The 72,089-nt window shown below is 41.3% G+C and overlaps 1 long non-coding RNA gene across 1 annotated transcript; it reads left to right on the forward strand.

The window, feature by feature from the left end:
* Positions 1-11,468: 11,468 nt before the first annotated feature.
* Positions 11,469-54,418, forward strand: LOC148108609 (uncharacterized). The gene is made up of 3 exons (XR_015727552.1): positions 11,469-11,552; positions 50,478-50,728; positions 51,677-54,418. It is a non-coding gene; the product is annotated as an uncharacterized LOC148108609 (long non-coding RNA).
* The last annotated feature ends 17,671 nt before the right edge of the window (positions 54,419-72,089 follow it).

A 72,089-nucleotide genomic window follows, 5' to 3' on the forward strand; every position in this document is an offset into this window, starting at 1 on the left:
CGCGTGGTGGAAGGATCTGGATGGGGCTCAGGAGAGCTGGGGTCTAGACCTGAATCTGCTATTAATTAGCCACGTGGTACTGAGCAAGTCACTTAAATTCTCAGGCTCTTCGGTAAACAACTATTGCTATCTTCATAATTTGGGGCTGTGCTATACGTAGAAATGCCCAGTGGGAACTTTGTGTTCCTCAATAACTGCCTTCCTTCAGTCGGGTCTAAGACAGACTCATAATATATAAAGTCTATTAACCACAGCAGTTCCATTCAGTGAGCTTCACTTGGGTGCATGCTAGGTAACAGAGATGCGGCCAGTGCTCTTCCAATTGTGGGACTTTAGACCATCATTTAATCCTGCCTCACCTGGAAAATGAAGGTAAGAGCATTGGCTCAGTTTTCCTGACCAAAGGCAATCATGAGGAAGAAAGTAGGTTGTAAACTGTACAGTATTTGACAGTCATGAAGTGTTATTGTTGAAGTCTTTTGTAAGTAAACTCAAAAGAAATCTACCAGTGTGATCTGGGCCAGTAACAGGGATCTCGAGGCAAGAATGAAATGATTTCCGTTAATCAATCACTGTCTCAACATCTTTTTTTTTCTTTTTTTAAGATTTTATTTATTTATTTGATAGAGATAGAGACAGCCAGCGAGAGAGGGAACACAAGCAGGAGGAGTGGGAGAGGAAGAAGCAGGCTCATAGTGGAGGAGCCTGATGTGGGGCTCGATCCCATAACACCGGGATCACGTCCTGAGCTGAAGGCAGACGCTTAACCGCTGTGCCACCCAGGCGCCCCTCTTTCTCAACATCTTGACTCTGCTGATGAGATACGTACAAGGTCAAGTCGGCTGGCTGGTGACTTTCACCCTTCCGCCCCCAACACACCCCTCGCTGGATTAGAGTTTATTTTTCAGTTTTCTCCATATGTTTACACAAATATTTGGGGATTGAAAACCAAATAATTATACTCTACTTTGTGCTCTGAAATTTGTTTTTTTTTTAAACATAACAACATGCCTTGCAGATTATTAAAGAGCAGTAAATAAAAACCTATTTAATTCTTCTGAATTGTTGCATATTATTCCATAGAATAGAAATGCCATTAATGTTATTACAGATATTTAAACTTATTGACAGTTAAGTTGTTTTAGATTCTGTGTAATTATGTGGGAGTATTTTTATAAAAGAGATTTCTAAGAATGTAACTGATCAAGCAAATAGTTATTACATGTAATTAGGTACATATTGCCAAGTTATCTTCCAAAGGCAGAGAGTTCAGGTTTTCCAAAATGCACTCCCATCAACGAATCATGAAATGACCTTCCCCTACACCCTCATCAACACTGCACATTATCAATATGTACATTTTGGCTAATGTATTGGGTGAGAAAATAATTCATTGGTTAACAGGGATGTGGAACATATTTTTATATATGCTTTATATATGTGCTTTCATTTCTTTTTCTGTGAATTGACTCTTTATATACTTCATCCATTTTTTGGTTAATTTGTTTCTTACTGATTTGTAACATCCCTATATTTTATAGATCTCTATACCTTGTCCTTTGCATATGTTATAAATATTTTTCCAGTCTATAACACACATTTTAAATTATTAATATCATTTCAAGTTTTAAGTTTTCATTATTTTTTCTTTATGATGTCTATAAAATGTTTTCCCATGTGCTTTTCTAATTTTCTAATACTTTTATTGTTTTGTTAAGAGTTTTGTTTTTTAGTTTTTGTGTGTGCTTTTTTTTTTTAAGTCATCTGGAATTTATTTTTGAGTATAATAGGAATTAAGAGTATAACTCAATTTTTTTTCCCTAAATAGGTGGCCAGTAAATAGCAAATTATTTCAACATGATTTTATTTAATAATTTAGTTCTTTCCATTGTTGTGGAATATAGCATTTTGTATATTAAATTTCCATTGACATGAGTCTAGAACTCTCTATTCTATTTCATTAATCTGATTGCGCAATCTTGCATTACAATGCATTTTTCCAGTTTTATTGAGAAATAATTGACATACATCACTGCCTAACTTTAAGGCGTACAGCGTGATGGTTTGATTCACATATGTTGTGAAATGATTACCACGGTAGGTTCAGTTAATACCTATCTTCTCACACAGATACAATTAAAAGAAAAGAGAGAAGCATAGAATAAAGGAAGACATTTTTTCTCCTTGTGATGTGAACTCTCAGGATTTACTCTCTTTACAACTTTCCTAGTTGCTAGTGCTAGTATAGTCATCCTGTTGTACGTTCTATGCCTAGTACGTCGTTCTCTTATAACTGAAAGTTTGTAACTTTCGATCACTTTCCTCCAATTACCCCACTCCCTACACACCGCAACCCCTCCCTGGCCTCTGGTAACTACAAGCCTTTTATCTTTTTCTATGAGTTTGTGTTTTTTGTTCTGTTTTTTTTTTTATTATTATTTTATTTTTTAGATTCCACACATAAATGAGATCATACAATATGCCTTTGTCTCTCTTATTTCACTTAACATATGCCTTTAAGGTCCATCCGTGTTATTGCAAATGATAGGATGTCCTTGTTTTTCTTATGGCTGAATAATATACATATATATATATATATATATATATATATATATATATATATATATCATATATGTGTATGTATATATAACACAACTTTTTTTTAATCCATTCATCGGTCTATGGACAACTGGGTTGTTTCCATGTCTTGGTAATTGTAAATAATGCTGATACGAACATGGGGGTGCAAATATCTTTTCAAATTAGTGTTTTTGTTACTTTTGGCTATTTCCCAGAAGTAGATTTGCTGGATCATGTAGTAGACCTGTATTTAGTTTTTTGAGGAACCTCCATACCGCTTTCCATAGCAGCTACACCAATTTACAACCCCACCAATAGTGCACAAGGGTTCCCTTTTCTCCACATCCACGCTGGGTTTTGTTATCTCTTGCCTTTTTGAAGATGGCAATTCTAACAGGTGTGAGATGATATCTTATTGTGAATATAATGTGCCTTTCCCTAATGACTAGTTATGTTGAACATCTTTTCATGTAGCTGCTGCCCTTTTATATATCTTTTTTGGAGAAATGTCTATTCAGATTCTTTACTCATTTTTTAATTGGGTTATTATTATTAATATTTTTGCTAATGAGTTGTATAATTCTTTATATGTTTGGATATTAACCCCTTATCAGGCATATGGTTTGCAAATATTTTTTCCCATTCCATATGTCTTTTCACTTTGTTGGTGGTTTCTTTTGCTGTGTCAAAGCATTTTAGCTTGATGTAGTCCCACTTGTTTATTTTTTATTTTGTTGCTTGTGTTTTAGGTGTCATATTCAAAATTCATTACCAAGACCCCATTCAAGGAGCTTGCTCCCATGTTTTCTTCTAGGACTCATGGTTTCAGGTCAGGTTTCAGCTCTTACATTTGTCTTAAATCCATTTTGGGTTCATTTTTATGAGTGGTATAAGAGATGGGTCCAATTTCATTCTCTTACCTGTGAATATTCAATTATTACAGCACCCTTTATTGACGAGACTGTCTTTTCTCCATTGAGTATTCTTGGCTCCCTCATCAAAGATGAGTTGACTATGCTTGGGTTTATTTCTGAGCTTTCGATTCTGTTCCATTTGTCTATTTGTCTGTTTTTATGCCGTACCATATTGTTTTGATGACAGAACTTCATAGTATAGCTTGAAATCAGGAAGTGTGATATATCCTGCTTTATTTTTCTTTCTCAGGATTTCTTCAGCTATTCCATATAAATTATAGAAGTCTTTTTCCTACTTCTGTAAAAAAGTCATTGGAATCTTGATAGGAAATGCGTTGAATCTACAGATGGCTTTTGGTAGAATTGACATTTGAACAATATTAATTCTTCCAATCCATGAATATGAGATACCTTTCCATTTCTTTCTGTCTTCTTTGATTTCTTTCTTCAGTGCCTCTAGTTTTCAGTGTGGAAATCTTTCACCTTTTTAGTTAAATTTATTCCTTAGTGTTTTATTGTTTTTAATGCTATTATAAATGAGATAGATTTCTTTTTTTCTTTTTCAGAAATTTTATTGTTAGTGTATAGAAATGCTACTGATTTTTGTATGTTAATTTTGTACCCTGCAATTTTACTGAATTCTTCCGTAGATATAACAGTTCTTGCTTGAGTCTAGGATTTTCAGTGTATAAAATCATGCTGTCTGCAAATAGAAACAATTTTACTTCTTCCTTTCCAATTCTGATATCTTTTTTTTCTTGCCTGATTGCTCTAGCTAAGACTTCCAGTGGTATGTTGCACAGGAGTGGTGAGAATGGGCACCCTTGTCTTTTTCCTGATCTTAGAAGAAAAGCTTTCAGCTTTTCATCATTTGTTATGATGTCAGATGTGTGCTTGTCATATATGGCTTTTGTTATGTTGAGGTATGTTCCCCCTATACCTACTTTGTTGAGAGATTTTACCACGAATGAATGTTGAATTTTGTCAAATGCTTTTTCTGCATCTATTGAGACAATTGTTTCTTTTCTTTCATTCTATTAATGTCATGTTTCACATTAATTAATTTGTGTATGTTGAAACATCATTGTAACCCAGGGATAAATCCCACTGGATTATGGTGAATGATGCTTTTAATATGCTGCTGATTCAGTCTGCTAGTGTTTTGTTGAGAATTGTCATATCATATTTATCAGGGATATTGGCCTGCAGTTTTCTTTTCTAGTATCCTTTTCTGGTTTTGATATCTGGATAATGCTGGCCTTGTAAAATGAGTTTGGAGTGGTCCCTCCTCTTCAATTTTTTGGAAGAATTTGAGAAGGATTGGTGTTAATTCTTTAAACATTTAGTAAAATTCACCAGTGAAGCCATCTGGTCCTGGGCTTTTCTTCATTGGGAGATATTTCATTACTGTTGCAATTTCATTACTGGTAATTGGTTTATTCAGATTTTCCATTTCTTCTTGATTCAGTTTTAGTATGTTGTATGTTTCTAGAATTTTTCCATTTCTCCTAGATAATCCAGTTTGCTAATGTATACTTTCTTATAGTAGCCTCTTAGGATCCTTTGAATTTCTGTAGTATTAGTTGTAATATCTCATTTTTCATTTATGATTTTGTTGATTTGGGTCCTTTCTCTGTTTTTCTTGATTAGTCTAACAAAGGGTTTGTCAATTTTATCTTATCTTTTCAAAGAACCAGCTCAGCTTTGTTATTCTTTTCTATTTTTCTGTTCTCTATTTCATTTATTTTTGCTCTAATCTATTATTTCCTTCCTTCTGCTAACTTTGGGTTCAGTTTGTTCTTTTTCTAGTGCCTCAAAATGTCAAGTTAGGTTGTTTATTTGGGATCTTTCTCACTTCTTAAAGTGGGTGTTTCTTTTTATAACCTTCCCTTTTAGTGCTGCCTTTGTTGCATTTCATTAAGTTCTAGTATGTCGTGTTTTCATCTTCATTTGTCTTAAGAAATTTTTATTTTCCCTTCAATTTCTTCTTTGATCCATTGGTAGTTCAGAGCAGTGTTTTTTAATTTCCACGTGTTTGTGAATTTTTGTTTTCCTCTTGTTTTTGTTTTCTAGTTTCATGTCATTGTGGTCAGAGAAGTTACTTGGTTTGATTTCAGTCTTTTTGAATTTGCTAAGATTTGTTTTGTGACCCAACATATGATCTATCCTAGGAGATGTTCCATATGTGCTTGAGGAGTATGTCTTTTCAGTTGTTATTGGACAGAATGTTCTGTACACGTTTGTTAGTTTCATTTGTTCTATACTGTTGCTCAAATTGACGTTTCCATATTGATTCTCTGTCTGAATGATCTATCCATTGTTGAGAGTGGGGTATTAAAGTCCCCATCTATTATTGTATAAGTGTTTATTCCTCTTTTAGCTCTGTTAGTTTTTGCTTTATATAATTAGATACTCTGATTTTGGGCACATAGATACTTATATCCTTTTGAAATATTGACCTCTTCGTCATCATATAAAGACCTTCTTTGTCTCTTTTTCCTGCTTTAATTATTTTTAAGATTTATATATTTATTTTAGAGGGGGAAAGGGGCAAAGGGAGAGGAAGAGAATCTCAGCAGACTCCCTGATGAGTGTGGGGTCCAATGTAGGGCTTGATCTTACCACCCTGAAGTCATGACCTGAACCAAAACCAAGAGATGGACACTCAACCAACTGAGCCACCCAGGCGCTCCTCTTTTTGCCACTTTTAACTTAAAGTCTATTTTGTCTGATATAATTATAGCTACCCTGAATTTTTTTTCTTATTACCATTTGTTTGAAATGTCTTTTCCCTTGGGACGCCTGGGTGGCTCAGTTGGTTGAGCGATTGTCTTTGGCTCAGGTCATGATCTCGGGGTCCTGGGATCGAGTCCTGCATTAGGCTCCCTGCTCGGTGGGGAGTCTGTTTCTCCCTCTCCCTCTGCTTCTCCTCCAGCTTGTGCTCTCACTCTTTCTCTTTCTCTCTATCTCTCTCAAATAAATAAATAAATAAATAAATAAATAAATAAATAAATAAAATATTTGAAATGTCTTTTCCCACACTCTCAGTCTATGTATATTTCAGGCTAAAGACTCTTACAGGCAGCATATTGTTGGATCTTATATTTTATCCATTCAGCCAATCTATATTTCTTGCTTGGACTATATGATCCATTTATGTTTAAAGTAATTATTGATGGATATGTGCTTATTGCCATTATTTGCTTTCTGGTGGTTTTGTAGATCCACTGTTCCTTGTTTCTTATCCTGTGATCTTTTTTGTTTGTTTTTGATGTCTCTTGGTACTCGTATTCTTTGATATTTTTATTGTGTTCTGTAGTGTAATTGCTATAAGATTTTCCTTTGTGGTTACCATGATGCTTATATAAGAAATCTGAAACTTATAACTCTCTGTTTTAATCTGATAACAGGTTAACTTGAATAGAATTTGTTTTCTTTACGGTTTTACTTCTTCTCCCGCTCACATTTTAGATTATTGCTGTTGTAATTTACATGTTTTTTTAAATATTGTGTAACTAATAACAGACTACTGCATTTATAGTTATTTTTGCTGTGTAGGGGTTTTTTTGTTTTTTGTTTTTTGTTTTTTTTTTTACTTTTAAGCTTGAGTTGTGAGTTGCACCATTATCACCATATTGGAGATCTATGAATATATATTTACCTTATCTGTAATATTTATATTTCTTCTGTGTGCTTTTGTGATGTTAATTGGTGTTCTTTTTACTTCTATTCATTTCTTGTGAGGCAGGTCTGATGGTAGTGAACTCCTTCAGCTTTTGTTTATTTGGGAAAGTTTTTGTCCCTTCTTTGTTTCTGAAGGAGAGGTTTGTCAGGTATAGAATTCTTGGTTGAGAGTTATTTTCTTTCAGTATTTTGAGTGTTCATCCCATTCTCTCCTGGCCTGAAAATTTCTGTTGAGAAATCCTCTTGGTTTTATGAGGCTTTCCTGGTATGTAACTTCTCTCTTTTCTCTTATTGCTCTTAAGCTTCTTTGTCTTTGACTTTTGACAATTTAATTATAATGTGTCTTGATGTAGCCTTATTCAGGTTCAACTTCTTTGCAATCCTGTGGGTCTCGGGATCGGAATGTCCATTTCTATTTCCAGGTGTGGAAGTTTTCAGCCATTATTGCTTCAAAAATACTTTCTGTCCCTTTCTAGTTCTCTTCTTCCTTTGGAATTCTTACAATGCAAATATTCTTTCTTTTCATTGTGTTTTACAATTCCCTTAAGCTTTCTTCACTCTTTTTCCTTCTTTTTTTTCCCCCTTTCTTGTTCCTCTGTGTAATTTCCAATGCCTCATTCTCCAAGCATGGTTGAGTCTACTTTTGAAACTCTCTGTTGGATTTTTAGTTCCGTAATTGTAGTTTTCACCCCTATGATTGATTGATTTACTTATTTTTTGATGATTGCTAGTTCCTTGTCAAACTTGTCTGTCTTTGTTTTCCTCTAATTCCCTAGATTTCTTTAGGAGGATTATTCTGAATTCTTTATCTGACAGTTTATATACTCATTTTCTTTAGGATTAGTTGTTTTATTAGTTTTCTTTGGTGGGGTCATACTTACCTGATTTTTTTTTTTATGATCCTTGATTCCTTATGTTGGTATCTGCGTATTTGAGTAATGGGGCTCTTCTTCCAGACATTACAGTTTTACTCTGGCAGAGACAGTTCTTCACCAGTCTGCTTAGTTTGGGTTTCTTGGTGCATGTGCTGATAATGTCTTTGGGCAGATGGGGTCTGCTATTCTGGTCTTTTTTTGGGTGGGGCACCTGTTTGATCTCTGAGGGTGGGGATGGGGGAGTGTACTGCTGGCTGAGAAGGGTTGAATAGGACTACTGGCTTTGTCCCTTACCCAAGTGATGTTGTAGGAAAGGCCTACAGTTGTCTGAATTCTCCAATTAGTCTTACTGGATGCTCAGGATGGGATAGTGTTTTAGTAGTAGATGGGGCTAATAATTATCTTCTCTGACGTTGCAGGGCATCAAGTCAGGGCCCAGAGCCTATACAGTTTGTTGTTTGAGAGTCTGAATTAGGCTTGAGTGTGTTCTGAGTTCCCAGGTCAGGTGAAGCCTCTGGTTTTGCTCTGCACATGGGAGAAGCCATGACTGTGTTCTCTATTCCAGTACCACTGTACTTAGGGCTGTTGGGTGGGCTATTCAGCTTCCCACATGCTCTGGTTAGGTTCCCTGGATTTGATTCTGCAGATGAATAAAGAAAGCCACACGTTGATATTACTACTTGGGCACTGCAAGTATGAACTCGGTTTGCCAAAATCCACATGGTGATTGTTGCAAACTCCTCCTCCCTTCTCTGTCACAGTCAATTCCCAGTGGTTCTGCTTTACAGATTCCCCTATAATCCTTTTATTGTGAGATCAGAGTAGGGGCTCCCACAAAGCAACCCACAATGCTGGGAGAGGCTGATTGTCCTCTTGGATCTTTTTTCCCCTCCTGGAAGAATTAGCAGCTTGGGAGACACCTCTCTGTGTGGTGTTGTGTTGTTCTAAGGGAGGGGCAATGGGTCGGTGTGTAGTCACTCCTCTTACCCTTCTAATGCAGTCTGTCTTGGTCTCTGGGGTGCAAAGGGGGTGCCTCAGCCTCACCCCAGGTGCTAGGATTCTTTCAATGGTGTCTTGTTCTTGAGTAGTTGTTAGTTGTTTTTCTTGTGAGGGGGAGCAAAGTCAGGAATGACCTCTGTAGTCATCTGGGTGATGTCACTTTACTGCTGTTTTAATTATATATCTTTTCTTCTTCAGATTAAAAAAAAACCCTTTTTCCTAAATTAAATACTTTTTGTCTATTTCTTCAAGTAATTTAAAAATTTCTCCTTCAATCTCTCCATTTCATGGAATTACAGTAATAGATTTCCTGATGTTGAACTATCCCTATATTTCGGAGAAGATCTTATTTCATTGCAATTGCTATAGTACAAAGCTGGATTGGATTTTCTTATACTTTAAGATTTATTCCTCTATGCACGTAAATGAGATTGACCTAGTTGAAGTATATCCCTCCAAGTCTTCCTCTATACATTTCCATAAATGTCCTTACATATTTTTATATAAGGATTATCTAGATTTTTGTATTGGGCTGGGAAGCTTTCCATCTTTTTATATGCTCTGGAAGCATTTAGGCAATACAGGAATTATCTGTCCTTTGAAAGTTAGGTAGACCTTACCGATTAGTTTGCCTGGGCAAACTCGAATTTTAGAGATAGATTTTATTTCTATTGTGACTATGATTACATTTTTAGCCGCTATATTTAAAAGTATCTGCTTGGTTTTGATTTTTTTATGTTTTATATGTAAATACTGTTAAGTCTTGCTGATTCACTAGCTACTGTATCTCTGTGAATGGTACACTATGCTTTAGCATTTCTGTATCAATTACATCACAAAAAGCAGATTCACTGCAAATAACTGCAACTAAAATCTTAAAATCTTGATCATATTTCATGTTTGGCAGGAATCATTTACTCTTTTCTCCTACAAATCTAATATAAAATTTCAAATGTATATTTAGAAGAAGAATGAAATGCCGGTGACGAAAATAGAGCCCTTCAGATGATTCAGGCTGGCTTATCTCAAAGCATGACCATCAGGAATGAGAAGCTGTAGACAAATAATTACTTAAAAAGAATTGTGTGCCTCATCCCTCTTTTTTAAATCACAGAAGCAATGAATAATATTGTAAAGTAGACCAAAGTAAGAAATAACAAAGAAAAAAATGAGTTAATTCACTCTAAATCCATCAGCCAGAGGAAAATCACTTATTGTACAATCTGCCAGATCTTTTGTGCAAGTTAACCAATAAATACATTTAAAAATGTTCATTTTATGTGTATGGGTGCATTCGTAACCTGCATTTTTCATTTACCATTATGAACATTTTTCTAGGTCAGTAAATACAGACCTGCCTCTTTTTTTTTTTTTTAAGATTTTATTTATTCATTTGACAGAGATAGAGACAGCCAACGAGAGATGGAACACAAGCAGGGGGAGTGGGAGAGGAAGAAGCAGGCTTCCAGTGGAGCAGGGAGCCTGATGCGGGGCTCGATCCCATAACGCCAGGATCACGCCCTGAGCCGAAGGCAGACGCTTAACGACTGAGCCACCCAGGCGCCCCCAATACAGACCTGCCTCTTAACGGCCACACAGTATTCCATTGTATGAGTCATTACAATTTATATAGTCATCCTTCTATGTTTGGACATTTACATTGTTTCTAATTTTTCAGTACTTTAAACATTCTGTGACAAAAATAATTTGAAACCTTTTGCCTTAAATATTTGGTGCTAATTATATAATGGGTCTGTGTGAAAGGAGATACTCAGGGTATGAAGAGTTCTGATTCTTGAGGTCAGCTGATATCATTCATTTTACCTTACGCTTTATAACTGCTATTTTATAAGACCAAAAAAAAAAAAAAAAAGCACCCAAGATGATAACAATCTACTGCCTGTATCTAGAACCTTAAGATGAGCTCAAATTTGGGCAAACATCTGCCCAGAGCTGCTCTCTACCCCCAATTCCACATCCGGCATTCTCTTATTGTATTTAATACCATCTGGCCTTATTTTTAGATCATTTTTTTCTTTTTTAAAAATTTGTGATTTTTTATTTATTTTTATTATTTATTTATTTGAGAGAGAGAGCGAGCATGAGAGCGCAGGGTGAGGGGCAGAGGGAGCAGCGCTTCCCACTGAGCAGGGAGCCCCATACAGGGCTTGAACCCAGGACTCCTGGATCATGACATAGCCAAAGGCAGACGCTGAACTGACTGAGCCACCCAGGCACCTCTCATTTTTTTTTTTTAAATATAAATCAAGAGATAAACAAAATCCAAAGCAGGGGTTTGACATACTCAGAGCATTAGCAAACAAGTAATTGAGTGTTTGCCTGGTGGGGTTGCTAAGATGAATAATGGGGCAGGGAGCGAATATTTATTTTGTATATTCATTATTTTTCACAGTCTTCACAATACCTCTGCAAACCTGATGCTCCAGATGAGGAAACTGAGTTCCAGAGAAGCTCCATGACTTACACAAGATCAAACCTCGTAAGTGAGGAGAGTTGGGCTGGAACCCAGGACTGCTGGGCTTCATCACACAGCCTTGATGTGGATAAACACCGTCTCTGCCCCCAGGGTATTCACTCAGCGGTGAGTTACTGAAGAAGCTGTGTGCTCGCAGTAACTCACTGGCATGCACCCTTCTGTGCCTTGTCCCTTTACTCTTTTTTAGTTTTGTGGAGGAAACCCAGGTAGTTCTTTACAACAAAGAAATGCTACTTTAAGCAGAACTCACACTGACATGATTACAACGAAAATACGTTATACACCAACAAAATGCGTGCCGACAAAACCCACCTGCTGTAGCAGATGACGCATTCCTGGGGGATAGGCTTTTTCAAGAATTATAAACACAATTTTAAAAATCAGCCAAGCACATGCGGTCACCAAATACTCAAGGATGAGAATAAAAACAGCAAAAAATAAACACTAAAAAAAGAAAAAGAACAATTTACTCCCTCCAAGGTTGGAAAGGAACAGAGCTGATCAGTAGCCTTTGGATTGTTTAAAAGGATCAGGTCATTTTTTTAAAAAGTTTTTTAAATTTAATTAATTAATTAATTAATTAATTTTTTGATGTAAAGTTCCAGGATTCATTACTTGGGTATAACACCCAGTGCACTATGCAATACGTGCCCTCCTTAATACCCATCACCAGCCCATTCCTCCACTCCCCCCTGAAGCCCTCAGTTTGTTTCCCAGATCTGGGAAGGATCAGTTCATTTTAGGAAGGTAGGAAGTTAGGGCTCCAGGGATGGGGATGTCTTAGGGCTTTTCCTCCATATCTGTTTATTCACCTCATCAGATCTTTCCGCTTGAAGGAAATGGTGATATTTAGCTTGAAGAAGAGATGCCTTGTCAGCAAGACAATAGGCTCTTCAAGTTCTATTCGAGAAGCAAAACAAAAACAAACATGAAACTGTTTCTTTTTTTTCCCATTAAACTCTAGGAATCAGAAATAATACCACCCAGTGGGAATTACAGTGGGGATTTTTTTCTCAACCTAGAGATAAATGTATCAAAATCCGTAATATGGTGGAAAGAGCAGGCAACTGAAGGCTAGATGTTTCAATTTCATGCCCTCCCCTGAGTAACCATGTGAACTTGGGCAAATGCCTTAACCTGTCTGGACCTCAGGTTGTTTATCTAGGCAAGGGGAAAAATATTTGCCCCACCTACCACTTAAGATTGCTAATGACAACGGAATTAAATAACACTTGTGAAAGCCATCTGTGAAATGTTGAGTGTCATATAAAATTTGTTATTATTGTTACAGTTGATATTATTAGCCCCACAATGCCTGATATAACTAGGTACTTGGTTCCAACTTGTTTTCGTTGGTTTAGTAACATTCCCCTAGCAAAGAGCTATATAGTTTGGGAGCTCTGTGCGGTCAGGCTGGCACATTATGGGAACCTGTTGAAAAGTGATGGCTGATAACCGAAAAGAGGAATGTGAGAAATTTGTGGGCTACTCACCTCCAGCCTGAATTTATCCTTCCCGCCCAGCCAGCCAGATTGTCTCTGAAAGCTGTGACCCTTCTGTGTCAACCCATCACAAAAGGAGACAAGAGAGAAGGTTCTTCAAACTCAGATCAGCATTCGAAACCCACAAACATAGGCCAAGAGAGCCAAAGCCGTGATGATGGGAAAACATGTCACCAGGTTTTCGATGCAGTTTGTGTTTGGGGTGCGGGTGTGGCTTAGAAAGCCCTCCTGTCTCAGTTCAAAGGGCCTGGAGATGGGGGGCCTGGCTGCCCTTTCTTGAGGTCGGGGCCTGGGGCACGAGTTAAGAGAACAGGTTCCGCCTTCTTCCACTCTCCGCAGTCTACCGAGGGCTTAGCCAGGAACCCCGGATGCAGAATTCGGCCCCCGAAGCTGTTTCTGAAATTCCGTACAGTAAGAATAAAACCTGGCCAGGTAGCAGATGGGCTCCTGGGCTCCGGCCCAAGAAAGGTCCATACGCTCAGGGAAGGGCCAGGCTGGTGTGGTCCCAGGGCCGCGTGGGGTTTATGCGGAACGTCTGAGAAACGTCCCTGCGGCGCTTTCTCTTCAATGACATTCTTGGTCTATTCTGCCTGCCTGCCCTCCTCTTCCCTCCTCTGGTACATTCCTTCTCCCCTCCTCCTTACACTTCTCCACTCTTCAGGATCTCCTTTTCTTTCCTCTTTTTATTCCCGTTGCTTAGTGGGTGCACACGTTGGTGCAACTGCGTGAACCGCTTTCTGTTGCATTTTGCTCCTCCGTAAAATGAGAATAAAATACTCCCTAGAGGATGGGGGCAGATTTCATACGTGTTGGCTCCCTCCCTCCCTCACCCTGTCCTCTCTGGCATCTTATCTTTAAACGCTTTCAGACCTCTTCATTTCCCCCTCTTATTTGCCTTTCCTTTTTTCCTTCCTCCTTTCTGTCTCTGCCTCTCCCTCTCTTCCTGGTGTGCAGAGCGGCTCCCACCTGCTTGGCTTTATGCTTTCAGCAAGTCACCTGGGGCATTCTGTTTTAGGAGCTACCCACCAGTCCTCTACTCCTGGGGCAAGCCGTGTGGCTTTCAAGAGCTCGGGGCTTTCAGCATTCACGACAAGCCTTCATTTACGTTGATGCTCATACCATCCATATGCTGAACCCCAGGCTGTCACAAAGGCAGAGAAAGATTTGATGTTCTCTTCCCATGCTCCATTCCATCTGGAGGCATTTTCTATCCTCTTCAGTGAGAATCAGTCCAATAGAAGCTGGATCGAAATCTTGCAAGCCACGAAAATGATCTGAGTCCTGACTGATGCAGCAGAGGTCGTTACCTTCTTAGGAGGGGGTCTGCAAGACCCTTTGACTGCTGACACCGAAGCTAACCGCTGTCCTTTCGCAGAGCTGCAGAATGTTGGCCATGTGTAGGCACCGTAGGGAAAGTAGGTTGGATTTCATTGAAACGATTCGAGTATTCTGGAGATATTCTCAGCTAGGAATGGTATAACGCTGAATTGGAAAGTGAAGTTTCCTGGGAAGAGCTGGCTGAGACTACTCAGCCCTTGCTCATTCTGTGCTTTCAGCACGAGCCAGGTGCCGAACTGGGCGCCAAGGACATGATGATGGGCAAGGCATCCACTTTGCTCCCGATGGTTTACAAGCCAAGGGAAGAGAAAGCACGTAAATGGGCCGTCTTTCTACCTGGACTAGAGTTAAACACGGGATTTGGAGAGAACATGAGTGGCGATAGGCGTGTTCTTTGCCTATATTCCAGATAAATCTAGGGTTTGGGGGCCATACTAGTGGTGGTGAACAGCTATCCCTGTGTGGGACTTCCTAAGGAGAAACACCACACTTGAATCCAAAGTGAATGAGAAGTTAGATTCGAGAAAGTCCTGGGCCGGGGGCAAGAGAATCTTCCAGCCTAACTGAGCAGCCTGTTGCCAGGCTAGGATGCGTGCACTTGAGGGTTCAGGTGGTTCTGTTCGGTGGGGTTGGTGAGTGTGGAGGCAGGGATTGGCAGGAAGTGCAGGTAGAGAAGGAAACGGAAGCCGGGAAGACTCCATGGTCCTGCTAAGGTATTCGGATATTTTCCTGTAGGCACCAAGGAACCCTTAAGGCCTCTTAAACAGGGAGAAAACCTGACCGGATATGTAACTTTAGAAACCCCGCTCCTAACTACAATGGGATCGTTGCTTGGAGGAGAACCAGACTGGACACCAACAACAGGCAGAATGGTGGTTTTCACTCTGGCTGCACCTGGAATCTCCCAGGGAGCTTTAACAAAAACTGATGCCTCTGTTCCACCCACAGAGACTCTGCTATAATTGGTCTGGGATGTAGCCTGGGCTTTGGAAATTTTTAAATGCTTCCCAGGGGATTCTAATTTGCAGCCCAGGCAGAGAACCACTAATTTAAGAGGTGGGGAAAAGGAGGTGGCCGAGGGATCTTAGATGTGTCAGGCTTGGGCAGGACCATTCCCCAGGGCTTCCTTACAAAATGTTTTTTTTTTCTTCTAGAAGTGGTTAGGAGGTCAAGTCTTGAACTTGATGGCTGGTTCTCAAGTGGCTGTGGGGGAGCGGGGAGCCTCTGAGCTCATGAGCACCGGGTTTGGGACATCGCTGCTAGGAAGCCACGCAATCTCAAGAAAGAACGGACTGGTGACAACAGGGAGAGGAGGGATGGAAAGCAACAACTTACTCAAAGATAAGCTGGTTTTGAATTAGTGCACACACGTACCCCCCCCCCCCGTTTTGTCTACATTTTGCTTTAATTTTCTTCCTCAGATTGACTGGGATTGGACAGAAAGAATCTAAATAAACTGCATTGCAAGTTTTATATTTAGCCTGGCTGAACTCGGGCTAATTTGTGAACACCACCACCAACAAAAGCAGCGTTATTTTAAACTCGGAGAAAGGGTTTATTCAGTTTCTTTCTTTTGTTTTTCCATGCATTGTTTTCCTGCCCGCCGAGAGCTCCAGGCCACACCGCGCAGTCCGCCCCCCACCCCCATTCTGCTTTGCCCTTCTAAGAATTACTCAACCCGAGAACACTGAGAACATTCGGGCACGTCCCAGCCCCAGCACCGTGGCATTAACCCCTCCATGCACAGAGGGGCTTTCCTGGCTTGGCAGCGGAGGCTGGGCCCCCGAGCTGCTGTGCTCCCACGGGGCCCCTGGTAGCTGTCCTGGTAATGCGGCTTAGGGGTTAATTGCACTTTGCAAATTCAAAAAAAAAAAAAAAAGCCCGATTTGTCAAAAGAGGTTCCCGAAGAAGAACATGCGAGTCTGAAATGGTGTGCAACATCTGAGAAGGTGGGAGTGCACGCTCAGGGCCCTCGAAAGCTCGGATTTGGGCCGGGAATCAGGAGAAAGACTCTATTGGGGTTTCACCGATCCTCATCAACTTCTAAGCCTTCCTGCTGAAATCCCTGACAGTGCCTTTGACAGCATGTTATTATCTTACAATAAAATCTGTCCCCAACCCACTGGTCCTGCTGCTCCCCCAATTTCCACAAAGGTGTCGAATGGTGAACCATCGGGGGGGCATGGAGAGTTAAAAAGCAGATTCTAGAAGTTCCCGGGGACTTGACTCTTTCAGGCGGCTGCGTTAGGCTCACACTCTCTCATTTTATTTTTTTCATTTTCACCGGAGTGGAATTAACCACGGCAAGAGAACGAACGCCTCCAGGTTTACAGTTGTATGGCTTATTGTGTATATATCCTATAAAACCAAAAACCATATGGAGAATTCTGCTTCCTTGGCTTTTTGTGCGTGTGTACCAGGAAGTAGTAAAATGTTTTGAGGTGCTATTAAGTCTTTAAGTTACAAAATCAAGATTCCACCTTAAAAATTTTCCATACTGTACGTTGTTGCATAGCCTGGGGGGGCTGAGTGCTTGCCAAATATCTATCAGAGAGTGATTTATGATATATGATACGCTCCCCAGCCCAAGTGGAGACTGTGTCGTTGAAACATGAGAAAGGGGAGGCCCTGCTCTCTCTCGAAACCATGATGACTGGTTTCTGTTTGGCTTTTCTGAGAGCGCACACAGTCTAAAACATGCCTCATTTTATAGCACAGAACTGAGGCAAGAAACAAAACACGATCCCGCTAAAGAAAACCTTCATTTCTCTTTGCCGTTTGTGAGGGGTCGTTTTCACTTCTAATGATGGCTGTTTTGTCCTCCAATCTCTCCTCCCCGCCCTTGGCTGGTCATCCCCGGAGCTCTGAAAGAAAATAGAACGGTGCTGGGCTGGCAATTAAAATATTTAAAAATGAAATCTCAACTCCATGTTTGAAATGTTTCATGTGCTTTCCAGTCTACTAGGACTAAGAATATATTGTGATTTCGGGTGTTTTCTGTTCTGCAAGTGTTTCCTTTGCAGCTGTGAAGAAGTACATCTCCCATATGGCTCTCGGGCACTTTTCAGTTTGCTTAGATAAAGCAATATGGACCCCAAAAAGTTTTAGAAAGGCAGTCATTTATTCCTTCCTTTCAAGATCCTTTCGGCCTCTGACTTGATATTTTACTTAACTGCAATTTAAAGCACAGTGTAGTCTGTGCTCAAAAACACTGCGAGTGGGGATATTGCTGCAGGATATTGAGATGGCCTCTCAGTGAACGCAGAGATTTTTGTTGACGTTGGTGTGCTCGTCTTCTAAATGCGTACTTGGGTTTCCACGTTCTCGTCCATCATTATTATTTTTCAATGTCTACATATTCTTTGAAAACATGATTTCTAACGGCTCCATAATTTATGGCAACATCATGATAGATGTAACCATTTCCTTATTATAGAACATTGAGGGCATTTCCATTTTTAATGGAACTGTCATTATAAATAACAATGTGATAAGTAACTGCCTATGGAGCTTTGGCCATATTTCTGTTTGCTTTGTTAGGACAGATATTCCATTAATTGGCATGACTAGGTCAAAAATTATGAGCCGATTTTAACAGTTTTGCTGCGTATTTGCACATGGGTTTAAAAAGCCTATAAGGCCGTTTTACTACGACTGCTTTCGGTCGAGTTTGTGCCAAGCTCATCCTTATATACTTTAGTATTCTGGTGGTTGGTGGTTATATTTTAAATCGTTGGCAGTTCAATATATATAAAATGATAAAAGTAATTTTAATCAGCATTATTTTTTTTAATGATTTTTTATTATATTATGTTAGTCACCATACAGTACATCCCCGGTTTCCTATGTAAGGCTCGATGATTCATTAGTTGCGTCTAACACCCAGTGCACCATGCAATACGTGCCCTCCTTACTACCCATCACGAGCCTATCCCATTCCCCCACCCCCCTCCCCTCTGAGGCCCTCAGTTTGTTTCTCAGAGTCCATAGTCTCTCATGTTAATCAGCATTATTTTAATTATTAAACCAACATATCCTTTTGTCTTGTATGTAGTCCGCCAATTTTGAGCTTTCAGTGACTTGGCTTAGGAAGCTTTCCCCAGACCCACATTTGCTCTATTAGACCTTTCTTTTGAAACCTCTCGGACTACACATGGCCCTTTGACAACCTGGGAATTAACTTCCTATGAGAGCCGCTGAGTATTGTATGGAAATCTGACCAGAACTTGAGCAAGTGGTATCAACACGTAGGGGATCTTAAACCTCCCAAGTCAGTGTAGCTCAGGGCCTACTCCGTCTGCCCAGTGCAAGCGGTCTTTCACAAGGATGGTGAAAGTCTGGCTTTGGTGGTAGCCTTCATCCCCACGTGTATGTTAATGGTTCAGAGAGACTGGGGCAGACTGCTTTTTGTTTTTGATTCTGCTCATGAACTTGTAACTTATTTGACAAACCATTTTTGAACCTAGGAGGCTTTACATAATGCATTTTTGGATAGCTTTACCTGCCTTTTTTTATTTTTTAAGATTTTATTTATTTATTCGAGGGGGGTGGGAGAGAGAATGAGCAGGGGGAAGGGCAGAAGGAGAGGGAGAAGCAGGCTCCCCACTGAGCAGGGATTTCCTCAATGAGGGGCGCAAGCCCAGGACCCTGGGATCATGACCTGAGCCAAAGGCAGATACTTAACCGACTGAGCCACCCAGGCGTTGCTCATCTTTACCTGTGTTATGTCAAAACTGTTCCTACCAAAGACCTCTGGGGTTTTCTTTCATGTACCAGGATTATTACCAGGTCATCCTTAATACTTGGTTGAGAGGCTGAAAGTGGTCATTGGAGCCATTTTAAAGCCACTCCTGGGAGTGCTTCTCAAATTCCCCCTTGCTTTTCTATCTTCTAGGTTACCATTTATTGAGCACCTGTGGCATGCCAGGTACCTTTCACACTTGGTCTTGTTTCAGCTGCACCATCCAATGGAGTTGTGTATAATGATCCATTTTTACAGGCGAAAATAACCTCGGAGAGATTAAGTCACCTCCCCACAGATATAAAGATTGTAAGTGGTAGCTGGTAAATGCACAGAGGTTCAAATTCCTGTGTAGTAATTATATAGAAGCTGTAGGAATAGACATGTCAAGGCTCTCAAGTAAACTGCTGAGTGACTCAGGAAGACAATTGGGTGATCTTTTCATTATTAACATGTAGGAAAACTGTTCGCTGCTCCCCGAAGAACATAGATCACGGTGTTTTAAAGTCATTTTTCAAACGTAATTGGTTCATATGTAATCATTAGAGTCTCGAACATAACATTTCTTAGAACGTCTACAAACTCTGGAAGGATTGCAGAAATTTACACAGTGACCTCAGGCTATTGAATTTATCCCACAGCTTTGATTGAACACCTTGAATTTCTGTGCACATGTGTCTTGCAAATTCTTTGGCTTTGTGGCTTAGTAGCCAGGCATTTACCCTCTAAGCAGTGCCCATAAAAACAGGGGTTGATCATTTATGGAAGCTGACCCTGGAATATGCAAAAGATGCTTTAAGGACATGCTTTCAGTGTCCACACTCGGAAACCTATAGTTCAACTTCCCAGGGGCTCGGGATTTTAAGGATCAGGCTTCCTAGCCTCTTCAGTTTCTGCAAGCTGAGATAACCTGTTGCTATTTTTGAATATAAATAGACTGTATTAGGCATTAAAAGAATGGCCCAAGGGTTTTCCCCCCTTTCCCATTTTGGTGTTTGGATTGGCAGCGGAAGTCTCGAGCTTGGAGACTTGGAAGGCAGCGCCTGCAACAAACATCCTGTGGACAAAATTGTCGGGCCGGCACTCGGTGTTCCAGGATGATTGACAGGAAGCAGGGTGTGCGGTGAGGAGGGAGGATGGACACTCTGAGCACCGTGGCTTCCAGTTCCCCCAAACAATAGCCAGGCTCCCAGGGAACGTCACACATTCCTTTTCCCATCTACTGGCGTGGAAGTTTGAATGTCGGTTGTGGTGGGAGTTAGGGAGGATGTGGGCTGGGCAGGAGGTGAAAAGAACCTAGTATTCAACCCAGCAATTACCAACAGAGAACTAACTGAAACCTTTTGATAATGCTCCCATTTGAGGAACAGGAACAAGTAGATATGCAGAGATCAGGGATGAGGGCTTGAATCAGACAGTGGCCAAAAAGAGTCATCCACAGGCATTATGACCAAAGCTAACAGTGGTCCCTGGGGTCGGGGGTGGGGTACCCGGTGTGACGCGGGTGGTGCTGCCGAGAGACCAGAGGGCTGAAGTTCAAGGAAGTGAAGTGAAACTCACAAGGAAGAGAAAAGGGAGGTGTTTTAAAGCCCAGCTATGGGCTGGGAATTTGCATATTTGTTTTGCTTTTGGTCTCATTGCGGGCTTTTATATTGAGGCTGGTATAATAATTGTTTCTCATGATGAAACTGAGGCTCCGGGAGGTTAAGTAACCTTGTTCAATCAGACAAGGTTAGACTGTGGGACAACTGGTATTAAAGCGTCTGTCCTTTGGACTCTCCCCTCTCCCCCTAAACCATGAGGTGTCCTCCATCGTTAGGGAGGACTGGCCCAGGTTCTGCTCTCTTCTTTCTCTGCTTCTTTCCTGTGGGGAATATAAAGAGATTTTATCTCTCTAGCTCAGTCTCCCACAGCTTCCAGTTTATACCTCCCTTCCCAGTCTTCCCAAACCTTTCCTGGCTGTCTGGCTCATCAGCCCCTTCCCATCTCTAGGTCTTTCCCTGTTGTTGCCTCTGCTACCCTGACTTTCTCTTCCTTCTCTCTAACACAACCAGCTGCCCACTCTTCAAAGCCCAGTCCAAATGCTGGCGTCTTCAAAGAGCTCATGTATCCCAGCCTCCCTCACTCCCCAGGTGGGATCCCACCTTCCCAACACTCCAGTCTCACAGCAACTTGTGTTTACTTCTGTTATAATCAGCATATGTCGTTTCAAAGCTGAACATCCCTAGTTCTTATTAATCCATGTGTAACCCACACAATATATTTAAATTTACTCCTGTCTTTTGATAGCTTGATGATGCCCCACTTAGGTAAATATTAGACTTTAATCCTCCTTTCTAGATCTGTCTATTTTTGAGAATCACCAAGAATCATTGCCTGTTTTTAGTCAGTAGTTGCTCTATCGGGATTTCATGAATTGATGTAAGAAAAAAGAGCAGGCAGAAGCATTGAAGGAGCCAGTTGGGAAGGCAGGGAGTTCTGGCCAATATTTATTTCCTTCCTTCCTTCCTTCCTTCCTTCCTTCCTTCCTTCCTTCCTTCCTCCCTCTTTTCCTTCCATAAGGATTTACTGAGTACCACTTAAGTGTTTGGTTGCTTGGATACTCACTGAGGATACAGTGCCCCTATGGAGCTATGGTCCATTGAGGAAGATAAACATTACAAATACAATGTACAAAATATACAATCATGACTGGTGATAAACATCATGAAAAAAAAAGTCTAGGGGGCTATGTAAACATAACGCCGGTGGACCTGAGCTGGTCAGGGGAGCTGATGGGTAGTGATTAGCAGTCAAAGTGCACTTTCAGAGAAAGGAGTTAAATCAATCTGAAAGAGTTCCTGAGGTCAGGTGGCCACAGGGCCCCTTAAGAGAAGCTCTATGGCTGTTGTTCATGGGAGGCGAGGGGTGATGGGAATTCATCTTCCACCAGGGAGTAGAGGAATGGCAGTCTCATAACAGGGCTTGACTTTATTGACTTTGCTCATGTGGTAGAATCTCAGAAAAGGCAAGTGATCAAACATGGAAGGGTGCACAACTCAAATTCTTGCAGACTCAGTTAGAAAAACAGTAGAGCATTGAAGGCTGTCGATGAAATTCACAGATTTTTTTCAAGTTGCATTTACCCAGAAATTCCCCATGTCTATATGAAGAAGACTGTTCATATATATATGAACATGAACACACATGCATACACACACACACACCCCGCACACCCTTTTCTTTGCAGTGAACTTCTCCCCTTAACTTTGTAGAAAACTAGTTATTCTTTGTTTTAGGTGTTCCTAGGATTGCTGAGAAACAAGGGTCAATGGATGGTGGTGGGCGTGGTGGAGGAGGCAGCGAAACAGGCAGAATAAGTCACCCAGACTCATCCCATGAATCAGAATGCTTAGGGGTAATTCACAAAAGATTTCATGGGCTGTTGTCCTGCACATGAACATCCCATCTGGGGCCCTGTGTCCCTTCGCTGTGTGTGTGGGCCTTGCAAGTAACTTGTGATTTGGAGAGATCCAGTGAATAGAGTGCCAGAGACAGACACTGGAGCACAGATGACGTCCCCCAAGACATTAAAAGCCAATATGCTCTTTATCTGCATACTTTAGGGAGTCACGGAGATACGATTCAACCACACATTTATACGCAACGTGAAACCTTTATGAGGCATAGGCTGTTTGCCAGATGTCTGTTCTCTTTCCTTCTCCTCCCTCCCTCCCTCATTCTCTCTCTCCCTACCTTCTTTCCTTCTTTCCTCCCTTTCTTCCTCCCCTCCTTTCTTCCATCTTTCTTTCTCTTTCTCTTTTTCTTCCTTCCTTTCTTCTTTCTTTCTTTCTTTCTTTCTTTCTTTCTTTCTTTCTTTCTTTCTTTCTTTTCTTTCCTTCCTTCCATCCCTCCCTTTCATCTTTTGAAATGCAGTTTTGGAGAAACTTAGGGAAACCGAGGAAGCTATATTGTGTTGTATTTAAATTCAAAATGGTTGTGTCAAGATTTGTACAAGTTTATATTCTCACTATTTTCGTTCAGAGAAGAAAGTCAAAATTCCATACCTTGGCATTGGAAACTTCATACACTTGGTTCTTAACTATGCTCCCAACCTTATCTACTCTGACTCCCCTGCCCCAGGCAATTTGGTCTCCCCATTGTTCTTGGAGCCATCTTGCTCCCTTTGTTCTTGTTCCCGCATCTTACCAAAGCTGAGCAACTCCCCTACTCATACACATTCCCAGTTGTTCACCCACTTCTAGTCTACCTCCTATAGCACCCCACCCAAGTCCTACCCACCTCCACCTTGAATGATGTCCCTTTTCCCTGAACTCACAGCACTTTTAGCTTATTTGGCAATTAATCCTGCGTGGGTTTGTGAAAAAGCTTGTTTTGTTGGATGATATTGTTGTGTGACTCACATTATCGTTTCATTTTTCTACTTTGTATTTTCTACTGCCTTGTAACTTCCAGAAGAGCCTGAAAAAACTGGTCTTCTGTATTTTGGTTACTCCAGCTGTTTGAAACACTGCATTATCTAAGCAAATCGTATGTCTTTGATAAATGACTTATTTATTGAAAAGATCATTTTCATTATTCAATCTACCAGATGAAGGGTTATAGAGAAGCAAGCTGATCTCTATTAAGATACTATTTATTAGGCACAGGGCTGAAAGTTTCATGACACACCTTGATTTAACCCTTCCTCAAATCTGGTAAATGTGTTATGTTTAATATTAGTTTTACAGATAAAGATATTTCACTTAGAAGTTTTGAACTTTTTGCTTGGGATCACACAGAGTGTATGTCAGAGCTTGCTCATCTTTTCCCCCCACAACACTGCGTTCACTGAAACATTCATGAAAACAAATGTTCATATGGAATGCCTCCACGAGTCCGGCAGTAGAGGTGTAATGATGAGCAAAAATCTACCCAGCTCCTGTTTTCATGGTACTTCAGTGAGTGGAAAAATACACACAAACCACACAATGATTTAAGTAAATGTAAAAGTGCAACTCTGTGGAAGCTGGATAGAGATCCCTGCTCTAGGGAAAACGAATGCTAGGCTGTTGAGCCAGATCAGAGAAGGAAGGAAAGATTTTCTTGTTGAAATAATAGTACCTGGGCTGGATGTGTAGGACGAGTAAGAGTCAACCAAATGAAGAGGGAAGGAAGAACATACCCAGAGAGGCATGTGCAAAGGCCTTGTGGTAGAGAGAGGCATGTAAGACTGGAAGATTCCAGTGTGACTGGAGTGTGTGTGTGTGGGGGGGGTGTGAAGGAAGAGAGGGAGAGAGGGAGAGAGAGAGAAAAGAGAGAGATGAGGTGTGAAGCTAGGAATACAAGTCTTTCTGCTTGTCTTTGTCTTTCTCCTGAAAACAGTGAATGCATTCGGGACTTTGGGGCATGGGCATGACATGATTACTCTGGTTGCAATGTGGAGGGCAGGCAGAAGAAGAGCAAGAGTGGTTGAAAGTAAACCAGGCAGGAAACTACTGTAATAGGTCTGGCGATGGAGAAAGCAGTGGGCCTAGTGCAGGGATGGCACCGGGAGGTCGATGGAGAACAGGGACTGGTTAGAGAGCTAGTTAGGTGGTCCGATGGAGAGGACTTGCTGATGGATTGGACATGGGATGAGGAAGAGGAAGGTGACACAGAAGATTCTAAAATTTCTGCCTGCAAAACTTGCTGGATGGTAGGACCGTTCGTTGTTCAGGGAACTGTGAGGACGATCAGGTTTGAGGTGGACATTTATAACAATGGATTTGAATATATTGTAAGATATCATTTAGATAGCTAAGATGAGATGTTAATTTGCATAAATATGCCTGGGGTTTATTTATTTATTTATTTATTAAAAAGATTTTATTTATTTATGAGAGAGAGAGCTGGGGCGGGGGGTGGGCAGAGGGAGAGGGACAAGCAGACTCCATGCCGAACACACAGTCGGAGTCGGGGCTCGAACTCAGAACCTGAGATCATGCCCTGAGCCGAAACCATGAATCGGAGGCTCAAATGACTGAGCCACCCAGGAGCCCTTGACTGAGGTTTAAATAAATGAGAGCCTGAGATAGAAAACCATGAGACGCAAGTAATGAATCATGGAACTTTACATCAAAAACTAGGGATGTACTGTATGGTGACTAAGATAATAAAAAAATTATTATGAAAAAAAGAAAGAAAACCCTGTGGATCTACATAGGGGTAGTTATGAAAGCCATGAGAACGGAGAAGGCGGTCCGGGGAGCCCTCTGGGTAAGTCCAGATTGCAGGCTCTGTTGGAGGCACTGAAGGCCCCACAGAAATGATACCCAGCCCCTGGTTTAAAGGGACTCTCAGTTGAGGGGTCTCTACTTTGATTTGTCAGATTCCAAGTCCACAGCTTTTCAGTGACATCATCCTTTGAGAAAGCAAAGGCTAGAGTGAGTGGGAGTCAATGCTGTAATCCTTGACCTTTAAGGGTTTTTTTCAGCGTTGTTTTCTAAGACGTGGTTTCCTGCCACTGTTTTGGCACATTTGTTGCTGGATTGAGAAACAGTAGTGTGTATTATATTTGGCAATTATGCTCATTACCTTACAATGTTTGTGTGAACTTAGAGGTATAAACTTTTTACTTTGCAAACAGGAAAACAGAGGCCCGGGCAGGGTTAGGAGAGTTTTGAGTGAGATCATCAGAGGCCCGGAAATAAAGATTAGAAGCCACTACATCTCAACTCCCAAAACAATTTCCATGCCTCGGAAGTATGCTGTCTTGACATGCTGTGTTTTGATTTTTTTTTTTTTTCCCACAAGACCAGGAAGAGTGACTAGAAAAGGGACTGGTGTTGCTATCCCAAGGACTCCCACTCCTGGCCCGTCCTGTGTGCTCAGGATTAGATCCCGATCGTCAAGGTTATTATCAGTCCCTGAATCATCAGCATCAATCATCACACTTGCTCACGAAAAATAGTGAAGGAGAAGATAATAAACTGCTTCCGTTCCAATAACATGTGGTTTGTGGTAATAGCAATAAACCACAATAGGACTAGTTTTAGAGAAATTGAAAAGATCAATTTTATAAAGCAAATATTGACTTAAAGAAACTTTGAGGAATAGCGACTCTCCAAAATCATTGTGTGCAAGGGAGATGTGAGTTTTAAAAGTAATTAATTTAAATAAATGGCTTTTCCATTTGGCAAAAGATTCCAAACAGTGCAGAGGGTACATAGAGCAAGGGCCTTCATTACAGCACTGCTCCCCAGAGCCCAGTTCCCTTCCCCCAATGTAACAATCATTACCAGTATTTTTATTTATTTCTCCAGAGATATTCAATGGGTATCTACCTTTTTTTATACAAGCAGAAGCTTGTGACGCCTAGTGTTTTGTGATTTGTTTCTTTCATTGGGATATCACTCCATATATGTATGTGTAAATCACCTGTTCTCTTTAATGGCTGCAGAATGTTCCATTATAAGTGTCCCCGAACTTATTGAACCAGTCTCCTACCAATGGATATTTAGATTGTTCCCAGCCTTTGGCTGTTGAAACAGTGTTGAAAGGAATATACATATATTCTTGTATATTCTGTTTGATACATAGGTGAGTATATGTGTAGGAGAAATTCCTAGATGTGTAATTGGTGAGTCAAAGAGTATTTATGCATTTATATTTTTGAGGGGAATTAGAAATAGCCTTATAAAGATTAACTAATTATTACTCTCTCAAGAAATGTGTGAGAATGCTTGTTTTCCCAACCACTTGTTAAATTATCAAACATTTTATTTCAGTAAAATGTGAAATGTTTTTTAAAGATATGGAAGCTATCTGATTTGTCCCAGGGTCTTCCTCAGGAATTAAGAGGCTTCTAGATTCTGCTCTTTTAGCTACCCAGAGAGGTTTAAGAATTTCTTAGTGCTCTCTATGGAAAATGGCCCAATGTTCATGAGACAATGAACGAGAGGAAATTAACATCTATTGTGTGTTAAACTGTGTTATCCAATTTGTTTTAGTCATTCAGCTAATATTTATTGAATACCTACTCTGCTCTCTGTTCTTGGTGCTTGAGATCCATTAGAAACAATGCAGGCCTAGACTCTTGACCTCTAGGAGCTTACTTTTTAGCAGGGGAATAGGACCATAAGAAAAATTTGATAAGTGCCTAAATGAAAAGGGGGTAAGTATGCAAAAACAAAAAAGTAGAACAAGGTAATGCAGATTAAGAGTGCAGGGGGCAGAGAAGTTTTGTAGATTAGATAGGGCAGTCAGGGAGGGCCTCATGGAGAAGGTGATGTTTGACGAGGACTTACAGGTGTTAGGAAGTTAGCCCAGTATTATTGAGGGAAGAGATATCCGACCACAGTCTACGAGTAGAGCAAGGGCCTAAGGTGGGAGTGTGCCTGGGGACTTCCAGTGTGGCTGGAGCATGGCAGGTGAGGTGGGAAGGCCACACAGGTGATCTGGAGATGTGCCAGTCATTCCCTCAGAGTGAGATGGGGATAGCATGGCAAGGTGTTGAGCATGTGTTTTTAAAAGTGTGACTCCGAATGGTGTGTTGAAATAGACCAAGGAAGGGGAGGCTGTTGTGGTAATCCAGGAGAGGAACCATGATGGCTCGGGTGGTCGTGAGACAGCAAGGACAGGCATGCACCTCCTGGTTCGATTCCAGATGTGGTGTGCTCATAAAGGGGACCGGATTCCCTGAGCGGTTGGGGCACCAGCTGTCAGAGTAAAAGACGAGTTAAGAATGAAAATTTTGGCATTTCTCCATGAAATTTTCTTGTTGATTTTCTACATGCGTTTCACTCACTGATAGGGTGAGGCTCATGGATCCTGCACGATCTGGGGAGAAGACTAGTAGTTCACTTTGACGACTCCGTAGTTGAGTCTGGAGTCGTGTGTGTGTGTGTGTGTGTGTGTGTGTGTGTGTGTGTGAGAGAGAGAGAGAGAGAGAGAGAGAGAGAGGGATACTGAGGTCGATCTAGGCTGGAGGAAAAGCAAGAGAATTGTATATTATATGTCATTTAATAGGCACAGTAACAGACAATGCTATATTCAGTTACAGATGGGGAGAAAAACTCACAGGAACTCACCCTGGATTATCTGAATCCAAAGGGGCCCCATCTGCCACAGGTTTACCTGCGATCCATCCTTTTGCCACGCGGCACAGTGCCGCACGCAGACTGCCAGGCTTTGCCAAGGCTCCTTGCCTTGAGGTCTGTTGGTTCTCCTGGAGGTGCAGAGCTGGTGGTGAGAACACTGACAGTGTGTATCCTGCGGGGACCGGGCCCCACGGTCTGCGGGCCCCACTGAGACGGTCCCACATGTAGAAGTCAAATGTTGAGGCACAACCAGTTTCCCTGGAGCTAGCCTATTTTGGGGAATATCTAGTTTTTCTCCTCCAACTGTGCTCTTTTCTTCCTCACTCACGTCATAAAGGGGGAATTCTCGGTTTATTTTGGCATCTCAAAGTCCTTTCTCACGGCAGTGGTTACATTATTGGTTATTCCATGGAGAAACATAGAGCTCCCTGACATCTGGTGTGGGAAGATTTTGTTTTAGAGGAACTTCTGTCAGACCATTGCAATCCAGGAGGCCTGCACAAGAGAGGAACCATGTCCTAAAAAATGATACTCGGTTATCAATAAAGTTCCATTGTTTTTTAAAGTGACTCAAGATCACATGTCTTGTGGACTTAATTTGGTGTTTGTTTATTTATTTATTTATTTTTAAGGTTTTATTTATTTATCAGACAGAGAGAGAGAGAGAGAGCACAAGCAGGGGGAGCGGCAGGCGGAGGGAGAAGCAGGCTCCCCACTGAGTAAGGAGCCTGACGCAGGACTCGATCGAGGAAGATGGGATCATGACCTGAGCCAAAGGCTGACACTTAACCTACTGAGCCACCCAGGCGCCCCTTAATTTGGTGTTTAGAGCTCTCTTACTGGCTTTTTCATTTCTTTCTTAAATCAGGCTTTGACAGATTATTGAAAAACAACTCCGTAGTGGGTAAAGTTTCAGGCTTTGAAGTCAGCTCCACATATTCTGACTTCTCTGACTTGGGGCAAGTTAGTTAAGTCTCTTTTTTCCAGTGTTAAAATGGAGGTAACAGGAGGATCTGCCTCACAGAGTTGAGAGGAAGATTCAGAGAGAATAGAAGCAAATTCTTGGCACTGTTCCTTGTACAGAGCACCAAACAAGAAATAGTTATTCATTGTGGAAGTCCCTCAAAAAATTAAAAATAGAAATAGCATATGAGCCAGCAATGCCACTTCTGGGTATTTATTTGATGAATTAAAATCAGGATCTCGGAGAGATGTTAGCACTCCCATGTTCCTTGCAGCACTGTTGACAATGGCTAAGATGTGGGAACAGCCCAAATGTCCATGACAGATGAATGGTAAGGCCAGCGTGGTATATACGTACAATGGAATACAGTTCAGCTTTAAAAAAAGAAGGAAATTTCTTAACGTGTGGCAACATGAATGGACCTTGAGGACATCATGTTAAGTGAAATTAGCAAGACACAGAAAGACAACATACCTAGTTGCTACATAGTAACACTTATATGAGGTACCAAAACAGTCCAGTTCATAGAAGTAAAGAGTGGAACGGTGGGGCTAAAGGGAAAGGGAATTAGGGAGTTATTAATGAAAAGCCATAAAGTTTCAGTTAAGTAAGATGAGGAAGGTCTGGAGCTCCACTGTACAGCATTGTACTGAGAGCCAACAATATTGTCCTGTACACTTAATTTTTGTTAGAAGGGTAGATCTCATGTTAAGTGTTTTTACCACAATATAAAAAGAAAATAATCACTATCAGTAATATTTAGCTAGTATGCACAATGATATCTATAATCAGTTTCTATAATAAAGGTGACATTTGCCAAAATCTTGTATTTAAAATGAATAATTTCAATAGTGTATAGAACAGTAGCTTGTAAATATTTTTAGCAATAGTTATTTTTTTAAATGACATCTTCAAACCATTCAGATTTATAAAATAAATGCCTTTAAGGTTAGAAGCATTTGATAAGTTTAAATACACATCAGTTATTAAAAAGTCAATTGACATACAGCCCGCACTTGTTTTGGTGGACATAAATTAGCCGGAAGTTAAATAACAGTGTCTGTCCCATACCTGTTTCGGCATCCTGCTTATGCCTACCTTTTATTTTGGTTGCAGTGTATGAAGGATATCTTGATTCACACGTGTAAGTAGTTGCAGATTATAACTTAAAAACGATCTCACCTTGCCATTCTCAAGATATGTTTCAAATATTCTGAATTATAAGCCTGAAAGAAGAGCAATAGGAAAGTTTTGTTTTGAAGGTGAAGAGCAAATTTTTGGAGCGGAGGACCTGCTCACATTCCTTGTCAATCCAAACAGACCCCAGTCTTTTGGGAAACACTAACACCATTTATATAGAGCATATGTGAGGTTTCCATGTAACCAGGGGTGCAAAATATGTAATTTTGTTTTTCTCTAACCGGAGTTATTTTTGTATTTCAAGCCTCTTATTACTCCAGGAGGCTCGATGCAAATTTCAGGCAATGCAGGGTCTTCTCTCCCTCCTGGCGTTGTGTCTGTAGCTTCTGAATGCTTGAAGGTCGCCCAGGAAGGGTGGGGAGACGAACGCATGGCTCCCTACCATCAACCATCCCTGCTGGTTTCCCAACAGTTGGTTGCTTTCTCACCCAGGTCATTCATTTCCAGTCCAGGCCCAACTGTATGGCCACTTGAAGCTCAGCTCCTGAAACTTCTCTGCCTCTTTCCTTTCCTTTCCCCCTCCCTCTTCTGTCCTGTGGTTGTGTCTTTCTCTGGCACATGGGAAGCATTTTGTCAAACTAACCACTTCACCATAATGATGGATGTGTGGGGACATTCCAAGGCTCTTCTGCTAGAGTATTTGCAGCTTACCTTCCTGGTTCCACACGCTCTGGGTGCTACGGACAGTTGGGTCTTTGGGCAATCTGGGTCTCAATCAGAAGGACAACAGTGTCTCTGCTCTCAGGCCCTTAAACCTGTCTGGGGACTTCTATGTACCTATCTTCTTCCAAGATTTAGTTTGGGGTTTGCCTCAGGGATTGTTGGGACCCACACCAGCATGGAACTTGCAACCTCAACTCTGACATTCCTCTTCCTTCCCTAGACTGAATTTCTTTCTTAATGTGAGCGTACCTTGGACAGGTGAGCAATCTCTATCAGAGTGTCCTTCTTTGTATGTGTAGATATGCAGAAGAATCTAGAACAATTCAAGTATATGCACAAAGATAGAAGGAGAAATGTTATCTCAAAGTCTAGACCAAAAAAAAAAAAAAGAAAGAAAAGTACAATTGGTAATCACATGTTTATGACCTGCGTTCTTTGTCTATAAAGGGTTAAAATTTATAGAGTGATTTACAAAGTGGAACTCTTCCCCAGCCCCAAATACCTGCCTCTTCTCCATTGCCCCCCAACAGAATTGTGTACAACATTCTATGAACATTCTGCCAGTTGTTCAGGTAAAAAAAATCTAGGTGTTATCTTTAGTTTTTGTCTCTCATTTTTAAAAATTAACTTTTACAACAGTTTTAGGTTCACAGAAAAATTTAGAAGGTACAGATATTTCCCATATACCCCATCTCCCCGTTATCCTCCTCCCCCAAGAGTGGTACATTTGTTACAACTGATGAATTTAAACTGATGCATCATTATCAACAAGAACTCATGGTTTCCATTAGGGTCCATAGAATGTTGCACCCTCTGTGGGTTTTGATAAATTTCTCATGACATGTGGCCACCAGTATAGAATCATTTAGAGTAGTTTCATTGCCCTAAAAATCCTCTGTGCTCTGCTAGTTCATCCCTCTCTTCCCACCAACCCCTGGCAATCACTGATCTTTTAACTATTTCCATAGCTTTGCCTTTTAAAGAATGTGATATTGTTGGAATTGTATGTTTAGTACGTAGTCTTTTCGGACTAGCTTCTTTCACTCAGTAACATGCATTTAAGGTTCCTCCATGTTTTTTCATGACTTGGTAGATCATTTCTTCTTAGTGCTGAATAATATTCCACTGTCTGGAATATTCCATTGTCTGAAACCACAGTTTATGCATCCACTCACCCACCCAGTGACATCTTGGTGGCTTCCAAGTTTTGGCAATTGTGAATAAAGCTGCTACAAGTATTTCTGTGCCAGTTTTTGTGTGGGTATAACTTTCAAACCCTTAGGGTAAATACCAGGGAGCATAATTGCTGGACCGTATGGTAAGAGTATACTTAGTTTTGTAAGAAACTGCCAAACTGTCTTCCAAAGTGTCTGAGCTACTTTGCATTTCCACCAGCCACGAATTAGAGTTCTTGTAACTCCCCGTCTTGGTCAGCAGCTGGGGTTGTCAGTGCTCTGGATTTTGGCCATTCTCTAAGTATATAATGATATCTCATCATTGTTTTAATTTGCATTTTCCTGTTGACTGTAATGTGGAGAATCTTTTTTTAAAAAAAGATCTTATTTATTTATTTGACAGAGAGAGAGAGAGAGAGGGCGCGCAGGCAGGGGGAGCAGCAGAGGGAGAGGGAGAAGCAGGCTCCTTGCAGAGCAGTGATCCCAGGACCCCAGGACCGTGACCTGAGCTGAAGGCAGACACTTAACCAACTGAGCCACCCACGCATCCCTGGAACATCATTTCATGTGCTTATTTTTGCCATCTGTAATTTTTTTTTTTTTTGCCATAGTGTCTGTTAAGGCCTTTGAAACATTTTTTTAATCTGGTGGTTTGTTTTTTTGTTGTTGAATTTTAAGAGTTCTTTGTATTTTGTGTAACAATCCTTTATCTGATGTGTCCTTTGCAAACATTTTTTTCCCAGAGGGTGACTTGTATTCTCATTCTCTTGACACGGTCTTTCCCAGAGCAGAAATTTTTAATTTTAAATGAAGTGCAGCTTATCAATTCTTTGTTTCATGGATTCTGTCCTTTTATTTTATTTTTTTAATCAAAGTATAATTGACACACCATGTTACATTAGTTTCGGGTGTACAGCATAGTGATTCAACAACTCTATACGTTATGCTATACTAGCCATAAGCATAGCTACCATCTGTCACCATACAATGCTATCATAACACTTTTATCTTTATGACTTATTAATTTTATAACTGGAAACCTATATTTCCTACTCCCCTTTACCCATTCTGCCCATCCCCTCTCCTCTGACAACCATCAGTTTTTTCTCAGTATTTATGAGTCTCTTTCTGACTTTTGTCGTTTGTTTGTTTATTCATTTTTTGTTGTTGTTCAGATTCCAGATAAAAGTGAGATCATATGGTATTTATCCTTCTCTGACTTATTTCACTTAGCATAATACCTTCTAGGTCCATCCATGTTGCAAATGGCAAGATCTCATCCTTTTTTTATGGCTGAATAATATTCCATTACACGCTCATGCACACACACTCTACATCTTTATCCATTCCTCTGTCGATGCGCGGTTGGGTTGATTCCATATCTTGGCTCTTGTAAATAATGCTGCAATAAACATAGGAGTGCGTATATTTTTTTCAAATTAGTGTTTTTGTTTTCTTTGGCTAAATACTCAGTAGCGGAATTACTGGATCACATGGCAATTCTATTTTTAAGCTTTTGTGGAACCTCCGTACTGTTTTCTACTGTGGCTGCACCAGCTTTCATTCCCTCCAACAGTGCATAAGGGTTTTCTCCACATTGTGCTAATACCTGTTATTTCGTATTGTTTGATTTTACCGTCTGTCAGGTGTGAGGTGATATTGTCATTTTGATTTGCATTTCCCTGAGGATTAATGATGTTGAACATCATTGCATGTGTTGCTTGACCATCCATACAACTTTTTTTTGGGAAAACGTCTACTCCTCTGCCCATTTTTAAGTCAGTTTTTTTTTTTTTTGGATGTTGAATCATGTAAGTTCTTTATACATTTTGGATATTAACCTCTATTGAATATAGCATTTGCAAATGTCTTCTCCCATTCAGTAGACTGTCTTTTCATTTTGTTGATAGTTTCATTTGCTATACAAACTCTTTTTATTTTAATGTAATCCAAATAGTTTATTTTTGTTTTTATTTCCCTTGTTTGAGGAGAGATATCTAGAAAAATGTTGTGAAGGCTAATATCAAGGAAATTACTGCTTACATTTTCTTCTAGAAGTTTTATGGTTTCAGGTCTCATATTTAGTCTTTAATCCATTTGAGTTTCTTTGTGTATAGTGTAAGAAAGTGGTCTGGTATTATTCTTTATTGTGTAGCTATACAGTTTCCCCAGCACCATTTATCAAAGAGACTGTCTTTTCCCTATTATATATTCTTTTGTCCTTTGTCATAGATTAATTGACCATAAAAGCATGAGTTTATTTCTGAGGTTTCTATTCTGCTCCTTTGACCTATGTTTCTATTTCTGTGCCAATTCCATACTGTTTTGATTATTACAGCTTTGTAGTATATCTTAAAATCTGAGATTGTGATGGACCATGACTTTTTAAAATATCATTGCAAACTCAGGGTCATCTAGAGTTTCTCCTGTGTTATCTTCTGGGACTTTTATAGTTTAGTATTTTATATTTAGCTCTTTTATCCATTTTCAGTTTTGTGAAGGGCATAAGATTGGTGTTTTGATTCATTTTTTTGCATGTGGATATCCAGTTGTTTCAGTACCAGTTGTTGAAAGACTATCTTTTCTCCATTGTATTGCCTTTGATCCTTTGTCAAAGATCAGTGGCTATGCTTATGACTTATTTATATCTATTTCTGGGCTCTCTATTCTATTCTATTGATCGATTTGTTTGTTCTTTCACCAATACTACACTGTCTTGATTACTGTGGTTTTATAGTAAATCTTAAGTTGGGTAAGATCAGTCCTCCAACTTTGTTCTTTTTCAATATTGTGTTGGTTATTTTGGGTCTTTTGTCTTTTCATATAAACTTTGAATTCAGTCTGTTAATATACACAAATTAACTTGCTGGGATTTTTAAATGGACTTCATCGAATCTATAGATCAAGTTGGAAAGGACTGACATGTTGACAATATTGAATTTTCCTATCTATAAACGTGGAATGTCTCTCCATTTATTTAGTTCTTTGATTTAGTTAAGAATTTTGAGCAGAGTTTTGATCAATATTTTATAGTTTTCCTCCTATAGCTACCATAGATATTTTATTAGATTTTTATCTAAGTATATATTTATTTTTGGTAGGAATGTAAATGATACTGTGTTTTCAAAATTCACATTCCACTTGTTCATTATTGGTATGTAGGAAAGCTGACTTTTCCACCTTGTATCCCATAACATTGCTATAATTGTTTCTTAGTTCCAGGAATTTTTCTGTTGTTGATTCTTTCAGATTTTCTATAAAGACGATCATGATATATGTGAATAAAGATAGTTTTATTTCTTCCTTCCAAATCTACATACCTTTTATTATATTTTCTTGTCTTATTTCATTATCTAGGACTTCCGGTATAATGTTGAAAAGCATTTGTGAAGGAAACACCCTTGCCTTGCTCCTGATCTTACTGGGAAAGCTCTGAGTTTCTCATCATTAAGTGTAATGCTAGATATAGGGTTTTTGTGTGTGTGTGTGTGTGGCTATTTTTTTTTTTAACCAAATCTAGGGAATTTCCCTCTATTTCCAGTTTACTGAGAATTCTCAACACAAATAGTTGTTAGATTTTGTCAAATGATTTTTCTGCATCTATTGACATGATATGTGATACTCTTCTTTAGCTTGTTGATATGATGGACTACACTTTCAAATGCTGGACCAGTTTTGCATATCTGGGTTAAAGGTCCTTCACTCTTTGCATCCATCAACAGTGCAGCTCTGCCTCCAACACATTCCTCACATCTAAACACTACTACTCCCTTGCTTTTCAGACTCTAATCCACCATCATATCTCTCCTAAATCGTGATAACTTCCTAGTGACTTTCTCAGTCTACTCTTGCTATGCCCCCATATCCATTATTTAGAGAGTGAAAACAATCCTTTAAACATGTAAATCAAATCTCAAATCACATCTCCCCTCTGCTTAAATGCTCCAAAAGCCACCGTTTCCAGAAGGATGAAGTTCAATCATTTTCTTACTGCTTGTATGATATAGCACCTGTCAACTTCCTTGATCTTTCCACCACTTTGACACTCAAATTTTAGATTCTTTTTTCTATTTTTGGAGTAAAACAGGTTCTTCACTGTTTATAAGGTTATTTATGAATTGCAAAATTTTTCTCTCTATTTTTAAAAATCTATATTACCATGTTTTTCTCGTCTAGTCCTCCATTGAATCTTGGCTGCTGCAACCAGATAAAATTTTTTCTTGTATCTGTATCTTGTATCTTGTATTCTGCAGTAGACAATAACTTCTCCAGGTCTGTCAAATAGTTGTGTCTAGCTTTTCCTCATGATCTACCTGTGTGGTTCTTTTTGTTCTTTGAACAAAAACGTATCCTGAGTTAAAGTCTCCACACATGGCATATTTTATTACCTGATCTTTGCATAGCTGGCCTCTTCTCAACATTTGGGTTCAAGTGCTATGTCCTCAAAGAGCCTTTTCTGAACACCCCTTTAAAATAGTCATAGGCTCATGTCCCCACTGCTGTTGCAATATCGCTTTACCCTACTTTCTTTCATACCTCTCTTCTACAAATATCTGTGCCACAGAATGTCCTGGGTAAGAGAGCAGCAGAACAACAGAATTCTACATCCTGGTCTCATGGGACTTACCTTCTGGTTAAGGAGACAGACAATGAATAGATACTTATTAAGTACATAGTCTATCAGGTAGTGGGAAGTGTTGTGGAGAAAAATAATGCAGGGAACAGAAATGCGAAGCACTGGGATTAACATGAAAGATTTCAACTTTAAATTGTGTGATTAGAAAAAAGAAATAAATTGTACGGTGAGAGCTTAGAGAAGGTCTCACCAAAAAACAAAAACAAAAACAAAAAAACAAAAAAAAGCCTAAAGCAGGTGAGAAATAGACTTACTCTCTGGGGAGAAGCAAGAGGAAACCTCAAGTGCAAAAGCCCTGAGACAGCAGCATACTTTAGGTGTTTGAGTAATAGCAAGGGGACCTGCCTGGCTGGAGTGGAGTGAGCAAGGGGGGATAGGCATAGAAGATGAGTTCAGTAAGGCAAAAGGGATGAGAATAGGCAAGCTCCTGTAGGACATCAAAGGGGCTTTGGCTTTTCTCAAAATAAGATGAGGCCCTTTTGGAAGATTTTGAGGGATATAATCTGAGAGACACGATCTGACTTACTTTTAAAGGGATCTATTTGAGTGCTGGGTTGAGAGTAGATGATCACAGGGAAAGGTCAGAGGACAGAAGACCAACGAGGAAGCGATTGCAGTGCTCCAAGTGAGACATGCTGGTGATTTGCACAGGATCAGGGCAGTGGAGGGGGTGTGAACTGGTCATGTGATGGTGCATTTGCATGTGAAATGCGAGGGACGAGCTGAGTTAGGAAAGACGCTAAGCCACTTGAAGAATGGATTACCCCTAATGAATCGTGGAACACTGCAGGTGGAACAAGTCTGGGGACAGGGTGGGAAAGAATATGATTTTGCACACGTGACGGTGAAGATCGATGTCAAGTGGGCAGCTGGATACAGAAGTCTGGAGTTCAACATGGATGTGTGTGTGTGCTGTGTGAATTTGAATATGCATATGGTTTTAAAATTGTCTTAGAATAATTTAAGAAATATATTTAAACATGAATTTGAATCATATTCTTGCAGAATTTCTGAGCTATAATTGCAGAACTTGCATGGAGCTCAGTTTTAAAACTCAGCATACTGTTGATGTAAAAAGTACGACTTGATACAACTATCACGACCAATTTTTTTTTTTTTGATGTGTGGTATGGCAAGAAGAAACTATAGAATTTAGCAATTCATACCCAAAAGGGGCTTATCTTAATGATATTTTTATTCCCTCCTGTTGGATCCATTTCTCAGAAAAATGTCTGGATTTTTCTTGTATTGTTGAATATGTGATGTGAACCAACAATCGCTGACAGGTGCTCTTGATGGAACATGTGCAATGGCACAGAGCACTCACTCCTTTTTAGGGTTTTATTGGCATGACCCAATGAAGGGATTTTGTGTGATGTGCAAGTCGCCATGATGTACTTTTTAAAAATAGTGTCACTGACACATCCACCAAAATAAATTAACCTTCCTATCTTGACTGATTCACATTTTGGAAACAGCAACTTCACATACCAGTGATGAGATGAGCAGAAGAGCTGGGTAGGGGTGACAAAGCAAGAGCCCAGCAAGAAGACAGCACTGTGATAGGCCTTTTAATAGAGCAGTTCAGAGGCAACGAGCATACACCTAAATTTATATCAGCCTAGGTTGTAATTCAAGCTCTGTGGCTTTATAGATGGGCAGGACCTAGCCTCTCCAAACTCAAGTTTTGGGAACTAAGATGTACTAGGGAACAATTACAACTCTCTGGTGAGAGGAACTAATGAGCAAATGCTTGCAGAATACTTGGAATAGCACCTTGCACATAGCCAGGCCTCAATGAGTGGTGGCTGTTGTTACAATAAGTCTTTTGTTTCAATCTAAAGAGTTTGGTCTTTTGTGACATCTGAAGAGCGTAATGGAAAGACTCAATGGTCTCTCTCTCTTATCTTCTTACATCCAATTCTTTTTTTTTCCCATTCAAGTCTTTAAAAAAAAAAAAACCCAAACAAACCATTTAAACCACACATTAATTTCCTCCAGAACTTAGTTGCAGAATGTGATTTGATAAGTTGTGGGCTGGTCTCCTCAGATTCAGGGAAAGCTTCTTGTGAAAGTGAGCCCAAGCGAGATGCAGGAACATGCTTTTGAGCTGAGGTGATTTCAGATTGTCATCTCTTAATTGGTGAGCAAGACTGTCACCCCAGCCTCAGATTTAGCCAGGACAGAGAGTCCTCGTGAAAACAGGTCTCCAGATCATTAAATCTTATAGTTGAAACCCTTCCACTGTACACTTGAGCGTTTGACACACGCACAGTTCATCTTTCTTGGCTGTAATTTGGACTTATTAAGCATTTTTGTAACACTTTTTTTTTTCTAAGTTGGCTGCTTTTCATTAGCGATTCCTCACATCACTCTCTGTGAAAGGTGAATACAACAGTCCATATTTTATAGACAAGGAAATTGAGGTCCAAGTAAGGCTAGTGTGGTTTGGCTGAGGACACCAGAAAATTAAACCCTGGAACTCGTAACTAAAGCCAGAGTGCCTTACTGTTGAGTCATGGTTGACTTTATCAAGGAGACCATTCTTCATAGATGATTCAACAGCTTTAAATAAAACACGAAAGTGATGTCCCCTGCCCTCCCTGAGAACACAAAATACTTCATAATTTTATGCAGTTATGATGTTGTAACCAGAGTGATCATTCGAAAATCAAATCTGATCAAGTCACTTTTCTATAAAGGTCCTGGTTCGAGTCTGGGATCGAGTCCAATCTTCCTAATGACACAGGCAGCATGCTCTGTACCCCTCTATGTCCCCACTGCCAGCCCCACCACTCATCCTAGCATCTTTACCGTAGACGTGCCAAAGACTGCCAATTCTCTTCATGTGCCTTTGTACATAAAATGGAGGAAAGAACCTTGCTCTATCTCATTTCCTCCCCTTTAGTTACAGGTCCCATATTCCAGGAAGTCTCCTTATGCTTCTCAAGGCCCCGTTAGTTGGCCCTTCTGTACACCCAGTCACACATGATATTTATACCACTTCAAGCACCAGAATTGTATCTTAAATTAGCCATTCCCATGAGACTACAATCTCCTTAAGGACAGAGTCTTGTCCTTGACCTGCTTCATTGTAGATCCCCGGTTCCTCGCACAGCACCTGCAAACAGTGGAGATCCAATCCACATGTGTGGATTGCATGGATAAGCAACATGCCTTGTGACTTGTCATTTTCCATCCCACGAAATTATAAGGTTGCTAGACTTTGTGTCAGACTGTGTGACAAATGCTAGAGCTACGATAAGTTATGGTTTGACACTTGAAAAGTGGAATTGTTGGCAACTGCCAAGAGGGAGGTGAGGTGAGCTATGAAAGTTACCAGTGTAGATGTTCGGCTGAAGAAATTTCTCATCCCGGTCCCTTGATCTTTAGAGGTATAATCAGGGTGACCATACAGTTATCAAACTGGTACGAGTTTGCGAGTGGATGTGGGCACCATCGCTAATTTTACCTGGAAAGTCGGTGTCTCCTGGGACTGTTTCGGGCAAAGTGAGGGTGTGGTCACTCCTGGTACATGGATTACCCAAATGTGCTCTTAGTCCTGAGCTGAATCCCTGGTTTAACAGATCCATCTCAGGGGCACAACGCTGTTGCTGGGCAGCAAACCTCACAGTTGCACTAACTGAAGAAGCAGAGGGACATGTAGCAGTCACTTTGCAGCATATGGCTTGACAATCCTTTTCCTGCAGGAGCTCTAAACATAGTGGTAGTTATAGGTCCGTGACAGTAGCAGGTGAGAGAGGCAGTTCAGCAGTAGTTCTTTCGCTCAGTGAAAGTTTTGGCACCTGGATTTGGACACGAAGAATGTTAACTAGGGAGCTGAAAGATTTCCAGATCTACCAAATCGCTCGAAGCTGCCAAGTTGGCCTGAGAACTTTCCTTTGTAAGTGGGATAGGGATGATAGCTGAGACCACTCCTTAGCTGGAAAATGCAATTTAAACATATGTTTAAAAAAGCACTGATTAAAATATTACGTTTGCAAAGCCCTTCCGTGCTCCCGAATCCAAGGCTGTGCCAAACGCTTAACTGTGCAGAGGGTGATTTCTAGGGCAGGATAATAGCTTCCCCGTCGCTGCAGTGTAGGTCTCGGCACTGGCAAGAGTTTAGGAGGTGAAAGAGGAGGACTTGCACATTAGTAATAAAGGTGAAAATCCTTGACACTTAGAAGGTGTCGAAATTCTGGTGAGCTTACTTATCTTGTTTTGGCAAATCTCCCGAGTACCAAACGGAAGATGGCATGTTCCCATTACTAAATTTCTCTTTTCTTTCCTGATAGGATTTCTCCCAATTTATGTCCATCAACTATGTCTGGAGAATGTAATAATTCGTAACTAACAAATTCGTTGGTAGAATACAGTACTAATGGTCACTGTAATGACCGTGGGTTGGAATTAGGAACTCTCTTGTATTAACAGAAGATTAGGAAACAGATTACCATTTCAGCTGTGCCCTACAAACAAACATAACGGAGAGAGCAAAACAAAAAAATAGAAAACAAAACCCCTCAAATGGCATGAAGCTAGTTGAAATCAATCGAACCCTAGACTTTCAGCTTCATAGCTCATCTGATCCTTTTGCTAGTTTTGTATTAGTCTTTCTAGAAAGTCCTGAGCTGACAGTAGGTACCTTTGTACATGGTCCTCTTAATTCCCTCACTCAAACTTCTAGGCCAGCCTCGTATGGTTGTGCTAGGACTGGGTTCCTCCAGGAGGAATAAAACCATCAACAAGACAAACTACAGGAAATGTTAGTTGCTACACAAGTCAATTGTACCGGCTCTATGCCGTGTACTTTTATGAGAAAGAGTACACTGTAGACAAAAAGAAAGCAACTCTCTGCTTGGTGTAAAGAACTGTAATTGACAGGATGTATATGAATATAATGTAATCAGGAAGCGAAGTGTGGCTTATACCCTTTGACTTTCCATTGTAAAACAATAGAGGACTTTCGTATGTTCAGAAGGACAGAGGGGTTTAGAACAGGAACTGGAAAAAAAAAATAGTCATCCTTTCAATGACAGAAGAAAACAGCACTGGTTACGAACGTGTTTTTAGTATTAAACGGCCTGGGTTCCTATCACAGCTCCATTCATTAGTCGTGTGACCTTGGGGAAGGCACTTAACCTCTTAGCTTCAATGTCCCCATCTTCAGAAAATAGGAATAGTAAAAGTAACTACCATACATGGTTTGGGTGAGTATTACATAAGATTATATATAAAAGCAACTAGTAAAGTATTTGACACAGAGTCAGCTCGATAAATATCAATTTTATGTTCAAAATCCAGTTATTTGAAACCATGGCTGCAATTTTTATTTTAGGTTGTGCTTGAATATATGGTTAACACTCGTGTATGTTTGTGTCTCAGTTTCGTGGTTCCCTAAGGACAGTTAGTCCTCCAACAGTGCATTGTGTCCAGGTCAAGAAGCCCCTGAAAACAAGGGAAATCCAGAGATTCCCCCTTTCCCAAAGTACTTTGGTGGGCCTGGGTCCTCCTTCCCCGCTTGGGTCTGTCACAGCTCACTCAGAGGCGCAGATTGCCGAGGATCGTTCTATTTCTTAAGAATGCCTTTAAATCTTGTATATGCACTGTTGCTATGCTACTGTGTTTTTAATTTTTTTCTCTTTTTGTATTTTTATTCTAATGCAAGAATCAATAAAGAGGCCAGGTTAAATGTCACAAGATGTGGATATTGAGTTTCCTGAGAAACCATATATTTGGATGGTGAATTGGCACCAAGACCTCTCACCAGACTCTAAGAACATCTCGTTCTTTTTCGCTTCATTCTTCTTTTCTCCTTCCAACAACTTTAACCACAAGAATACTCACCACTTTCTACTCGTGTTGCTTCCCTTCTGTTTCATTTCTTCAGCCCTTCCAACTAGTTTTTAAGAGATTCCTTGTATTATATTCCTTCTGTCTGAAATACAGCAAGTGATAGGCTGAAGTAAGAAGTAAGGAGATTTGGAAGGGAATTCCGAATCTTCTGGTAATTTATTATTATCTTAGTCTTCTTGTTAGTCTCCCTGAGTCCCAGCTGTGTAAAGATGCGGGAATAAAATCTCACCTCACCTTTTTCATAGGATTGTTAGGAAGACAAAATAAAATATTAGGTATGCGAACCTTTTCAAATGCTCTTATTATTCTTGAGGGAACTCTTTGTCATTAATTGCATTTATATAATATTTCAAAATAAAGAATAAAAAAATTGTAAAATACAAATATCCTGGAAAAATTTTTTTATAATTAAGGAAAATTGAAGGTTGTGTTTTCTTGTGAAATATGCCTGGACTGACCTAGTTTTCCTTCTTCTATTTTTTAAAAGGCTTAATTTTTAGAACAGTTTTAGGTGAACAGAAAAATCTGACACAAGGTACAGAGCTTCTTCTAAATATTAAACTGAAACATGACAAAACTTTTTCTGATTTATCAATCCTTAAAAGATAACGTTTCTCCTTTGATAGCCTAAACTTTTCTTGGATTTTTTTTTTTTGTCTGTTTGTTTTATGTAAGTGGAAAAGTAAATAGCTGGAAAAGAGGCCCGTTACACTTCCCTCTCAGCAATCTCCATCTACTGTGTAAAGTGTGCTTAAATGTTATTTGCATAGCGGCTGCCCTGGTCAATTCCTTTTTTTTTTTTTTAAAGATTGTATTTATTTATTTGACAGAGATAGAGACAGCCAGCGAGAGAGGGAACACAAGAAGGGGGAGTGGGAGAGGAAGAAGCAGGCTCATAGCAGAGGAGCCTGATGTGGGGCTCGATCCCACAATGCCGGGATCACGCCCTGAGCCGAAGGCAGACGCCTAACCGCTGTGCCACCCAGGCGCCCCTGCCCTGGTCAATTCCTAACCCCTACACCATTCTTGATGACCATGAGAAAATTTCATTTATCGTATGTTGGTAAGGAGCTGGAATAGACATAGTTCAAGAAATGTGAATCTGTTTATTAGAAAATCGGGTCTAATTGAAGGCTATTTGTTTTGGAACAAGTAATTAGCAAATTAGGTCAAATTATTGACTGGAGTAGTCTTTCTTTGTTTTCCTTTTTTCTTTCTGTTTTCCTAAACATGGACCTCTTCAGCAGTATCCAGATATAAAGACCACTGAGATCACTAGAGAGTGATTCAAAAAGCCAGAAAAAGTCCCAACAAAACTCTCTATCGTGATCCAGGTACTGCTCTGGCGGCTTTGTATTTGCTAACTCATTTGAAAAGTACAGAAACCCTATGAACTCTATCTTATGAGCCCCATTTTATTCATCAGGAAACTAAGGCTCAGAGAGATTAAGTCATTTCTCCATAGTGTGAAGCATCCCGGTTGAACAACTAGGGTTTCTTGTCACGTTTGCTTTTAGCGAGTCCTGAGAAAGTCCAGCAGCCTCTACGCTCACAGTCTGGTGGGTAATTTACTAGCAGGTGCATGCAAATGGAATGTGCATTCTGTGAAAAGAAAATAGAGAATACTTCAGCAAATGTTCCTCCTCTTCAGCAACAATAATAAACATCATCATCTTACCTTATGCTGAATATTTCCTGTATCTCACCGCACTTAAGCTTTGCAGTAACTCACTGAGGTGGTCTCGTTAGCCCTACTTGAGACTCACTGTGGTGAATTGTTTGCCAGTTCAAATGAACGTGGTTCTCAGACTCCCGAGACCATGGCCTCTGTCTGTGTCCTACTGGTGTTTACCCACCTCTTCCCTGAAGGAATGATCTCCTCAGAAATGTAAATCATCAGTGTGCCATGCAATATCTCCCACTGTAGCATCCTTTTATCTCTGACTTTTTGGTGGGGCGGGGTACTGTGGGAAGCTGGCGCGACTCTCCTGTCTTTTGGCCATGTTGGGGACCTTTTTCAAAGACTCTGTCAGGATCTTAGGGATCCTTTCCTTCTCAAATATTGTCCTTTACTTCTGATTTATGCCACAGAAACAGAGAATTTCTAAATAAACAAGCAGAAAGTACGTTGGAATGACTTCATGCCCAAGTCTCTGATTGCTTGCACAGATGACATCTGGGCTCTGTCTCACCACACATTATTTTTTGAATCATTTTCCCTAACCCAAGTAAGTGTCTCTGGTAACCAAATTTTGGTTACTTCCCCAAGGCAACCCGAGGTTTGGAAACCAAGTGGGCAGCTCCAAGTTCTTAGTGGACCGTTCCAAGGCATGCAACCACAGAGCTAAGGTCAGACCCCATTAGAATGGGGGGGGGGGGGAAAGGCTATGTGGAGAGAGGTTCAGGTCTTTCCAATGTACTGGAATTTAACTGGAATGAGCGAAGGCAATTTCATTTTAAAATCTTTCCCCCCTGTCACCTCATTAACACCTCCAGTGAAAGGCAGCTGTGAGACTGTTAACTCTTTGCTTGCACATTCTTGAAAGTGCTATTGGCTGGGAACTCTTGTCCTTGTGAGAAGACACCCTGCTGTCACCAATCTGGGTATCTGTAGCATTGAAATGAGGGTTTTTCCAAGACTTGTATTTATACCCCAATAGTGCACCACTCCATAGAGTGAGACATGCATTTCTGCCAGATTTTGCGTATTTCGAGCTACTCCTCCATCAGCTGCAGTATGTTGGGGTTTTGGAACTTGGCTGCCTCAAATTCTTTTTGGAAATAAAGTGAGAACGTATGTGAACATTCATTAAGTTATTAACTCATTCATTTACTCATTCACACTTTTAATAAATCACATTGGATGAGTGTCTGTTACATGTCAGACAGCATGTCAGCATCAAGGAAAAATAAGACACTGTCCCTTCCCTCAAGGAGTTTGCAATTTAATGTGGGTTTAAGTCATTATTCCAATATAACGTGATAAAATTAGGATAAAAGTGACTATGGGAGCACAAAGGGAGAGGCCGTAAAGCAGGGTAGCCCAAGGGAGGTCAGAGAAGACAGAAGATACTTGACTGGTTTTGAAGAAAAAGTAGGAGTTAGCTTATATGGAAAGAGCCGAGACGGGAGAGCAACATGGGTGAAGTCAGCAGCAAATGGTTTTGGCATGATGTGAGAGGCAAGCTTTGAGTGCAGTGTAGTGAATATTGGTGTAGTCGGGGCTGCTACATACAGCTCAGACCCCCCCTTCAGGATTTAAACATATGTTCTGTTGGGTGCTGGAAGGGGTGATGGTTATAAGTTCTCAGCTGAACCTTTTTGGGAATTTCGTGGACCAGAGGGAGCTGCCTTGTCCAAGTTTACATCCCTTCCCCTGGGACAGTATGTATCCAAGATACCGTGATATGAAGACCAGTCCTCCTTACTTCAAGATAGACAATTCTGAATATCTATCCCAATTTCAAAAGCTCCCAGTAAGATCTTCTGAAGCCTCTGCTGTAACTGCACCGTAATTCAACTTCTCTATCTAATCCTGCTTACCGCACTTCTTTAATTTTAATTTTTTAAAATTTATTTTAAAATATTTATTTATTTATTTATTTATTTATTTATTTATTTTTGCTCACCACACTTCTCACAGCTGGTGTCCTCTGGCAAAAGGTACGAGAAGGGATCAAAAAGTTCAGAGAAATGGGTATGTTTGAGTGGAAATATAAGGCTGGAAAACCTGTCAGCTGACTATAATTATCAGGAGGGTTGGGTGGACACCCTGTTTACTTAAGCGATCAGGAATATGCTGGTAAGACAGGCTCCAGCATCGCTGAGAAACTCAGTGGTGGCTAATGATAGGGGATGTTGTTAGAAAACTGGGTTTACTGATGGCACTGAGCATGGTAGAATTCTAAGTAATAGAGGCCAGGGGTGACATTCAATATTGGAAGCAACAATATTTCTTTTTTTTTTTTTTTTAAGATTTTATTTATTTATTCGACAGAGATAGAGACAGCCGGTGAGAGAGGGAACACAAGCAAGGGGAGTGGGAGAGGAAGAAGAAGCAGGCTCATAGCGGAGGAGCCGGATGCGGGGCTCGAGCCCATAACGCTGGGATCACGCCCTGAGCCGAAGGCAGACGCTTAACTGCTGTGCCACCCAGGTGCCCCAGCAACGATATTTCTATATCGAGTCACAAGATCAGAATGTCAGCTTGGTGGGGAAGTTATGGAGATGGTCAATGGAATATAGTGACCCTAGGGGCAAAACAGATGGAAAGCCCAATAAGAGTACTGCTTACTCTTACAGTCAAAAGAAATTAAGGATGGATGATCAGAAGGTTGAGTGCAGCCAACTCCCTTGCCTCATCTCCAGACCTGAGACAGATTTTGGACCTGCAGCCCTGAAAGACATGCCAGATATACAGCAGGAGCTAAAAGAGGAGGAAAAGCTTAATCTTGGTTCATACATGGGTCAGCTCAACATGTGAGTGCAAATTAAAAATAGACTCTGGCTGCATTATAGTCCCATTCAGGGAGGACATTAATGGGGCCATAGTGAAAAGAAACCCTTCCGAAGAGCAGAGCTTCTAATGGTGTATCCGGTCATCTCTTTTCGAGGAAATAGAAGGAGCCCAAGATAAAAATATATACAAACTCATGGGTAGTGGTGAATGGGTTGGTTGGTTGGTCAAGGGCCTGGAAAGGGAAATGTTAGAAGATGTGGTACAGAATGATCTGGTGAGGAGACATGTGTACAGACCTATGGAATGGAGTACAAGGAGTAACTACCCTCGTGTTATGTGTTAAAGCCTCCAGAAAGCATCCACCAAGGAAGAAGCAATAGACTTCACCAGTTGACGTTAGCCAGCTCTCTCTCATCAACGTAGTAGATGCATGAATGAATAATTATATTGGAATGGAAAAGGCTCTTCATGGACTCAGTTGCATGGACTGCAACTCACCAAGGCTGACCTAGCTATTGCTGGTTAATATCCAATGTGTCAGCAACGTAGATCAATGCTCAGTAGCAATCACTGCTACTATAACACAGTCCTTTGAGGAGAGCAGGTCCTGTGTGGTGGCAAGTTTGTTGCATTGGAATCTTACATCCTGGAAGGGACACCATTTGTCTTGACTGGAATTGTCACATATTCATATATGAGTTTGACTTAGTCATCGTTACAGTATACAGACACCAACAAAGAATCTCATATAATATCATGTAAGACCAAGGCACACTTTTCAGCAAAGGAAGTGACGTGGTAGGATACGACCATGGAATACACCGGTTCTATCACTCACCATACCCACCTGCCAACGTGACAGGTCTATGCATTGGCCTAGCACAAGTGAAGCACTAGTTTAGAGATGATACCCAGGAAGAATAGAGCATCATCCTCTAAGACATACTACCCACTCTGTATCAGTGATGATTAAATGTTGTTCTGTTTACAACAGGAAGAATGCATGAATCCAGGAATATATGAGTGGAAGCAGAAGTGAATTTTTTTATCATCACTTCCAGGGACCCACTTGGGAAATTTGTACTTTTTCTCTGTGCAACACTGGGATCCGTGTATTTAGGATTCCTGGTTTTCAAGGGGGAAATGCTTCCACCAGGAGACACAGCAAAAGCCCCATTAAACTTTAGGCTATTGTTATCATCTGATCACTAGGCTTCCTTGTACCAAGTGACAGGCAAAAGAATGGAGTCACCATCCTCCCAGGAGTAGTTGACCCTGACTATCAGGGGGAAGCAGGGATGTTGTTATATTAGGAATGCAGAGAACTGTGTTTTTTACCAGGCGATCCAGGGAGTATCTCATAGTACGCCCTCGCCCAAGGGACAGAAGTTATGGCAAAAGCCTGAGAAGAGCTTGGAAACCAGAGTCACAGAAGTTCTTTTAGGGATGAAGTTCTGAATCATTAAGCTATCTAGACCAGCAGAGGCATTAGCTGAGAGTGAGGGGATTTTGAAAAAATGACAGAAGAGGGGATGGTAAGAATTAGATGCAGTGGTTGGGGCTGAAGTTGTGTACTTTTTTGAGTAAGTTTCCGCAAGGGAAGAGACCAACCAGAATCTAGGATTTGCTGTTCTAAGAACTTGTGATATGAAACAAGTGGGTCTGAGAGATGCCCGGGGTGCACTGAAGTGGTTGCTGCTGTTGGTGCGTTATCCAGATCTGCCTCCAGAGCTGAGGTGCTCAGCCTCAACTGTTGGACATGTTGGTGGCTCTAGGCGGCTGACTGAGCCCATATCCAGGTATTTTCCTTAGCCAAAGACAGGATGCTTACTTGTATTCCCCTCTCTTCTCCAAGAGTCACCTGCTTGTAATGATCTGTCAATATCGAGGTCTCAATGTCTAGTCTTCTTGCCTCAAGAAGAACCATTTCAAATTCAGAGTTTCCTCTAGAATTACCTGTGGCTTCTGTTACTACTGCATGTAGTTCAAATCCTTCTCTGCCAAATGCTCTGCCCCTTCTCCCTCTTAATATTGAAAGTCCTTCCCAATAAATCCCCTGCATATATATATCTCAGAATCCGATTCCTAGGAAACCCAACCTAAGACAAATGGGTATGTATTAGGGTAAAGGCTATGTTATTCTCTCAAAGAGAGTTAAACACGAAATAGCTTCAGTAAGAAAGAATGTTATTTCTCTCTAGTGTAAGAGTCTGGGTGGTCCCGGCTGGTAAGCAACTCTGCTTCCTGTGGTTATTCAAGGACTCAGTTTCCTTCTATTCTTTGTTTCATCCCTTCCTTGACTGTTGCCTCATTTAACTGGTTGAAGCAGTTTTCTCACTATGTTCCAGACCATGGGAAGGGGCAAAGGAGTGTGGGAAAACACATGTGTTGCTTTAAGGCTCAGACCTGGGTTTCGCATACCCTTTCTTCTCGCATTGGGAGGACTTAATCATGGGTCATACCTAGCAACCAAGGATGCTGGAAAATGTCAGGTTTCTAACTTACATGCCTTGCCTCAACTCTATAGAAGAAAGAAAGAACAGGTTTTAGGGATAATGTTTCCAGTATAGGTAAGGAGGAGAGGGTGGGAAGCAGAAATCATTTCACGTATAAATAGAGCACTAAGGTAAGGTGTTAGAACTTTCTTTTGAAAACCGCGGAGGGCCATCAACTATGGTAGGAATTGAACAGCAAATAATTTGCGAGAGAGAATTTTACTGTGAGGTGAGCCAACAACTATATTAGTCTTCATGTGGAAATGCTGTTTTCTCATGGTATCTTTTATAACAGATGTGATCTCTTGTCTGAACATAGTTGATGTTTCTGTTCCCTACGTACTCCTCACCTGAGGTAAACATGGATATTGCTCTGTCAGAACAACTGTGAATGAGTTGTTCTCAACTTTTTTTGAATGAGGAGTTAACAGAGCGGTTTCCTCCTTCTTATTTCTCCAAATCACAGGGTTGGGGGGAGGGTAAGTCTCACTAAGGGTGAGACTTAGTGCATTAAAAAAAAAAAAAAAGAATGTCATAGGCTAAGAGATGGAGAGGAAGGAGTGTGGAAGAGAGAGCCCTAGTGTCTTTTGGGTCAAGAGGTCTGAGCTTGGCCTTGCCCTGGCTCTGCCTCTAGGTTTATGATTTCTCCCAAATTGCTTGGCTTCTCTGGCATTCACCTCTAAATTAGGTTGTTCAACGAGGTAAACTGGAAGTTTCCTTTCAGTTTAGAAATGTACTTCGATTTGAATAGGCATTAAAACTGAAGGTGGGAACCAGTTAGGTTGGAACTCAAGAGATGTTTGTTGAATTTAATTAAATTTTTGGTTTTAATTCTAGCTCGGTAAATCATTGCTTGACCCTCAGCCCACATGGGAAGTGCACCCCCCAACATCAAAAGAGAAGCAACAACAAACAACAGCCTACTGAGTGTTCTATGATCTCTACTCAGCTGTCTGAGGAGATGAGTTTTCTTTATATGCCTGTTCCAGAAACCCGTTTCTCTGAACGGTGAACCACAGGGAAGTTCCAAGAGAAGGCCCATGGATAGCCAATGGCCACCTGGAGTCATCCATCACAAAGGTTTCAAGGTAAGGAGCACACAATGGAATATCTAATGTGCTCTTCTCCTTGTGGTATTGTGATGTCTGTGGGACAGGAATTATGAGAGATTGGCATGTCGACTAGGCGCAAACCAGGTCCTTGGCTGGCATTGAGTTTGGGTAGCAGAGCACATTCTCAGTTTCATGTAGCTGCCTTGGGAGCGGCAGACACATTTCCGATGTCCTGGGCCTGGCTCACAAAGGAAGAATAGTGGTTATTGTCTACCATGGCAGTGGCTTCAGGACCCGACGACAGGGGTGAGGGACTGAGGCAGCAGGCAGTCAGCTAAGTTGGAAATTCACCAGAATACCAGGGCTCACATTGGCACAAAGAATCATATGCCCTCCTCTTCTGTTTGTGACCCTGACACTTCAGTTTCTCCACCTGCTACAGGTTCAGTCTTAAATGACTTTAATAAACCCTAGCCGTCGTCTGAAGGGCAGGGATTACACATTTGCAATCAGCATCCGTAAGCAGCAAGATCTGTGCGCCCAAACCGGCAAATGCTTTGATGGCAAGTCCTTCCTTTTCAGATACTTTTGAAAGGCCAATCAACTTATAAAGTTGAATTTCCCCCAGATTAGTGGTCACATCAGCACTTAAAATGCTAGCAGGGGAAAAAATATGTTTCATGTTTGTTTTGAACCTGGGGGGGTAGGACACCTGGCCCTCTGCTATTACTGGGACACTGTGTAAGAGTCAACTGGGGCACAATACAGCCCTTATTCTGAACCAGAGCCCATCTTTACGCTGCAGTAAGAAGACAAAAGAGGATTGTTAGCACTTAAAGGCACCTTGACAGAGGCATACCGCTCTCCTCTTTTATTAATTGCCCCATCTGCGAAGGGAGAGCTCTCTGACACAGGTTGGTCAGGACTCTTAAAGCCCTTAGTCTGCTTCCTATTGGTTTCACCTGTGTTTGTGTTTGTTCTCAGTCGGCAGAGATTCCAGGGAGAAAATGAACCGCCGCAGATCGATTGCAGTCCCAGTCATGCAGAAGACGTGGTGAAGCGTGCTGTTGGATTTTGATCTGGTTTTAACCCTTGCCGGGCAGTTGCCCTGGCTTCCCAGCTTTTGTTTGCCTCGGTGTGTGTTCGAAGCCTCGGAGGCTAGAGGTAAAGGGAGGAGAAGAGGCAGCAGGATGCCCTCATTTTAGGAAATACACCGTTTCCCCTTTAAGTCATTCTGAACACAGAACCTTGCAGTCGCAGTCTGGGACAGAGCAATAGAACAGCCAGAAAGCACTAGAGAGAGAGAGAGAGAGAGAGGGGGGGAGTGTGTGTGTGTTATTGCTGCCATGAAAAGATATGCCTTGTTTATGCAGCCAGTGATAATTCTCAACAGAAGTACATTGACAGTGCAGGCAGAGTCTGGGCCCCCCTGACAAAAGACAGACCAACCAAACTCGACGGTTTACTTAGGCGACCATTCTCCCCAGGATGATTTGTCTTTGTCTTTTCCTTTCTTATTTTGTTTTAAAGAGATTCGGTAAGATTGAGTTAAGGATGTGGGGTCGATTTCAGCCTCAGCTTTGCAATTTCTGCATCTAGCCTGGATTATGTTACAGCCATCATGATGCTGGGATATTTTTCTCTGTACAGTTTGGAGATAGAGGAGAGAAACAGGAAAAGGCGTGGTGTCTCCTCTCAAAGTTCCTTTATAGTGGGGTCTGGAGGTTGCATGGATATGTATGTGAGACAGAGACAGAGAAAGAGAGAGAGAGGGGGAGAAGAGGGAAAAGAGAGAGTACTACACAGCCAAACAAAACTTTTGCCCCTTGATTATGCTCCTTATCTTCTCAATGACAATATTTGAGCTCACTGCTGTTTCCCGAAACTCCAGGAACCTAAAGACGGAGACCGTGTAGGGAGGAAAGAGCCCTCATCTCGCTGTACAATTGGGGAGGGGGATGCTGAGCTTCAGGAACGACTTTTTGCAGCTTTCTTGGCCCCTGAACTCACATTTTCTGTTCTATACCCCTCTTTAAGATGCTGAGGCCTGCTCTGCTCAGTTAATTGGGCCTGTCCCTCTCCTATCCTGTCTTTCCTGGGAAGGAGAACTGTATCCCTTGGGGCTTTCGCTGTTGGAAGCAATGGAAAACACAGTCTAAATTGGCTTATATAAAATGGTGTTTTATAAGTTCATATAAAAGTGTGGGGGCAGGGCTGGATTGAGGACTCAAAGTGCTCGGGAGCTGGTCCATTTCCATCTCTGACCCATACCTGCTTTTTCTAAGTCTGGTTTCTTTCTCAAACTCCATATGTTGGCATGATGACTGAATTAGTCCCTTCCAATGTCATGTCGGCAAGGCAGGAGAACCTGGCTTTCTCCTTGTAGCCCCAGAAAATGTCTCACCAGGTCTGGCTTAGATTAGTTCATATGCACAACCATGAACCAGCCCTGCGGCCAGGGGAATGCAGGTCTCTGGCCAAGACTGAAGTGATCATGTTCTTGAAGCTGGAGTAGAAGGCAGCCTGAAGTTGATCTGGGAGAAGGCTGTTTCTAAGAGAAAGATCTGGGTACCGTTGTTAAAGGAAGAGGGAACAGAGGCTGCTTGTCCAAACAACAGTCCAAAACTCATCTATTGCAGGAGTCTTAGATGTTTAAAGGGGACAAAAGGAAATTTGGTCAGTCAGCTCCATAATGTATGTATGCAGTGTGAACCTGTGTGTGTGTGTGTGTGTGTGTGTGTGTGTGAGACAGAGCGAGAGAGTGAGCCTGTGTGAGGGTGTGTTGGTAAGCATGCTGGCCCAACACATTAACTTCAGAATCAGATGTCCTGGGCCTCGATCCTCATTCTGGCAGTAACTAAATTCATGGACTTTTTGATGAGCCACTTAAAATTCTGGTTTGGCTTCATTCTACAGAGATTTGGGGTGGAGTTAACTCAGCATCATTTCTGAGGAGATAATTAAGCACTTTGTCAACGCCCTCATTTGTCTATTTTTGCTTACCCCTGCCACAAATAAAATAATATCTCAGGGCAACTGAATAATTGCTTAAAAACACTTGAGGTCCTCTCGGCTAATATCTCGAAGGTTGTCCAAAATCCTGCTCTTCTAAGTTACCCTTGTTTCAGAAGGAGAAACTGCTCTTCCTTTCTTGATAGATCTTCTGCACCGTCCAAGACCCCTCTTGTTGGGAGAATAAGTTTTGCTTACGCAGACCCAGAATGACTGTGTTATACGAAGAACGAGATGATTTGTCTTTCAGTGAAAACATCTTTGGCTGCATGAAGCGTATGCCCCGCCGCAGGAATCTCTTAGTCCACAAAACTTTCACCTTCCCACAAATGTTTCAACAGCTGGGACGCAAGGTCCCATTCAGAGACAAATGTGCACACCACATTTACAGCCTGAAATTCAATCTCTGAGCATCACTTGATTAGAATGAACATTATGGTGCATTGTAATTCTTTTCATTTAAATAGCAGCCAATAAATTTATACCACAACCCATCCCCCAGCCCAGAGCATATTCGAAAAGGTTTTAGTTAATGTTATTTTAGCCAGCTGGCATCTAAATATTTACTAAACTCTCCAGGTGCCCAAGGCAAGCATACCCCAGTATTTACAGGGTTGGTACACACACACACACACACACACACACACACACGAAAAGTCACACACGTGTTTTTGTGGAAATTAAGAACACATTTCCGTTTCTGTTCTTAAAAAGTGCTTCAGTAGGGTGTCCTGCTGCCCAAGGACCATCTCCTCTGAGAGTTCATCTCTGTTAAGCAATTAGCACAGTAGGAGCTCAAGAAACATGAGCTATATTAAAATGATTGTAGTTATTATATGATTTTAATTATTAAACAGTATATTTGGTAATGTTAATTCTATTGAACTTTTTATTTTTCGAAACTAGGAAGTTCTTACACATGTTTAGATCAACTACTCAGGTAATCTCATTGACCCAAAGAGAGTAAATGCATTTGTTATTATTCCTGCAAATTAATCTAGAGTAAATACACAACTTTTTTGGATGTTTACAAACTTTTTTCCTAGAATGTTCCATATACTCTGGCAAATGTGCCTTCTAGCAAAGTACGGATCTTGCTGAATGAATATTTCTCCCCCTACCCAGTCTCACTGAGGACACTGCTGGTCCCACCTGCTCTTTCCCCCCCTCTTTTACATGGTATGTATCACTAACATAGCATATCATTGACTTTACTGTTCATGTGTATTGCTCTTCGCTGGCCTTTCCTTTCCAGAATGCAAGCTCTGTGAAGGAAGGTGTCTTTGTTTCTTTTGTTGACTGATGTGTCCCAGTCACCTTCAGACCCATTTCTTTCTACCCCAAATAACATTACTTTTTTTAATGAAACAGTATAGGTTTAAAACTCTATTTCTAATAAGAGAGGAACTGAAATGTTGACCTTGGTCAGCCTTCTCTTATGACCGTGCTATGCGTACCATGAACTTTTCCCACCTTGGTGCATTTGGGACTGGACAACCATTCTGAACTTGTCCTTGTGGGGTTCAGAGCACAGAATGAGAAGGCTGACTGTGCAAATGCCCACGATTGCATATCTCGCTGGTGTGTTGGTTGTGGAGTAGGAACTGAGTAGATAAAAGAGGGAAAATGCTTAGTGATTTTCATCACCCAGACCCAAAACTTTTTAAATTTGTGGATATCAACTTGATCTCCTCTACCTCAGCAGACACCAGGGTTCTCTCGTGTTTCCTTCCCTACATCTTCCCTGCACTCACTTCTCGGGATAGCTGCTGACCTGCATGTGACAAAACTCCAAAGTAAAGGTAGTTTAATTGAGATAATAGTTTTCTGACATGAGAATAAAGCAGTGGTAGGAGGGTTGGGATAGTGGCACCATGGGGACATCAGCGAAGCAGGTATCTGTCAGCTCTACTGTATCGCATGTGTGGCCCTTGTCTTCATGATCCAAGATGGTGGCTCAGTGTGAGTCTGCAAATCTGTGCTTTAGGCTGACAGTACTATGAAAAAGCAAGGAAAAGTGGGGCAAAAGAAACTCCCATATAACATTTCTGCTGTAATTGAACAGCCAGAACATAGTCTAATGGCCATAACTATAAACAAGGGAGGTTCGGACCTGTAGCTTTTATTCTGGATGACCATGTGATCAGAAAAATTGGTGGTTTCTATTAAGAAAGAATGAGAGAATGGAAAATGAAGTAGGCAATTAGCATTCTCGGTCTAAACTACCTCTTTAATACTTATGAAGGAGACCTTGGATTATTACAATCACTGATGAAGTGCCTCTGCTTTCTTCTCCAGAAGTTTAGAATGACAACCTAATTGTTGCAAGAGTATTCTCTTCATTTCATTCCATAGCTCAAATACTTCAATAATTCTCAGTTAATAACTGGATAAAGTCCAATCTCACTGGCCTGAAATTTCAGGAAGTGGCATTGTATGATAGAAAGAATTTGGCTTAGAAACCACCCCCAAAACAAAAAGCCCCAAACCCAAGAATTATTACTTCTGCATGGTGGGTGAGTGGCTCCTCTTCTGGGTTCACCTGGGCTCACCTGTACAGTTGCATTCAGCTGGAGGGATGGCTAGACTGGAAAGTCCCAGAGGTCCCCACTTTTCCTGGGAAGAGATGCTTTCTATTGGCTGTGGTGCCTCGGCTCTGCTCCATGTGGCCTTTCAGCCTCCAGGAGGCTAGGCCTGCTGCTTTATATTGTGGTCTTAGGGTAGTAATGTTTCAATGGACAAAAACCAAAGCAACAAGGTCTCTTAAGACCTAGACTTGGGAGTCATGAAATGTCACTTTTGCCACATTTCCATCATAAATCCAGTCCTGATTCAAGGGAAGAAGAAATAGAGTACATTTCTTTCCGGAAGGAGAGGTAAAGACAAAATGAAATGAGGAATGCTTTCCAGGACAGCAGGAATTTGTGGGTTCACCCCCCCCATCATAACAGCTCTGTGACCTTTGACAAACCATTTAATGTGGCTGAAACCTCAGTTTCCCCATTTGGAAAATAGGCAATATAACCACCTCTAGCATACTTCGAGATGTAAGTGATATCAGGCTTTTAAAGTGCCTCGGGGCCCCCAGGTATTTAGTTGGGTAAGTAGTCTGACTGTTGATCTCAGCTCAGGTCTTGATCTCAGGGCTTTGATCTCAGGGTCATGAGTTCAGGGCCCAGGTTGAGCTCTGTGCCAGGAGTGGAGCCTACTTAAAAAAATAAAAAAAATAAAGTGCCTCAAGTAAGACACTCAGTACAATATGAATTCTGCCTCCATTCAAAATTCTTCCAGGTCCCACTGACCATGTGAACACTGCACTCCTACGAATCTCATCATGGTCCTCTGAAACGCCAGTGATGTTCCCACTGAGTGTTTCTACCATTTACTTTACCTGAAACATTTCCTCCCTGCTTCATTTCTTAGTCTACAGAACTTTATCTGCATTTCAGGATATCAAGTCCCATTTCCTTCATTAGGGCTTGACCCTTCAGGTCACCATGATTTCTTGGCTTTCTAAATTCTAGCAGCCTTTGTGATTTATGCCACTCTTCAACTGTTTGATTGTATGGGTTCCTCTGACATTGCATTGCTTTATGGAGTTATTTAATCTTAATATTCTTTACCTTTTCAACTGCGTGTCACCAAGTATTCTGTAAAACCCTAAAGGATGGAGAATGTAGGAAGGCATGGTGGAATACAAAAAATGTGAAAGATTAGTCTTATGGCCCCTGTTTTAGTCTTAAATGTTTATGAGCTGAGTGGGCATGAATAAGTCATTTAACTTTTCTGAACCTTAGTTTCAGAATCATTAAAAAGATAATATTCTGGGCCTGCTTAGCAATATTGTTATAAGACCAGATAAGATTATACATAGGGACATTCTTTAAATATCATAAAATATCACATACATATTTGGCCTGTTGTAATATGTCTAATGAACATTCGTTGACTAAATACTAAGTAAGTATGAAATATAGGAAACTAGACCTATTGAGTTTATTTGTGCAGGAACATGGATATTCTTTTAATTTACCCCTAAAAAGGAAACCAGAATACCATGGTTTTGGCAACATCAATTTAATGGGTTCCAGTTGAATGACTCCACCATGTCCAATTATAATTCCAGTTTTCAATACAGCTCAACAAGAAAGAAATCATGAGTGGAGATCCAATATTATTCTAAAATTGTTTCTGTTACAAAGTTGCTTTCAGAGGGAACATTTTGGAGGAGATTGTTTTTTTCAACTGTTTTGTGAGATGGTAATGTGGTTACAATTGAGTTAACTCTTAAGCACATCAGGGAGAAATTTTGTTTTGCTTACAACACCACATGAAGCTCTCGCATCCTAGCTCCAATGCAAATGCAGTAGATTAAGTCCATCAGAGCTAGGCTAGAATTGCAAGATTGTAACATGTCAGGCTCCATGCAAAACTATCACGTACAGACCAAAAGAGTTGCCTGTTTATATTAGTTTTAAGTCTTTCCAGGGACAGAGAGCTATGAGCTTTCAGTGTCTACCACATTTGTCTTCGGGAAGGCCGTCTTGCTGAACACCACCTTTCACTGCCATGTGAGACATTTTTCCTTGTGTTGTCCCAAATGGGGTTGGTGAACAGCTGGCCAATGTCATTTTTATGACAATCTTCATACACTTGAATTCAGTTGATAAGTTGTCTCTCTTATTTTCCTTCATCCCAGCTTTCTTAACCTTCCTAGAGAGGTCCTGTTTTTCTTCCCCCAAATCATTTTTATTACCATTTTCAGGGCTTGGACAAGTCAGGCCTCAAACTGGACAGAAAAATCAAGTAAGTCCCGGCCAGTGTTTGTAATGACATTACTTCTTGTCCTGCCATTGCGACACTGATTGTAACGTGTCCTGGCATCATATATTTTACTGTTGAATCAAATTCATGTCATGGACTATAGCATCTTTCTTTCTTTAAAAAATGGTTCTTCAATGTTTTTCTTGATGTCTTTTAAAAGTAATACAGTTTCATTGTTAAATATTTAGAATACCACACACAAAGGGAAAGATAAAAATGACTCGTAATCCCTCTGTTCAGGGACTGCTCCCCATTAAGATTTGGGCTTTATGGGCTTCAGGGCAGAGAAAGCTGGCCTTCTCATCCCTTCTGGCAGTGTCTCCCTCTTGCTGTCAGGGTCCTTTCTCTCTCCCATGGGAGACTTGCTACGAGCTCAGTTAGACAGCCACGGCCCTTGGTAGTGGCTGAATGGACTGGCAAGGAATTGGGTATTCTCAGGAACAAAAGGATATTAAATTAAATTCTGCAAGTGTCAGAAAACTAGTATTATCTCTACTGAGGGAGTTTGTAAATATTAAATGCAAGTGTGTGTGTGTGCATGTGTGTTTGTATAGGCATATATATTACATGTAATTCTTAGAAATGTGTCTGGAACATAGTAAGAGCTGAATAAATATTAAATACTGTTATTTTAGTTGCAATAACTACTATTCTTCTTATTGCTGTCATCATAGTCTCTGGCATCATCATTATTAAAGGCTTCCTGTAAGCTGGGCCTGGCTCTGGACCCTGGGACGCTAATAGCAGATCCTAGCCCTCCAGGTCCTCTTGGTTTGGTAAGCGTGACAGACACAATTTTATAATTGTGGTCTCCAGCAGATCTAAAGCAGAACAAAACGGAGCACCCAAACAAACAAACCCTTTTACCTCTGTTAACTTCTTAACTTCCCTAAAATACCTAGCTCCAGGCTCAGCTACGTAGACTCCATGAAGTTTCTTAACTACCCTTTGGTCATTCTCTATCCTTCTACGGTTATGTATCTAGTTCAGATTTCATTCTGTCACTCATCATTTCAGTGCCATCGACCGTTTCCATAAAGTAAAGAAGCTGTTCATACCCTACGTTTTTAGTGTTCCTCTGTCACCGACTTCTTCACGTACTCATTCAAAAAGGAGGCACATCCCTTATTTACCCACTTTTGATGGCTGTCAAGAAATGGTCCCACGACTCTCATGACATTTGCAATAGAGCCTTTGTTTTTTTATGACGTAAAAACAAATGGTCAATCTTGTCAAAGCAGTGAAGTCAATCGATCAGGTTGGTTTCCAACTTTAGGACGTAATTGGCAGTGTCGTCTTTGATTTGGCATGCCTCAAATTTCCCCCAGGTGACTTGGTAGATCTCTTTTTTGAGCATTGTCTTAATTTTAAACCATTTCTGTTCCTACAGATGTTTGACGATTTACTCAGATTGATTGAATTGGGGTAAGGTCTACTCTGGATCCTTCCTCTACTCAATTATGTCAGCTATCACATCGTGCGAATTAAGACATTCCATTAACAGAGGGAGGGTCTTGATTTTCTGGGAAGCGGATGAAGAACTGAAATAAAATCCATATTTACTTGATGGGAAATTCCTCTTGCTCCCTCTCCCTCTCCCTCACTCTCTCTTCCCCTTGCAACGTGTCTGTGCCTGCATGTTTATGAAGAATGCCTGGTCAGAGAGGAGTGGAGGTGGGTGGATAGGTGGGTGAGCAGAAATATCCTATTTGATCTCCACAACGTGTAGCAAACATTTGGACCTCACATTACAAATGACAAAACTTAGATGGAAGAAGATAGTTAACTTGCCAAGGTCACACAACCACTGAGTGGGAGACCTGAAGTCAAAACCACATTCTCCTTACCCTTTAGTACAGTGGCTCTTTTTCCAAGAAGTCAAGCTCAAATCTTACAGAGGGTCCCATCTTCCCCCTCATCTGGTGTGGTGGCTTGTGCATAGAAGGTGTTAAGAAAATGTGCATGAAACAGCTTGGAGGAAAGAATAGGGGAAAGCAGGTTTTCAAAGATGCCTGTTGATGAGGAGTCCGGGGAATTGAGGAATCCAATACCACGAGTGGAAAGTCCAAAGCAATTACATCTATGAGTGTTAAAAATGTGTTGTGTGCTTTCTTTCCCTGCCGAAGGAGAAGGCTGTTTACATTATGGGAGATTGTTCCGGTCTGTCCCAAAGAGCTTGTTAAGGGTGACAGACAGGTTTGTTGCTCGAATGCGCACTCCAAATTAGATGAATGGAGGAATTATGAAGCAATCAAACGGCAAGGCTTTTAGCAGACCACAGTGCATTGCCCTTTTTGGCTACCCCTAGGCCTGTTAGCATAAAAGAGGCTATAAAGATAAAGCGCACAATATTATTCAAGTCTCCGAGTTCAACAAACATGGGCAGCCGGCGCTTCATGGCAACCGTCGTCGGGATTGCTCAAAGCCGCTTTGCCTCCCCCACGTGCAGAGTGAGCCCTACTTCTTCCCTCCTTGCCAGGATGATATCGGGGGCCCTAGTGGGAGTTAGAACGAGGAGAAACACCTGGCTCCTTTTGAAATTCCCTCCCTCCCTCCCTCCTCTTCTTCACAGCCCTCAGGGGAAGGAGAGGCTGCAGGAAAAACTTCAGGTGGCACAGAGGAGTGAGTGATGGGGTGGCCCGGTCTGAGTCTCTTGCATTAACGGGGGTGGGAGGTGCATAATGGCTTCTCTCCATCTAGGAGGGAAAGGAAGCCCTTGTTCCCATGATGCAGGGGGCTCTGCATTTGGGGGAAGAGGCGAGGCTGTTAGCACCCAAGGGAGACCTGGGGGGTGGTTGGTCCAAGCCTTTCATTGCAGAGGCGAGATGCACACATGGTAGTTGGCTTGTCTCAGGTTGCCCAGCCTTGCACATTCAGTCATGTGTGTGCTGTGCCTTCCAGAAACGACTGGAGTATCGTGGGGGAGGATGACGTGTCCTTACATCTATCTGTATCTTCTCCAGTAGGGTGTAAGCCAGTTTGGAAAAGGGAAAGCTGCAAAGTCTCTCTGGACGAGGAGGGAGTAGGTGTGGGGTGGGAGGTCCTGGAAGCCGGCCCTCCCAGCTTCACGTTGCCCCTGTGGTCTTGGAAGACCAGGCTTGAGAAACCCCAGGGCTCTGGGGGAAAACTTCGACAGCAGCATATTTGATTTTTTTCCCCTTTTCTGCCAATCCACTAAAAGTTATTATTATTTTCCCCCGGAATCTTCTCATTTTACCTAAGTCAAACACATTTCTTATTATTAATGCTGCTTTGGCAGGGGCTGGTGCCACGCTTGTGGTGGAGCGGCCTTTGCTGACTGACCTCGATCTTGTTACCCTGATTTACCCTGACCTGACAGGTACAGGAACGGAGACTTTGAGAGGTGAAGTGACAGGAAGTGACAGACCCAGGGCCTGACACCAGATCTGTCTGATCCAGAACTCACCATGACATTCTGCTTCTAAAGCACAGAGGACTGGTCTGCAGTTTTGAAAGCTGTCTGCTCTGCGTCTTTGAATGTTTTTCCCCAGGAGGGGAAATGATGCGATTAGTCAGGATAAAGTTTAAGACCCCTTGCACTCTTTCGTTCTGCTATTCGGGAGAGTTTATGGTTTAAGCTAATGGTTCACTTAAGAAGAAGGGAGATGGTTCTCCCCAGAATAGGCCCGTATGGTTTAGACATTGAGATTCTTGGGGCCATGGCCCATGACTAGGATTTTTTTTTTTTTTATGATTATTCTTTTCAGAAATCACTTCTAGTATAAAACCATGTGGTGGATATTTTGTTCTTTCATAATCTGTTCACATCCTCCTGTTCCCACCATGCCCAAGCTCCTTATAAATTTGGTCCATGGCTATCTGGGGTCTGTTTTAGAGGGCTTTCTAGAAACAACGGGCCAAAACCTCTATGTGGCGGAAGTCTTGCTCACGTGCGAGGCCCACCACTTTACAGTAGCACCTCATACCACTAACAGTGGAGCCCGCCCAACTGCCCACCTCTGGTTGGAAGGAATGGGTGGTCCCTGACACCACACTGCCCCGGGACAAAAGGAATAATTCGGTTCACCCTACAGATGTTTGGCCCACATAACTGCAAACCCCAGGATAGTAACATCTGGTTTTTTGGTCAAGTCCCCTCCCCCATTCCATTGTCTTCATTTCATAAATCCGCATTTAGAATAGTGTGGGAGACGATGCGGTGGAGGGCCCAGTCACTTCCCCGCCCCACCACAGATGGGAGCAGAGGAGCGCTGATCACCGTCGAACTGCTGTTTGTTCCCAAGAAACGAATTCATGTATAAAGCTGTGATTTCTCCTGCAGGAAAGAAAACCAAAAACAAAAAAACAAAACCAAACCCAGCTGCTATTTTTAGAGACATTTTGTAAATGAAAGGGCTATGAAAGTGAACCTACCCAGCCAGGAAGACTTTCGGTGAGCTTTCCAAATCTGTCCACTAAAGGAGGAATTTGAAAGCCCCACCACAAATTGCTTTTCATTTCAACCAGGATGCTTATTATGATCCCCTGGCTCCACTCCGCTCTCCTATTACTTACACATGAATTTCGTTACCCTGTATTTTAATTACATGTGTAGAACGAGGTTTATGTTCTCTTCTCTGACTACTCATAAACTTCACAGAGATCCCCCAAACCATATTGTTCTTAAAATAGCCTTTGCCTCCTGTCCTTGCAAGGAAACCACATGACACTCGCTCAGCCCAGCCCTAGCTTCTCCAAGTTCATTAGGATCCTGGCAGGCGTGTTCTTCCAAACCACAGTGTCACTTGAGTTAAGCTTGTCCCTGGTCATGGGGCTCTGTGCCTCAGACACACCACTGGGGACACAGGATTAACAACAGACCTGAGCTGGATTTCGGTGGTATCCTTCATACCCATGTGTTACCGGCATTTGAGTCAAAACCATGGGCATGAGAGCTGGTCCTTATTTTGCTTGTAGCTACAATGGAAAAAAAAAAAAAACCAAAAACACAAGGATTTCACGCGTCTCCATCCCCCAGGTGTCTTTGGCCCTCTGCTCTCCGTCATCATGTTGTGGTTTGCAAAGGACATACCTTTGGTAATTACATGACAACTGTGATTTCAGCTGACTTGAAAGTCCAGTCACAATATCAAACGCCCCATGGAACTGGACATTGAGAAACTCTGTGTAAAGAGAAGGCTCCACGTCTTACGACGAAGTTGTACTGTTATCATGACCCTGCTCCCCCTTTTTACTCAAGATTGTTTGACTGCCATGGGAAGCAATAAAATAAAAATATAAATCCGTCTCTGGCCATATAATAACTGTTTTAGTCTTCCCCCCAACTCTCCTAAAAACACAGAAGGAGAATATCATCTCTCTAGCAGATTGTGGATAAATCAGACACTAACAATAATATCCCGGGTGTGGCATGGCCATAAAATATGATTCCTGCATGCTTTCTTTCCTGAAATTTCACTAATTGTCACATAATTTACCAACACAATGTCGTTGTTTTTTTAATTCACATAAACAGAGCAGCTCACAAGGCTGTTTTAATAAAGGAGTAATATTGCATTCCTGTATTTTTTTAGAAGGCAAGTATTATTGACCCAGCTGATTGTCGTTGGTGGGTCAGGGGCTGGAGTTTGGGACTCCAGGGGTCGGAAGTGTTTCTCTGATTCACCGCGACTCCCTGGGAGATGAGACTGATGTATATCTCAGACAACCCAAGGTCATCATGAAATAATTTGAAATCGGTGGTGAATCTTGGAATTTATCCTTATGTCACTGCACAACTGGCAAGAAAGAGAAAAATTCAGTAAGTCCTTTTGCACCTTTGGCTCTCCTAAGGCTAGATCACCAGTGGGACTGGTTTGCAAGTTTCCTCTCCTTCACGCCCCCCCCTCCCAATCTGTGACTTTAACAACTCATTTATTTTTGGGGTATGAGTTTGTGAATATTTTCAAATTCCTGGGTGTCCGATGATACTTCTGACTGATGAAACTTTTTGGGAAAAAGGAATCCAGAATGAAAACAGATGTTTCAAAATTCATGTGTTTGACAATATTTTTTCTTTAAAATAACAATAAAGCCCCTAGCTCAACGTCAGGGAAGCTTGTATCAGTGGTTCTGATGAAAAACATGTATCAGGCAGTAGAACTGTCAATGACACCCAAAGATGAGTTGAGTTATGGCCTTTAGTTAAGTAACTGGTTATCTAGTTTTCTTTTTCTCTGAGATTCGTTGAAAAGTCTCAGTTAAATGAGCATGAAGGTTTCCAGGTATGCACGTGAGGTATGTGGAGATTGCCCACTGTTCAGAGAGTGAGTTGCAGGCTGGAGACCATATGCACAGCAAAGCACGGGCCCCCGCAGTGTCCTTGGCTAGAAATTCTGGGTCAGGGCCTAGAGTTGTTCCAGAGACTTTTCCTCTTGTGGTTGCTTGGTTTCTAATTTTGGTTTCTAATTGTACCAGCCATATTACCACAAGACCACAGCTGGAAGGTGGCACTTGGGCAAAAAGAAAGAAGCCTGTCAGATATCTCCCCTTCCTGTTAGATAGATTAAATGACTACATTAGATGCAAACCATGGGTTTTTAACTTGCGAATGAACTTCATCCCGCCATGTTTCTAATTTTCCCCGATTCCCCTCCATAGTGTCCATCCACTCAGACACCCACACTTCATGCATGAAGAAAGAAGTTAAAGAATCAAACTTACCTGCTCTCATTAAAGCAAGTGATTTTTTTGTCAGGCTTTTCCCATTTTGTCAGAAAGAAGAGGGGTAGAGCTTGGTTCCTACTAAAAAGGATGGGGAACTAGAAAGAATAGTTCATGTTATTTCTCAAGGCATTGGTTTCCCCATGCATAGAAAAAAGGCTATAAAATATGTGAGATCTCTTCCAGCATAAAGATTCTGTATCAGGGGCCTGAGGAAACAAAACTGAATTTGGGAAGAGGAACAACAACAACAAAAATGAAAGCAGGAGGATGACTGTATTGAAGCAAGACATCTTAGTATATGAGCGTGAAGAGACCTGGAAATAAACCTCTGGGTTGAGCTTTTTCAAAAGACATAAAATCGGGAGACGTAGGTTCGGTTCCTTGCCCCAGCAAATGGTGGGAGAAGTTATAAAAGTATGTAAGGAAAGACCTAAAGATGTGGAATAAAAATAAAAATGAATTCCAAACTGGACCAATGGAGATTAGGAAAGAATATCTCTTGGATCCTACATTGAAGTACATACAGAACTTGGCTAGTGTGAAATTGTATTTTGTTTAGTGTCTTCTTGGGATTTCTATTTAAAAGCATTGGAAAGGGGCACCTGGGTGGCTCAGTCGGTTAGGTGTCTGCCGTTGGCTCAGGTCATGATTCCAGGGTCCTGGGATTGAGCCCCACGTCAGGCTTCCTGTTCAGTGGGGAGCTGGCTTCTCTCTCTTCCTCTGCCTCTCCCCCTGCTTGTGCTCTGTCTCTCTGTGTCAAATAAATACATAAAATCTTTAAAAAAATTAAAAAACACTGAAAGTACACGATGATGTATGGCCTAATTCAGATATACTGGAAGGACATTTCTCAGAGTTATCTCTTGAACGATGGTGTGAAATGCTTGCTCCTTGAGAACAAACTGCTGTAGTTGTTGATAAAATTTATAAAAAGACTTACATATGCATTCTTTTTCATGCTGGCCAGCCTGAGATCGGGGTACATTGAAAATATAGATGCCTCAGATCCCTTCCCTCTCTGCTCTGGGCATATACCATAGTTCTGTGTACACTCTGGAACTTATTGTCAGAGGATAAAGTAAATCAGAAATGAATATTACACAGTGATCAATGGAGAGCTCAAACCCTCTTGTTAAATTGTGACAAAATCCAAAGACATGGTTTGTCTTAACTCATTAGATATAGTTGCCCAAATCAAGGCATCCTTTTTCCTTTCCTCCTCTTTAAATGTCTGACCTAATATTCTGATTCGTGCTTGGAATGGGCTGCACGTGTAACATTGCAAACCTCATCTCACGCTACACATCTTATCCTGATAGTTATGTATCAATGAAGACGTTGTTCATCTGTCATGTGTAATCTCTATACTCTGGGCTTTACTTATGTTCATTTCTTTACTATTTGCAAACATTTGTTAGGGAGGTATTCTTTCTACTTTGTTGACAAAGAAACTGAGGTTCAGAGAGTCAGTGTAACTTGCGCAAGGTTACTTGGTCACTACGGTTTCGACTCAAAATGGATGGGACTCCAAAATATTGAGACTTTCCAAGTTACCCAGAAAAGTCAGGAAAGAGCAACCATTTTCAAAGTGTTGGAAGACATTTCCAAGCAAAACATTAACTTGTCCATGAAGCCACTTTTTAGAAAGCTATTTATACTTGGGCACCCCCAAAACATTTTTCTTCTACAAAAATAGTTTCTCTTATGACCTCACATCAACAAAACCATATATATGTATGACTGTATTCTTCTAGACACGTGCTCCAAAATGTTTGAACCCATCAATATGACATATGTGGCTGGAAAAAGTGTTTAGAAGAATAAACAATTAAAAGGCCTAACTGACTTTCTTCACCTGTGCTTAAGATCAACAACGTCACCACCACCCCAAAACCTCTTAAGACTAATGGGAGGAATAGTTTTCAACTTCTGTGTATTTTCATCTTTGTTTTAAGTCAGGAGCAAGGTATTAAAAGGACCATGCTTGTAAATTACACTTGGCTGCCGATGTTCTGGACCCCAAAGCTGACAATGAGGGAGCCCAGGAAATAATAGATTGAGAGGTGCTGAAACATGAGTCATCTTCAAAGGCATTCTGTTGTACATCAGGGGGCCCGGCATTTGCTGCGAGAGCTCCTTCAGTTGCTGATCAACTCTGGAAAAGGAGGAAACATACAAAGCTCTCTCTGGCTGCACAGCTGACTTAGAACCCTAAACAGTTATAGCTGGAAGGAATTCTGCCAGCCAGCTCCCTCGTTTTAGACATAAACCCGGGAGAGGAGGAACAGCATTCCCCAAGCAGTGCAGGCAGTTAATAGCAGAATTGGGACTGGAAGCCAGAACGAATGGAGGCTCCACTTGGGGTTCATGTGGATATTAGCATGGTGATAGAAATCCAAAGGAGAGGAAGCCTGGGGAGGGTGTGTGAGTAGTCTGTGATTTGAAGGCCGATCTAAACCAGATGCAACTGAACTAACAATTTATAACAAGTTTCAGTGCTGCTAAATTAGAAGGTGCTACGTCATTAACCTTGCAAGTAGAAACTTACAAGCATTGACTACACTTGACCTTAAGCCAATCACATCTTTCCATTTCCCAGCGTCCCAAGAAAATACTCACACAGGCACGCACACATGCGCACAGAGGACCACTTCTCTGTGAAAACAGGAGTTCGAGACGTACTGTAGAAAGTGGTGATGATGGTAAGATTGCCTAATAAACCCTGTGTTTTTTTAAAATAAAAAATATTTTGGGATAATCGCCCATTTTGCAGAAAAAGTCATCTTAGATGATTCACATATAAGAGGGCTTTGCCTACAAATGAGAACTCTGTCACAAGTTCATTGTCTCTTGCAGCTTGAAAATACAAGCTCTCTATTTTCTCAGAAGGCAGCGTGGAAGACGTTAATGCTGCTTCCTGATGCCCACAATGTACCTCCCTCCCTGGGCACAGGGGAAGATCGACTCTCTACCCTCTGAAGCCAGTCCTGACCATCACAGGACTCATCTTGAACAACATAGTGAAAGGGGAAATGGTATGTGTCACTTCAGAGTCACTTAGGAGCCAGTATGTGTTTCTGTTCTTCATTAGTCCAGGACCCATCCAATTAATATGACGCAGAGCAGAGCGTCAGTCAGCCCGGGTGGAACAGAGAGTGTGAGAGAAAAATAATGCTTTCTGGTTTTAAGCCATACAGATTTGGGGGTTATTTGTTACCAGAGCACCATTTAGGCAATCCTGACTAGCAGAGCCCTGTCGACGGGCTCACACATCTCAATAAGAATGACATGTTTCTGTAGATGCCCAATGACTAAGTGCACACATCTGTTGAAAAATGGGGAGAGGTCAAGAGTTGCTTCTTTCACTGTGCCCAAGAAAAATGGTATAATTATATTTGTAAATTTGAATGGTGATTTAATTTTTAAAAAGGATTTTATTTTTAAGTAATCTCTACACCGAATGGGAAACTCGAGCTTACAACGCCGAGATCAAGAGTCGCATGCTCCACTCAGTTAGACAGATGACCCTGGTGCTTTAAATTTTAAAGCTCTTTCTCAGAAATAACTACACATTATATGTCTATGAAATAGATCGTTTGAATGGTATCACCATTTATCTTCAGATGAGGAATCTTAGAGAGTTTAAATGATGTACTCATGACTGGGGTGGTGCAAGAGATGTGTGTCCCATTCACTATACCATTCTACCTCTAGTCTTCAAACAGGTTGAGAAATTTTTTTCAGTTAATTCTCTTTGTGGGGTTGTGGAGGTTTGGTTTTTACCTTGGGGAAGGCAACTAAATTTTATATAACCATATCTGCTTGGTGCCCACCATGGTGATTAGCATAAGGTAGGACTCATAAATATGGCTATGGTTTCACTTTTAATGAGAACCGTATCCTCTCTGTCCCCATTTCCACATTATTTCCTAGCTTATCACCTAACTTGTGCCCTGCATTCAAGGAAGATGCGTAAATTCCTTGTAGAGTGGATAGAGGCTGGCATTCCACAATTAAAATAAATATTGCCTGTGCTACGGTCTGGATATTTGTGTTCCCCCTAAATTCATATATTGAAATCCTAATACCTGGGTGATACCAAAAGGTGGGGCCTTTTGGGAGGTGATTGGTGAATGAGAATAATACTCTTATAAAAGAGGCCTGAGAGAGCTCCCTTGCCCTTCTGCCATGTGAGGATGCAATGGGAAGTCTGTAACTCGCTTAACAATGCTGGCATCCTGATCTTGAACTTCTAGCCTTCAGAACCATGAGAAATAAATCTTTGCTGTTTATAAGTTACCCAGTCTCGGGTATTTTGCTGTAGCAGCCTGAACAGACTACGTACGATGCCCTGACTAACACAAATATCTAAAGTTCACTCTAGTGTGTAAACAATGGCGGTGCAAGGCAGGCTCTAAGATGGCCACCTATGGTCCCGCCTCCTCGTATTCACATTCTTATGTAATCCCCAACCCTGGAGTGTGAGCTGGATTCATTCACCTGATTCTAACACATAGAATATGGTAGAAGTGATGGCATGTCGTTTTCAAGGATAGTTATCAAATGACCATGGCTTCTGTCTGGGCGGTCTGTGGCTCCCCCTTCTTGGCCCACCAGCTGCTATGTCAGGAGGACACTCAGCCTACACAGAGGTCCACAGAGCAAGAAGGTGAGGCCTGGTAACAGCCTAATGAGTGAGCTTGGAAGCAGATTCTTCTGCCTCAGTCAAGCTTGACGTGACTGCAGCCCTAGCTAACAGAGACCCTGAACCAGAGGCACTCAGCTAAATTGATGCCCAGATTCTACATCTAAGAAACTGTGAGAACACTAGGTATTTGTTGTTTTAAGCCATTAACTTTTGGGGTAATTTATTATGCAGCAATTGGTAACTAATATAAAACTAAAACTTTTTTTAAGAGTTTATTATATTTATTTGAAAGAGAGAGAGAAAGCAGGGGAGGACCAGAGGGAGAGGGACAAGCAGAATCTGTACTGAGCCTGGAGCCCAACGTGGGGCTCGATCCCACGACCCTGAGATCATGACCTGAGCCGAAATCAAGAATTGGTTGCTTGACCAACTGAGCCACCCAGGTGCCCCAAACCTAACACCTTTTTTAAGGACAGGTTTTAGTGGGCAAGGACCTTAGTCAGGACAGAGCAAGCTCCAGAGAGAGGTTGCCCATGAAGGATAGAGGTGCACAGGGCTATGTCTGCCTATCTCACCTTCATCAGACATTTTTTTCATCCTAATTTTTAGGTCATGTAAATATAAAAGTTATACTTGAATGCACAGACAGTGAGAGCTGAACTAACCTAGTCCAGCTCTTGCCCTTGACAAAATAGAAAACCAAGACCTGAAGAGGATGTGTTAATACATGTCACAAAAGAACCCAGTCATAAGGCTTGGACAGTTCTACAAAGTATTCTCATTTTTTAAAGGTTTTGTTTATTTTATTTTATTTGAGACAGAGAGAGAGAGAGAGAGGGCATGTGCACGTGTGCAAGCAGGAGTGGGGGACAGAGTGAGAGGGAGAAAGAGTCCGAAGCAAACTCTGCTCTGAGCAGGCAGCCCAACATGGGCCTCGATTCCAGGACCCTGGGATCATGACCTGAGCCAAAACCAAGAGTTGCCACTCAACCAACTGCACCATCCAGGCACCCCTATTCTACGAAGTATTCTTAGAAGTTGACCATGTTTCTCATTTAATATTGTCAAAAGCTGACTTTCAAGACTTTTTCAATAGTTTGTATAGGACAGAGTCATTCATTCATCCAACAAATATTTGTTGAGCCCCTACTGTGTACCAGGCACTGTGCTAGACACTGGGTTTGTTATGATGGTGAAAGCATGAGTTGGAGACACCAAAAGAAACAGCACATGAATCTTGCCTCTTTTATCATGGTGTTTTCTTCTGCTATCATCAATAAATACATTTGTTCCCATAGACAGGCACCATTTAAAGGCTCAATTATTCAATCTCAATATCGATCCAAAGCTTTTAATGCTCCTTTAGAGAGCTGATTGCAGTTTCAGACTCATGTGGGCAAGGAAGGCTTTTGACAGTGGTTCCAGACAAGGCCAAGTCTCTGTTGCCAGGTGCTCCTCCCTGAAGTGGAAGGATGCCCTGGGCTACTGAGCCCCACACAACTGGGGATAAAGAGCCTCTCTGCATAACTGTTACGGCTTCACTTGGATTATTAGGCACCAACTGAATTCTTAAAAAGGTAAAGGAAAGTGAGATATTCTCTGAGACATTTTGTGAGCCACAAAGTGCTGGAAGTGAAATATCAGAGTATCTGGAGCCTCAGGTCCTAGAAAGAATGTTGGTTTGATGCTCTCTAGTTAAGTGACGTTGAACAGGACACTTAATGTTAAGCCTCCCATTATTCATGTGCAAAATAACAAGGATAATAATAATTGTATCACTTGCCTGTGTTAAGCGCTTTGTAAGCTAATAAATAGTCTCCAACAGTTCCCTTATTCCTTAAATACAGTATCTCTGAAAGCAGAGATGGCAATCCATTTTTTTTAATTTTTCGTAGTCTCTAAGGCTGTGCCTAACGCTTAGTAGGTACTCACTAATTGTTGAAAAGCTACTACCTAACAATAGTCATAATCTCTGAGTGCATACCATGGCCTAACAATGTCCTAAATACTTCCCTTGTATTTACTTTTGATTCCTGACAATGACTTCCTAGATAAATATTATTATCTTATTATACAGGTGAGAAAATCTAGGCACAGAGCAATGGAGTAGTTTTAACAGTCACACAGTCAGTAGCAGAACTGTCATTTAAACCCAAACAGTCTGGCTTACTGCCAAGATTTACTGCTTCTCCATAAGAAGTGGGTATCGATTTACTGTTCCTCATT

The sequence above is a fragment of the Ursus americanus genome, chromosome 18 (genome assembly GCF_024610735.1).
Source record: "Ursus americanus isolate L20-20 chromosome 18, mUrsAme1.1.p, whole genome shotgun sequence".
In the NCBI taxonomy this organism is placed as follows: domain Eukaryota; kingdom Metazoa; phylum Chordata; class Mammalia; order Carnivora; family Ursidae; genus Ursus; species Ursus americanus.